Here is a 58,474-nt window from a genome sequence, read left to right on the forward strand (position 1 = left end):
ATACAGAGGCACAAACTCTGCAGTTGTTGAACTGATGTGTGGTGTTAAAGCGGAAATATGCAATAGCTACATCCATATTTAGACTTTTTACATTATTTATTTATAGCCATTGATTCTTGAAGAATATAACACATGCCTCATGAGCTTAGTTCAACTGTTGTACCACATCAGAACCCCAAATAATCTTTTTTTTACTCCAATGTTTAGAAATGTAAACCAACACTGTATAGCCTCAACATAGTTTAAACTATAATGTTGATATCATGGATGGTCAGTCCTTGCATCCATAGGTCTGTCTATGAATTTGAGAGTAGTTACATTTCTCCAACCCCATAATCATCTTATAACCAAAACAGTGGTGGAATGACAGCTTTGTTGTTGTATGAACGGCAGATTGGTTGATTGATGTGTGGCTATTTTATAGGGATAACCTAGGATTTAAATAGCAAAAAATTATCAGCCCTGAGGCTTGGTTTGGTAAACAGCTGAGGGATGGGGGAAGGAGGAGTGTAACCACTCTCAAATTCATAGAGAAAGCTATTGTAGCAACCGTAACCCAACACCTAGCGACCTCCTCAAGAAGTTCAGACATCTTGACATAACAGTTATAAGGTGTTGGCTTGACAGTTGCTGGACCCAGGTTTGAGTCTAGCTCAGGACAACCCCCTGAATTGACTACACTATAAATACAAGCACTGGCCATCCATAAGGTCAAAATTATCATTTTAAACAAGATTTCACAGCTATACAGTGCTTGTTTACAAACAGTGGCGTTATACAAGCTTATGTTTTGGTTTCTGGTGGGGTAATACAGTTTGAGGCATTTATAATTTATATTCTTCAAGAATCAATGGTTATATAGTAAATGGGTCTTTCTATAACTGCCAGTGAAGATTTCCTGTGGGGGTCAAATTGTTAACCAGGTAGGCTAGTTGAGAACAAGTTCTCATTTGCAACTGCAACTGCGACCTGGCCAAGATAAAGCGTAGCAATTCGACACATACAACAACACATGGAATAAACAAAACATACAGTCAATAATACAGTAGAACAAAAGAAAACAAAAGGTCTATATACAGTGAGTGGAAATGAGGTAAGTTAAGGCAATAAATAGACCATGGTGGTCAAATAATTACAATAAAGCAATTAAACACTGGAATGGTAGATGTGCAGAAGACGAATGTGCAAGTAGAGATACTGGGGTGCAAAGGAGCAAGATAAATAAATACAGTATGGGGATGAGGTAGGTAGATAGATGGGCTGTTTACAGATGGGCTATGTACAGGTGCAGTGATCTGTGAGCTGCTCTGACAGCTGGTGCTTAAAGCTAGTGAGGGAGATATGAGTCTCCAGCTTCAGAGATTTTTGCAGTTCGTTCCAGTCATTGGCAGCAGAGAACTGTAAGGAAAGACGACCAAAGGAGGTGTTGGCTTTGGGGGTGACCAGTGAGATATACCTGCTGGAGCGCATGCTACGAGTGGGTGGTGCTATGGTGACCAGTGAGTTGAGATAAGACGGGGCTTTACCTAGCAGAGACTTGTAGATAACCTGTAGCCAGTGGGTTTGGCGACGAGTATGAAACGAGGGCCAACCAACGAGAGCGTACAGGTCGCAATGGTGGGTGGTATATGGGACTTTGGTGACAAAACGGATGGCACTGTGATAGACTGCATCCAGTTTGTTGAGTAGAGATTTGGAGGCTATTTTATAGATGACATCACCGAAGTCGAGGATCGGTAGGATGGTCAGTTTTACGAGGGTATGAAGGATGCTTTGTTGAGATATAGGAAGCCGATTCTAGATTTAATTTTGGATTGAAGATGCTTAATGTGAGTCTGGAAGGAGAGTTTACAGTCTAACCAGACACCCAGGTATTTGTAGTTGTCCACGTATTCTAAGTCAGAGCCGTTCAAAGTAGTGATGCTGGACGGGCGAGCAGGTGCGGGCAGTGATCGATTGAATAGCATGCATTTAGTTTTACCTGCGTTTAAGAGCAGTTGGAGGCCACGGAAGGAGAGTTGTATGGCATTGAAGCTCGTTTGGAGGTTAGTTAACTTCTCTAGGGCCAGTGGGACGATTTCGTCCCACCTACGTAACAGCCAGTGGCGCGTTATTCAAATACCTTAGAAATGCTATTACTTCAATTTCTCAAACATATGACTATTTTACACCATTTTAAAGACAAGACTCTTGTTAATCTAACCACACTGTCCGATTTCAAAAAGGCTTTACAACGAAAGCAAAACATTAGATTATGTCAGCAGAGTACCCAGCCAGAAATAATCAGACACCCATTTTTCAAGCTAGCATATAATGTCACATAAACCCAAAAGACAGCTAAATGCAGCACTAACCTTTGATGATCTTCATCAGATGACAACCCTAGGACATTATGTTATACAATACATGCATGTTTTGTTCAATCAAGTTCATATTTATATCAAAAAACAGCTTTTTACATTAGCATGTGACGTGCAGAACTAGCATACCCCCCGCAAACTTCCGGTGAATTTACTAAAAATGTACTAAATTACTCACGATAAACGTTCACAAAAAGCATAACAATTATTTTAAGAATTATAGATACAGAACTCCTCTATGCACTCGATATGTCCGATTTTAAAATAGCTTTTCGGTGAAAGCACATTTTGCAATATTCTAAGTAGATAGCCCGGCATCACAGGGCTAGCTATTTAGACACCCAGCAAGTTTAGCACTCACCAAACTCAGATTTACTATAAGAAAAATGTTATTACCTTTGCTGTTCTTCGTCAGAATGCACTCCCAGGACTTCTACTTCAATAACAAATGTTGGTTTGGTCCCAAATAATCCATAGTTATATCCAAATAGCGGCGTTTTGTTCGTGCGTTCAAGACACTATCTGAAAGGGTAAATAAGGGTTACGCGCCCGACGCGTTTTGTGACAAAAAAATTCTAAATATTCCATTACCGTACTTCGAAGCATGTCAACCGCTGTTTAAAATCAATTTTTATGCAATTTTTCTCGTAAAAAAGCGATAATATTCCGACAGGGAAAGCGTGTTTACGTTCAAAGAGAGAGAAAGTAAAAGCATGGGATCCCCTCGTGCACGAGCCTCAGTCTGATGGCCCTCTGATCGACTTCCATCCAAACGCGCTAAAGTTTTTCAGCCAGCGGCTGGAATTACATCATTCAGCTTTTTCCCGGGTTCTGAGAGCCTATGGGAGCCGTAGGAAGTGTCACGTTACAGCAAATATCCTAAATTTTCTTTAAACAGAGCCAAGAAGCCCAAGGAATGGTCAGAGAGGGTACTTCCTGTTTGGAATCTTCTCAGGTTTTTGCCTGCCATATGAGTTCTGTTATACTCACAGACACCATTCAAACAGTTTTAGAAACTGTAGGGTGTTTTCTATCCAAAGCCAATAATTATATGCATATTCTAGTTTCTGGGCAGTAGTAATAACCAGATTAAATCGGGTACGTTTTTTATCCGGCCGTGTAAATACTGCCCCCTAGCCCTAACAGGTTAACACAGTGTCCAAAGAGGGGCCAGAAGTATACAGAATGGTGTCATCTGCGTAGAGGTGGATCAGAGACTCACCAGCAGCAAGAGCGACATCATTGATGTATACAGAGAAGAGAGTCGGCCTGAGAATTGAACCCTGTGGCACCCCCATAGACTGCCAGAGGCCCGGACAACAGGCCCTCCGATTTGACACACTGAACTCTATCAGAGAAGTAGTAGGTAAACCAGGCGAGGCAATCATTTGAGAAACCAAGGCTGTCGAGTTTGCCAATAAGAATGTGGTGATTGACAGAGTCGAAAGCCTTGGCCAGGTCGATGAATACGGCTGCACAGTAATGTCTCTTATCGATGGCGGTTATGATGTCGTTGATGTAGTTAGTATGCCAAAAGTTCCCGGATGTCGTACTAAATTCGCCAAAATATGACGTATACACGCAGTACTTTAGGGCCCATAATGCAATTCTTCAGGAAATGGACGTAGCTTCACATCATTTTCAGATTTGAAGAAAATGGCGGAAAATATGCAGCCGAAGTCCAACGAGAGCCGATACAAATTCATTGCTTTAACTAATTATGACAAATGTTAAGAACATGTTAAGCAATGTAATAAAGACATTTCTTTTCAAGTAAGTTACCTTACACGATATTTTGGCTGACAATTTGCTTGCATGTTATTACAGCAGTATGTACCGGCATGTTAAAACCTCTCTGGGGTAGGTGGGACGCTACCGTCACACCTCGCCAACAGCCATTGAAATAGCAGGGCGCCAAATTCAAAACAACAAAAATCTCATAATTCAAATTTCTCACACATACAAGTATTATACACCATTGTAAAGGTACACTTCTCATTAATCCAACCACAGTGTCCGATTTCAAAAACACTTTACGGCGAAAGATTATGTTAGGACACCACCTAGACAAGAAAAACCACACAGCCATTTTCCAAGCAAGGAGAGGCGTCACAAAAACCAGAAATATAGCTAAAATTAATCACTAACCTTTGATGATCTTCATCAGATGGCACTCATAGGACTTCATGTTACACAATATATGTATGTTTTGCTCGATAAAGTTCATATTTATATCCAAAAACCCCATTTTACATTGGTATGTAATGTTCAGAAATGTTTTGCCTCCAAAACCCCCGATGAATGAGCACATCAATTTACAGAAATACTCATCATAAACGTTGATAAAATATACAACTGTTATGCATAGAATTAAAGATATACTTCTCCTTAATGCAACCGCTGTGTCAGATTTCAAAAAAGCTTTACGGCGAAAGCACACTTTGCAATAATCTGAGTACAGCGCTCAGACACCAAAACAAGCCATACAGATACCCGCCATGTTGTGGAGTCAACAGAAGTCAGAAATACCATTATAAATATTCACTTACCTTTGATGATTTTCATCGGAATGCACTCCCAGGAATCCCAGTTCCACAATACATGTACGTTTTGTTCGATAAAGTTCATGTTTATGTCCAAATACCTCCATTTTGTTCGCGCGTTAGGTTCACTATTCCAAATGCAGAAGGCGCGCGCACTAAAGTCCAGACGAAAAGTCAAAAAAGTTATATTACAGTTTGTAGAAACACGTCAAACGATGTGTAGAATCAATCTTTAGGATGTTTTTATCATAAATCTTCAAAAATATTCCAACCGGATAATTCCTTTGTCTTCATAAAGGAAAGAGAACTGAGCTTGTGCTCATGGCTGCGTGCGTAACTAAAATAATGGCTGACGGCCAGACACCTGACTCAATCAGCTCTTATTCTCTCCCCATTCACAGTAGAAGCCTGAAACAACATTCTAAAGACTGTTGACATCTAGTGGAAGCCTTAGGAAGTGCAATATGACCCCATAGACACTGTATATTGGATGTATATTGTGTGTTAGATAGGCAATCACTTGAAAAACTACAAACCTCAGATTTCCACACTTCCTGGTTGGATTTTTCTAAGGTTTTGCCTGACATATGAGTTCTGTTATACTCACAGACATTATTCAAACCGTTTTAGACACTTCAGTGTTTTCTATCCAAATCTACTAATTATATGCATATTCTAGCTTTTGGGCCTGAGTAGCAGGCAGTTTACTCTGGGCATGCTTTTCATCCGGACATGAAAATACTGCCCCCTACCCCGATGAAGTTAAGCATTTCCAATCCAAAATGAAATCTAGAATCAGCTTCATATTTCGCAACAAAGCCTCCTTCACTCACGCTGCCAAACATACCCTCGTTAAACTGACTTTCTTGCCGATCCTTGACTTCGGCGATGTCATTTTCAAAATAGCCTCCAACACTCTACTCAGCAAACTGGATGCAGTCTATCACAGTGCCATCCGTTTTGTCACCAAATCCCCATATACCACCCACCACTGCGACCTGTATGCTCTCGTTGGCTGGCCTTCTCTACATATTCGTCGCCAAACCCACTGGCTCCAGGTCATCTATAGGTCTTTGCTAGGCCACCTTCACTCAGCTCACAGGTCACCATAGCAACACCCACCCATAGCACGCACTCAAAGAGGTATATCTCACTGGTCATCACCAAAGCCAACACCTACTTTGGACACATTTCTTTCCAGTTCTCTGCTGCCAATGACTTGAACGAATTGCAAAAATCGCTGAAGTTGGAGACATATATCTTCCTCACTAACTTTAAGCATCAGCTATCTGAGCAGCTTACCGATCGCTGCAGCTGTACACAGTCCATCTGTAAATAGTCCATCCAACTGCCTACCTCATCCCCATGTTTTTATTTACTTTTTTGCTCTTTTGCACACCAGTATTTCTACTTGCACATCATCATCTGCACATCTATCACTCCAGTGTTCATTTGTTAAATTGTAATTACTTCGCTACTATGGCCTATTTATTGCCTTACCTCCGTACTCCATTTGCACACACTGTATATAGATATTTGCACACACTGTATATAGATTTTTCTATTGTGTTATTGACTGTACGTTTGTTTATTCCATGTGTAACTCTGTATTGTTTGTGTCGCACTGCTTTGCTTTATCTTGGCCAGGTCGCAGTTGTAAATGAGAACTTGTTCTCAACTGGCCTACCTGCTTAAATAAAGGTGAAAAACAAAATGTAATTAAAAATACATTTAAAAAATCATAACTTTATTGACAACACCCAAATGGATACGGTCATTAACTCGGTTCTTAATACTGTAGCAAACATTATATTAAGCAGGACATTCAAGCGAGCTTTACAATTATAATCCAAAGTAGCGTGAAATGCACTCATAAGCAACCTGGAAATGGAAGTTACTTCCCTGAGTTTTTCCCCGTTCACATTCAGAATACATTGTGAAAAACGAAAATCTTTGCTCACCATTTTTGCTCCAGGCAGATATACTACATCCATAACTATCGGTTTCCTCATTAGCAGATATACTACATCCATAACTAGTGGTTTCCTCATTAGCAGATACACTACATCCATAACTATCGGTTTCCTCATTAGCAGGGAGGAGTTTCTACAACCAAATTGCATGTGCATCGCCCTCGTGCCGCAATTTTAGCAAACACAGAAAGGGGCCTATATTGGAGACCAAAAGTCGTCTGGCACACTGCTTAGAGTTTCAACAACATGAATAACTTATTTCTAGCCTACAATCTTAGATGTTACTACTAATGTGAAAACAAGACAAAATATGACTGTTCTTGCTCATTTTAAGACAATTGTTAAATCATTTTAACATTCATTACAGACGTCAATTGTTGTATAACATCATGGCTACGCTGTTGGCATCACCTTTTACAGTGGATTTCTGCTGTTGTGGGCCTTTAAATCATCTGTCTGACTTTGTTGTTCACACAGGAGAGATACTTCACTATCTTGGATCCTCTGGGGAGCCTCAACAACCTCGTGATGCTGACGAGGCAGAGAAGAGTCTCTCCAGATCAGAACACCTCAATAAACACCTGCAGACATCCACAGGGAAGAGAACTCACTGCTGCTCTGACTGTGGGAAGAGATTCACCTCATCAGGCATTAAAATTCATCAGAGAATCCACACAGGAGAGACATCTTATAGCTGTGGTCAATGTGGGAAGAGTTTTGTTCAATCTGGCCAGCTGACATTACACCAGAGAACACACACAGGAGAGAAATCTTATATCTGTGATCAATGTGGGAAGAGTTTTAGTAAGTCTGGCTCTCTGACTTTACACCAGAGAACACACACAGGAGAGAAACCATATAGCTGTGGTCAATGTGGGAAAAGTTTTGCTGCACCTAGCACTCTCACTCGACACCAGAGAACGCACACAGGAGAGAAACCTTATAGCTGTGATCAGTGTGGGAAGCGTTTTGGTCGATCTGGAGATCTGACAGTGCACCAGAGAACACACACAGGAGAGAAACCTTATAGCTGTGATCAATGTGGGAAGAGTTTTAGTAAGTCTGGCTCTCTGACTTTACACCAGAGAACCCACACAGGAGAGAAATCTTATAGCTGTGGTCAATGTGGGAAGAGGTTTACTCAGTCAACCAGCCTGATATCACACCAGAGAACACACACAGGAGAGAAACCTTATAGCTGTGATCAATGTGGGAAGGGTTTTAGTATGTCTGGCTCTCTGACTTTACACCAGAGAACACACACAGGAGAGAAACCTTATAGCTGTGGTCAATGTGGGAAGAGTTTTGCTGCATCTAGCACGCTGACTCTACACCAGAGAATACACACAGGAGAGAAACCTTATAGCTGTGATCAGTGTGGGAAGAGTTATGGTCGATCTGGAGAGCTGACAGTGCACCAGAGAATACACACAGGAGAGAAACCTTATAGCTGTGATCAATGTGGGAAGAGTTTTAGTAAGTCTGGCTCTCTGACTTTACACCAGAGAACACACACAGGAGAGAAATCTTTTAGCTGTGATCAGTGTGGGAAGAGTTATGGTCGATCTGGAGAGCTGACAGTGCACCAGAGAATACACACAGGAGAGAAACCTTATAGCTGTGATCAATGTGGGAAGAGTTTTAGTAAGTCTGGCTCTCTGACTTTACACCAGAGAACACACACAGGAGAGAAACCTTTTAGCTGTGATCAGTGTGGGAAGAGTTTTGGTCGATCTGGAGAGCTGACAGTGCACCAGAGAATACACACAGGAGAGAAACCTTATAGCTGTGATCAATGTGGGAAGAGTTTTGGTCGATCTGGAGAGCTGACAGTGCACCAGAGAATACACACAGGAGAGAAACCTTATAGCTGTGATCAATGTGGGAAGAGTTTTGGTCGATCTGGAGAGCTGACAGTGCACCAGAGAATACACACAGGAGAGAAACCTTATAGCTGTAATCATTGTGGGAAGAGTTTTGGTCGATCTGGAGAGCTGACAGTACACAAGAGAACACACACAGCCTTATAGCTGTGACCAGAGATAATCTGATAAAAGACCTCTGATCAAATATCAGAAAATACATGAAGGAGTTGTTAAATGATATCAATATATTTTAATGATGTCACAATGTAGAATGTTTTAACATTGTAGTAGGAGTATTTTAATGATGTCACAATGTAGAACCCTAAACGTTTGTCCCCTGTTCTATTGATTTCAGCATGATATGGATATTAGCCTCAGGGGGAAAATCCAGGCTCTGAAATGGAAGAGTTACTATTTATGTGATTTAACAAAAAGTGACTAACAAAAAAAGAGCTGTGTTACATTTACAGCATTGGTGACCCACTTGAATCAAAATGTAGCCAGCTGTTTTCTACCAGTTGTCCTCTAACCAGGGATGTACACATTATTCCCAGATTCCGTGTGGTTTTTGAGCTGTTAGTTTTAACAGGACGTGCAACCTCATCTCCCTCCTCTCGCACAATTGATTTCAACATGATATCGATGAGTGATGACAAATAAGTGTTATGTTCCTTTGTTTAGTGACCCCTACATTTAAATGCATCACTCCAAAATGTAGCTGACTGTCTTCTGCAGGTTGTCCTCTAACCAGTGAGGTAAAATATATCTCCATTTCCATGTGTTTTGTTGTGTTAGTTTCAGGAGCAGGTTCAACCTGATTTCCCCCCAAATGGATATAAGATTTGTGTTTTGTGTTTAGGCAGTGCGTTGCCATGGATCAGAATTTATTTTGACTGCACGTTTTTCCGTATTGGAGATGAGTTTTGTTTGGGCTCGTTCCAAGGGGACGAGAGTTCTAGAAGCTAGTGGGTTTTAGGAAGATGAGAGTTCTAGAATCTAGTGAGTTTTAGGAAGAGGAGAGTTCTAGAATCTAGTGAGTTTTAGGAAGATGAGTGTTCTAGAAGCTAGTGAGTTTTAGGAAGACGAGAGTTCTAGAAGCTAGTGGGATTTAGGAAGACGAGAGTTCTAGAAGCTAGTGAGTTGTAGGAAGACGAGAGTTCTAGAAGCTAGTGAGTTTTAGGAAGACGAGAGTTCTAGAAGCTAGTGAGTTGTAGGAAGACGAGAGTTCTAGAAGCTAGTGGGATTTAGGATTCTATAGAAAGAAAAAGGAGAAACAAATAATCCTATTGTATATTATTATTTAGAAATACGTGTTTTTTTCTTGTTTTTAATTGTTGACAGCCAGTAGACACCATGTTTATATTGGTGAAGGTGAAGCATTGTAGTTGATTATAATGTGGAGTGGAAGTTGTTTTCTGTTGGTGGTGAGCAAACTTGTCCAAAAGAAATATAGGATATATTTGTTGTCTTAAGGTGTTACAGGCTTTGGTTTTTACATTTATGTTTTGAGGTTGGACTTTAGCACGTCTAGCTCGTTAGCATGTCTAGCCCGTTAGCCCGTCTAGCTCGTTAGCACGTCTAGCACGTCTAGCCCGTCTAGCTCGTTAGCACGTCTAGCACGTCTAGCTCGTTAGCACGTAGGACGCACTGATTGGTGTCACCTCGTTAGTCAGTATGTGTTACACCTGTGCTGGCTTGTCCATCTCGTTAGTGGGAAGGTGTTTCACCTGAGCTGGTCCAGGTTCTATTTAAGAGTGTCTGGCCCAGTGCTCCAGTTGTCTTGATACATGTGGAGAGTCAACACCTTTAGTTGCTCCACCTTTTTGGTTTGCTTCCTGTTTTTAAGTTTGGTGTGGGTTTTTATTTTGTTTTACTCTTCTTGGGCAGATTTAGTGGGTCTCATGGTGGGTGTCTTTTAGGTCCCAGTTGTTGTTACTAGTCAACTTTCAGTGGACACTGAGAGAGCAAAACTGCAACATTGTTATAATACTTTTATTGCATCAAATGGTTGTTTTATGCAACAGAATAGAGGGTTCTTAGAACTATTGTGTCTGTGTGTTCTACTGAGGATGGGCCTCTGGGAGAAAACACTGACAGGAGATTTACAATGTCTTTTGGGTGATAAAACCTAAAGAGACTGCATTCCAGAACATGAGTTAATGTTTCTGTTCTATATGGTACCAGGGAGAGATGACCTCAGGCCCAGACCCTGGTCTCTACATAAAGAGTACTGTTTTTACAGCAGATACTGTCTGCTGAGAATTATAAGTATCTTTCATACAAATCTTAACCTTGTGACCCGTTCTATACATCTGTTGTTGGTCATGTAGGTTGAAAGGGGTGTATCTTGGCTGTAAAAGACCTTTGTACTTTTGTATCGTGGCTCTCAACGAATCATCTGGGGGTGATTCATCTCTCAACGAATCATCTGGGGGTGATTCATCTCTCAACGAATCATCTGGGGGTGATTTGTCGACCAGCCATCATTTTCGTAGAACACTCAATTGATTCACTTTATATGTGTGTTGTATTGACCTGCTCCCGTATTAATAAGTGAATAAAGATTTAGTTTTAGAATAACGCTGACTTGTGTGATAAGTTTGTTTCCTCAATTGATATTAAAGAAATTAACCTCCACATTTGGCGATGGGGATGTGAATCTTGACCTGACTCCTGACGACCTGGGTCAATGACCTGACTCCTGACGACCTGGGTAAATGACCTGGCTCCTGATGACCTGGGTAAATGACCTGATGACCTGGGTAAATGACCTGGCTCCTGATGACCTGGGTAAATGACCTGGCTCCTGATGACCTGGGTAAATGACCTGACTCCTGACGACCTGGGTAAATGACCTGACTCCTGACGACCTGGGTAAATGACCTGACTCCTGATGACCTGGGTAAATGACCTGACTCCTGATGACCTGGGTAAATGACCTGACTCCTGATGACCTGGGTAAATGACCTGACTCCTGACGACCTGGGTAAATGACCTGTCTCCTGATGACCTGGGTAAATGACCTGGCTCCTGATGACCTGGGTAAATGACCTGACTCCTGACGACCTGGGTAAATGACCTGACTCCTGATGACCTGGGTAAATGACCTGTCTCCTGACGACCTGGGTAAATGACCTGACTCCTGATGACCTGGGTAAATGACCTGACTCCTGATGACCTGGGTAAATGACCTGGCTCCTGACGACCTGGGTAAATGACCTGGCTCCTGACGACCTGGATAAATTACCTGACTCCTGACGACCTGGGTAAATGGTGCACGAGGGATCCCTCTAACTTGGGATCTCAGGGAGACTTCGGGAACGGAGCAGATGAACCCACCTTTGATCTGAGTGGATACCACAACTCAAACCTAATTTTTAAAAAAGAATGAGGTGAGCGAAACACGCAAAGTGGAGATTTTAGAAAATCCTCGTAGGCTCTGTGTGTATTCCTGTGTGGAGGTGTGAACTGGATGAAAACTAGAATCTGTGTTTACTAGTTAAGACCATTTATGATATAGTATAAGATAGTAAGGTGCACCTGTAATTGTTTTAAACCTGGACCCCATTTTAGAAGTATTGAGAGATGTAAATGTATGACTTACATTATCCTAGGAACTAACCATGAGATAGAAATGTGAAAATATTCCTGCAGGTTAAAATATTGTTGAAAAACAACTAATTGATTAGGTATGTTTGGGAATAGCATTGTGTGACTGTGATATGAGAGTTGTGTGACTGTGATAGAGTTGTGTGACTGGTATGAGAGTTGTGTGACTGTGATATGAGAGTTGTGACTGTGATATGAGAGTTGTGTGACTGTGATATGAGAGTTGTGTGACTGTGATATGAGAGTTGTGTGACTGTGATATGGGAGTTGTGTGACTGATATGAGAGTTGTGTGACTGTGATATGAGTCTTAATCTGACGTTTGGATAGTAACATAGAAATATGCTTAATCAGATGATTGAAATGTGGATAATAAGCGGGATGATATTTTAGAAAGCAGTGGAAGGTCTATAGTTCCTGGGAGGCTTGATTTTGCCGTGGTCTCTGGGAGGTTAGAGAACCGTTGAGGATCCCATGGTCATTGTTCGGGAAACAAAAGTTAATTTTTTGTTCTGCTGGGAGTATGTTTGGAGAGTCCTTGAAAAAGCAAATGGAATGGTTGTTGTGAGTACCTGAGAATTTCTTACGTTTTATATGGATTCTGTGAATATATGAAAATATGATGAATTGTATGCGTGTATAATGATTACTAGAGATTTGATGAAGTAATACTGGGAATATAATTAGATTCAATTTAAACAATCCATATGTAGACGAACGTAGGTTTTGAGTTGGTATCTTTAATGGATCATTTGATAAAGATGAGTTTTAAGCATTATTAAACTGTCTACAAAGTCTGGGCAGTTGTCTCAGAAACTGATGGGAGTGTGTCCACTTTAGGTTAAGTTACCCTAACGATGTAACTATAAAACGCTAATTGGATTTTCTCCATCCAGGTACTACATTTGAAATAAAACTGCCCTTAAGGCCTGTGGGGGGGGGGGGGGGGGGGGTTCTTCCCAGTATGAGAGGAGTTGCTAGATTTATTGAATAAACCTTTTTCCATAAAGTTAGAGTGAACCAAGGTGGCTGACTAGCTGTTGATGCTGAACAAGCGTCCTGTCCACTAGATTATACGTCACAGTGGCAGAATCACCTGAAAGACGCACATCGCCATCTGCTGACTGGAGTTGGTATCGCAGTTGAGAAAATACTTTCAGACAAAAAGCTCAAAAGCGACTGCCACTAAAAACCAACGACTCCCTTTGAAAACGGATGATGTGGCATCATAAACATTTATTATAGTGTAAAAATGTACTACAAGTGTAGACAAATAGAATAACTTTGGTCATACCTACTCAGCACGTGACGTCCAAGGATGTTGAATTATGGTCGATATCAGGTCTGTCTGTTGTGGCCGCTATTTCGCCCTAAAATAATCATCCCAATTTGGGCTGTGTATAACTATGTAAATGTCTCTCGGACAAGGTGACTTTTATCAATATACACTCTAAAAAGTAAAGGTTCCTGGAGTATCCTGTAGGGGTTCTTCAAATTGAAACTGTGGGGGAACCCCTAAAAGTTATTTGAAGAACCTTTTGTGGGAACCTCTAAGTTCTTTGAAGAACCCCTTATCATGGTTCCTCAAATAACCTTTTGGGGTTCATTTTTTAAACTCCCTGTCCACCCTCCCTCCATTATAAAAACATATTTTAATATTAATAATAGCAATATTGACAGTATTGATTTAAATAATTCATTGTTTATTTAGTGGCACCACAAATGTAAATTCATATTAACAAAACAATTTACCAAACAAAACACATTACAAAATTGCAACATTTCTGCAGGCATGTCAGACCATAATACATAATACATTTACTTTGTATAGTGCTTTTCATGACATTTTTTTTACATTTTACATTTTAGTTATTTAGCAGACGCTCTTATCCAGAGCGACTTACAGTAGTGAATGCATACATTTCATTTCATGCATTTTTGTTGTTGTTGTACTGGCCCCCCGTGGGAATCAAACCCACAACCCTGGCATTGCAAACACCATCCTCTACCAACTGAGCCACAGGGGAATACATGACATGACATTTAAAAAATACAACTAATGATGTACAATAAAAACAACATTAAAGATGAATCATAGGTAAACTAACAATATTGTAGACTTGATGCTAAATACAGATTTCTTCAGCTTTAGTGTGTATTGTCACGTCCTGACCAGTAAAAGGGGTTATTTGTTATTGTAGTTTGGTCAGGGCGTGGCAGGGGGTGTTTGTTTTGTGTGTTTTGGGGGATGTTCTATGTTATTCTATTTCTATGTTTAATCTAGGTTGTCTATGTTGGAATTATTTGGGGTTGGTCTCTAATTGGAGGCAGCTGAATCTTGTTGCCTCTGATTAGAGACCATATTTAAGTAGGGGGTTTTCTCATTGTGTTTTGTGGGTGATTATTTTCTGTTTAGTGTTTAGTGTACCTGACAGTACTGTTTGGCTGTCGTTTTTCTTGTTTTGTTTAAATGTTCGAATAAATATTTAAATATGAGCACTCAACCCGCTGCGCCTTGGTCTACTCCCTTCGACGGCCGTTACAGAACCACCCACCACAAGAAGACCAAGCAGCGTGGACTGGAGCACCGGGGAGAAGGATCGACATGGAAGGAGGAACGATGATTTTGGGAGGACAAATTAAGGGAGCTACAGGAGCCTGAGAGGCAGCCCCCCCCAAAAATGGGGGGGGGGGGGCACACAGGGAGTTGGGGTAAGTCAGGTTGGAGACCTGAGCCAACTCCTCGTGCTTATTATGGGGAGCGACGGATCAAGCAGGCACCCTGTTATGCTGAGTTACGCACTGTGTCGCCAGTGCGCAGCTATAGCCCGGTGCGGTCGATACGGGCTCCTCAGCATTGCCGTGCTAGAGTTGGCACTCAGCCAGGGAGAAGTGCGCCGGCACAGCACATCTGGCCACCAGTGCGTCTCCTAGGTCCAGCCTACCCTGCGCCTGCTCTACGCACGGCAGCCATCATTCCCCAGCACAGCCCAGTTCGCCCTGTGCCAGCGCTCTGCCCGTGCCGGGCTATAGTGACCATCCAGCCAGGACGGTGTGTGCCAGCCCTGAGCTCCAGATCTCCGGTACGCCTCCATAGCCCAGTACGTCCTGTTCCTGCTCCTCGCACTAGCCCTGAGGTGCGTGTCACTAGTCTGGCGCCTCCAATGCCAGTCCCACGCATCAGGCCTCCAGTGCGCCTGCTCAGTCCAGTACGTCCTGTTCCTGCTCCTCGCACTAGCCCTGTGGTGCGTGTTACTAGTCTGGCGCCTCCAAAGCCAGCCCCACGCATCAGGCCTCCAGTGCGCATTCCCCGTCCAGAGCTTCCGGCGACAGTTCCCCAGTCCGGAGCCTGCAGAGACGGCCTACAGTCCGGAGCCTGCAGAGACGGCCTACAGTCCAGAGCCTGCAGAGACGGCCTACAGTCCGGAGCCTGCAGAGACGGCCTACAGTCCGGAGCCGGCAGAGACGGCCTACAGTCCGGAGCCGGCAGAGATGCTCCCCAGCCTAGAGTCTACGGAACGGGAGCTACGCCCAGAGCCACCTCCGTGGGGGGAGGATTGGGATGGGGGGGTGTAGCACAGGAACCGTCCTTGACGGTGGCCACCCTCCCTTCCCTCCCTTTAAGTTTGGGGTTGTTTTTGTGGGTTTTTTTTGTTTGAGGTGCATTTCGGGGTCTGCACCTTTGGGGGGGGAGGGTGCTGTCACGTCCTGACCAGTAAAAGGGGTTATTTGTTATTGTGGCGTGGCAGGGAGTGTTTGTTTTGTGTGTTTTGGGTGATGTTCTATGTTTGTATTGACTGCTATGTAGGTTAAATGTACACTTTAAATGCAGCTGTCCTACAACATATCTGTACCTTCTTCTTGATCCCAATTGCATTGTGTCCATGTTCTGTCCTATAAGAATTTCAAAGGAAGAGAAAATGTGTCAAAGAATAGTCTTACAAGCATTAATATATATATAATAAATATTGAAAGATTATAGGCATCGACAAATAATATAATATAAAATAGAAGAACATATTGGAGAAAGCACTAGCCAATACAGTACTGCCATACAGTAACAGTACTGCCATACAGGCATAATATCACATTTCAAGATATCTTTGTACACAAATTGTTCAATATTTTATCAGGCTGACTTGAAAGATTATACGCAACATTTTGCTGCGTGGCAATACTGTGTTTGGATTCTGAAGGGCATTTATACAAAAGAGGTAGTCTAGACACTGTATTAATACCATTATGCATTTGAATCCCATCTACAGCTACCATCTAAGATATTAATTTCCCTCCACAGGGGTGCGGACATGTAATGTTTCCAAAATGGGATAGTATTGTACATGTAACGTTTCCAAAATGGGATAGTATTGGACATGTAACGTTTCCAAAATGGGATAGTATTGTCCATGTAATGTTTCCAAAATGGATAGTATTGTACATGTAATGTTTACAAAATGGGATAGTATTGTACATGTAATGTTTACAAAATGGGATAGTATTGTACATGTAATGTTTCCAAAATGGGATAGTATTGTCCATATAACGTTATGCCCCCTTGTGAGTTAATAGTATTGCATGCTGTAGCAGGTTATATAAAGAGGAAGACCTCCATTGACGATTCAGTTCGTTGTAACATCTCGTCTGGACAGGTCACCGTCCTTAGTTAGTTACTTAGTTAGTTAGTTAGTTAGTTAACGAAGCTAACGTTAGCTAGTTCATTATCACAAAAGTGAAAACTGCTCTAGATTGGAAACTTACGTTAATGAGTGTAAAGCCATATTGTCTTTATGGAAACGATATACAATATATGGGAAAGAATATAGTTGAGGAAATAATCCAAACCTAGTTGTGCCTAGTTAGGACATAACGTTAGCTAGCTAGCTAACGGTACTGTACTGTAGCTCATACAACGCCGACGGTCAAACCCGGCTTTCTAATATTTACGTTCATTAACTATAGTAACGTTATGGAAGATATTCACAGAAAACCATCATTGTCTTCGTTATTCATTATTAGTATGTTATATTATTATAATAAATGTTTTCGAGACATATTCAGAGCCAAACATCAACCCAACTTAACCTTTTTAACTGTTGTCGCATCCAAACTTGTCACCATCGTTTTCAGTTGTAATTGCGAAGTTCCCGGAAGAAGTCCAGCAACAACGGAGGTTCCTCGATGAACCCACCATCTAACAAGTTCTTTGAAGACACCTACCACACCCACCACCACCACAACTACAAAACCAACCATCACCAAACCTACCTACCACAACTACCACACCTACATACCACAACTACCACCCCTATCTACCACAACTACCACACCTACCTACCACAACTACCACACCGACCTACCACAACTACCATCAACACATCGACCAAACCTACCATCACCAAACCTACCATCACCAAACCTACAAACCACAACTACCACACCTACCATCACCATGTTCCTACTGTATATATCATTACCACACCTACCAAACTTACCTACCACAACTACCATCACACCTACCACATCTATCACACCTACAATCACCAAACCTACCATACCTACCTACCTTCACCACACCAACCATCACCACACCTATCACACCTACCCTCACCACACCTACCATCACCACACCCACCAAACCTACCTACCTACCAAAACTACCACACCTACCACAACTGTCACACCTAACATAACCACACCTACCATCTCACCTACCATCACCATACCTACCATCCACACACCTACCATCACCACACTTATCACACCTACAATCACCACACCTATCCTACCTACCATCACCACAAATACAATACCATAATTACTTCACCACATCTACCATCAGACCTACCATAACCACAACTACCGTGTTTTTCATGGTGATTAATTTTTACATATAGCCTGCAGTAACGTCAAGTAATGAAATGCGATTGTGTTATTTGAAATCATAAACAAAACCAAATGATTATTTTTGCGATAGCATATATGAAATGTTTTACACTGTTAGAATGTTGCAGTCAAAATGACTGCTCATCAGCTTGATGGGGGGGTCTTGAGGCCCAGCGGTTCCAGTGTTAACAGAGATCCTGAATCTGAATCAGGAAGCTTGACTCTGAATCATGTGCAGTGTGACCACTGAGACTGAAGCCAACTCAATATGACTCCTGAGATCGACAGTTAATCAATTATAGTGTCTGTGAAAACAAAATCAGTCAGTCAGGTGAGAGAGTGAGAGAGAGAGAGAGAGAGAGAGAGAAGAGAGAGAGAGAGAGAGAGAGAGAGAGAGAGAGAGAGAGAGAGACTCTTGGTTTGACCACAAGAGAAGAGAAAGAAAATATGATTTCCATTGTAGCCAATTCAGTTGCAGTAATTCTATTACAGATTTTTTGGTAATTCCGTTACCAATTTGGAATTACGAATTTGAACCACTTAACAAAGTTGATCTCAGAAAAATCACTATAAGTCATTTTTATCTCTACCATTTCTTTCATTATAATCCCTCCTCACTGAGGGAGAGAAATGTGAAAATACCTGAAAGTTATGTGGGTTTTTGGTAACGGAATTAAAAGGCACAAGGGAATTTTTCTGAAACTTAAAGAAGGTTAACTCTTTCTCTAAAACCAAATGTAAGTGTTGATATTAGTAGTCAGGGGTCTTTACGTCAACATGATTCTGTTTTTATGTAGTTTTGATATTGGACCTTTTAAGACTTTTTCTGGAAGATGTTTTCTAATATCCCTTTTCCCGTGTTTACCCAGAAATCAAAGCCTTCACTGGTTGAAAAATGAATCTAGAGTTACATTTACCAAAAATATAGACTTTTAGATTTCATTTGACACCAAATTACACATGCTCCTATGAACATCACGTTGGTGCTCCTGGGTCCTTTTACATGGAAATGCCCTACTGTAACTCTAGAGATACAATCTATCCCCAACTAGTAATAAAGTGGTCGGGCTGGTTTGCCACTGGCCTCTCCAGCTTCAGGCTGAATCACACCCATGATGAGAGGAGGTTTACTGGAGACACAGGGAGAAACTACAGTCTGAATCACACCCATGATGAGAGGAGGTTTTCTGGACACAGGGAGAAACTACAGTCTGAATCACACCCATGATGAGAGGAGGTTTACTGGACACAGGGAGAAACTACAGGCTGAATCACACCCATGATGAGAGGAGGTTTACTGGACACAGGGAGAAACTACAGTCTGAATCACACCCATGATGAGAGGAGGTTTACTGGAGACACAGGGAGAAACTACAGTCTGAATCACACCCATGATGAGAGGAGGTTTACTGGACACACAGGGAGAAACTACAGGCTGAATCACACCCATGATGAGAGGAGGTTTACTGGACACACAGGGAGAAACTACAGTCTGAATCACACCCATGATGAGACTACCTTTAAGGCTTAAAGGTTTGGTTAATGTTAGGGTTAAGGTTAAGGTTAGGGTCAGTTTTAGGTTTCAGGTTTTGGCCAGACGGGCTGTCAATGGGATGTTGGTCCGAAAAGTCCATTTAGTATCTCCCTTCTCAAACCTGTCCTCCCCCTAACCAGTTCATATCATGTATTCCACCACCAGCACACCTGATTCACTAATCAGAGGTTTGGATGATTAGTTGACCAGCGGTACAAAGTGGACTGGATCTAGGTGAACTATGTGGAGGGTCTTCCAGGGACAGTACAGTACAGACTGAGAAGATAACAACAGTGTAGTTTACTCAACTCATTCACACTATCATGATTATTGTTTAGAGACAAGATCAGCACAAGGGCATAAAGTGTAAGATATAGCAAGAGAGGACAATATGGTGCAAGGTAGCCAAAGTGGAATCAAAAGTCATAGGCCTAATCATCAATCAAATATGAAATATAAAACCAAAATATAATCTACATATAAAGACAACATGTCATCTACATGTGTTATAGAATAGCTCCCTGCTCACATCCCAGGTCATGTTTGGACTGGAACGTGACAACTCAACAGGCTATACGCATCTCCCCAATAGCCTACAGACAACTTTCCTGAGTGCAATGTGATTAATGTGACAGATATGTACAGTATAATAAGCATAGTGAAGAAGGTAAAGATCCCACCTCGGACGCACAGCAGAGACATCGCTGCTGAGATTTCCCCTGGAGCAAGAGTCCCTCAACAATTTAAAAACACTCATTGCGTTTCAATGAATGTACTCCCCAAACGCTTGTTGCATCGTAAACTATCCTCCCTCCCTTGGGACATTCAGCGGATGGATGATGCGCCGCTGCAATTTACTTGGATGAGAGGTTGGACGAACGCTCCTCCAGCTCACGATACGCAATGGTGGAGAACTACAGTGTGGTGATGTGTCGTTCACGAACGAACGGCTCTTTTTGAACGGATCGTTTTGTTGAACGTCGGGAACCGAAATGCATCGGTGAAAGATCCATTCATCTGGCTCTCTGATTTGCATACTGCTACTACTGCTTGTTGAGCTCAGATCAACGTTTTTCTGCAGATAAATTACAACATCATTGTCTAAAGGGGGTGAATCCTCACTGCAGAAACAATACATAGTGGGGAGAGCGGGTCAATCTGGTCCACGAGGATTTATTTCATGCTTAAAAACGAGTTCTTCAATTGTTGACGCGCATTTCAGAATCGGACTTCATGTTAGCCTACCTTTTGGCTTTTACATTGAATATTTGGTGCCCAAGAGTTGTGATTGTATGTTTGTTTGTACAGTTATGGCTGTCCTGTTATTATTTTGTGTACTCACTAAACACCCACATTTGTATTTGTGTGGGAAATGTTTGTAGGCTATGGTTGCTGTTTGTATTTCTTTGAACTTTAGGTCCATACAAAGAGAAATCACACAACATAGACTACCAAATAACCTTAGACAAAAATACACGAAATAAAAGTCAAGTGAAAATGGTTATAAATGTCTTTATCAATTATGAGTAGCTCAACAATATCGACTTTTGGACACTGATGCGCAGGAGAAGCTCTAGCTGTCAATCAAGCAGGCGCGGTGAACCGATTATGACGCGCAAGCGTTTCAAATGACGCAACAATACAGCTCCAGACCAGAGAAAGTTCATGCCAAAGATATTATTCGGTTCCACACTAAAACTGCGCTTTGACAAGTGTGATTTGAGGTGAGTCAAATATTTACACAAGTTTACAATACATGAACCAACCGCTAGCCTACTTAGCCTATAATTCTGTCATGGTAAGATAACACATGTGAAGGTGAACGTTAATGTATTTGAAATATTTTTTCTTTCTGACATTATAAAATACAATTATATCTTTGTTTTTTTCTGTTGCTATCAATCAGTCCATCTATATCTACTCTTCTGTCTATCTGTCTGTCTTGCTGACTTATCTGTCTGTCTGTCGGACTATCTGTCTGTCTGTGTACTGTCTAGCCAGCATATGCCAGAAAGGTTCTTTCACACAGGCTCATATTCACAAAGTCTCATAGAAGGAGTGCTGATCAATAATCAGTTTTGTCTTTTAAATCAAACTGAATACGTTTTGATGAACAGGGGGGGGGGATCTGATCCAAGATCAGCACTCCTACCCTGAAACACTTTGTGAACACAATCCAGGTGTACTGTGATTATGAAGTTGTGATGAGGTATTATTATATTACTTGTGCTGATGCATGATGGGTTGTAGGCTAGAGCTTGAGTACTGTAGTGTGTAGACTATTTCTGAATTAACTGACCTGGTGAGTAAATGTTGTGTACAATGGCCCCATCTAGTGACAGAAACATAGAAACACACATTGTTGCTGAACGAAGGCATCTCTTTATTTTCCAGAAATAAAACTTGTAGACCTTTACTACAGTCTCTGAGGAGATGGACACCTCTTCTTCTTCTGGACGATCTCCGTCTCCTACTGGGACTGTCTTCTTACCCCCTCCTATCATGTGGAACAGTCTGTAAGTCATTCATCACATAACCTAGCTCTGGTCCAGGGCATTATGTGCGGCTTGCTGAAGGAAGGCTCAGTGTCTGCAAGCTGTACGTAACGCCCTGGACCAGAGCTACACATTACCCACCTCTGGCCATCATGGACAGTCAACTCATTACATTCACGTACTGTAAGTCACAGTTGTGTGAGTTGTGTTATTAAAGACAGTTTAATTGAGCAGAGGTTTAATTATTATTTTAACGCTGTAATAAATTGTCTGAGTTCACTTCCTAAATAATGTGTTGACATTCATTTGCTCCCAGCTACAAGCAGGCAGAGATGGAGGTTCAGTTCCTGAGAGAAGAGAAGAAGACCTGTACAAAGAAGGAAGCCCACATGCTTGAGTTGAGAGGGAAGGATCGAACGATCCGAAATCAGAAGAAGGAGATGGACAGACTTCAAGTCTGCCTCTGGGAGGAGGAAAAGAAGAAGAGGAATGGTGGAATGGAGAAGGACAAGATCATTGAACATCTACAGTCTGAGACAGACCATCTCAGATCCCTTTTAAAAGAGGAAAGGAGGAGAAGAAGAGTAGAAAGGGATCTAATGAATGAGTGGAAGGTTGAAATCCTGAGACTGAGGGAGTCAGAGAGCCAGAGAGAGGCAGAGAGCCAGTGGGAGGCAGAGAGACAGAGGGAGTCAGAGAGCCAGAGAGAAGCAGAGAGACAGAGGGAGGCAGAGAGCCAGAGGGAGGCAGAGAGACAGAGGGAGGCAGAGAGCCAGAGGGAGGCAGAGAGCCAGAGAGAAGCAGAGAGACAGAGGGAGGCAGAGAGCCAGAGAGAAGCAGAGAGACAGAGAGAAGCAGAGAGACAGAGGGAGGCAGAGAGACAAAGAGAAGCAGAGAGACAGAGAGAGGCAGAGAGACAGAGAGAAGCAGAGAGACAGAGGGAGGCAGAGAGACAGAGAGAAGCAGAGAGACAGAGAGAAGCAGAGAGACAGAGAGAAGCAGAGAGACAGAGAGAAGCAGAGAGACAGAGGGAGGCAGAGAGACAAAGAGAAGCAGAGAGACAGAGAGAAGCAGAGAGACAGAGAGAAGCAGAGAGACAGAGGGAGGCAGAGAGACAAAGAGAAGCAGAGAGACAGAGAGAAGCAGAGAGACAGAGAGAAGCAGAGAGACAGAGAGAAGCAGAGAGACAGAGGGAGGCAGAGAGACAGAGGGAAGCAGAGAGACAGAGAGAAGCAGAGAGACAGAGAGAAGCAGAGAGACAGAGGGAGGCAGAGAGACAGAGAGAAGCAGAGAGACAGATGGAGGCAGAGAGACAGAGAGAAGCAGAGAGACAGAGAGAAGCAGAGAGACAGAGAGAAGCAGAGAGACAGAGGGAGGCAGAGAGACAGAGGGAAGCAGAGAGACAGAGAGAAGCAGAGAGACAGAGAGAAGCAGAGAGACAGAGGGAGGCAGAGAGACAGAGAGAAGCAGAGAGACAGATGGAGGCAGAGAGACAGAGAGAAGCAGAGAGACAGAGAGAAGCAGAGAGACAGATGGAGGCAGAGAGACAGAGAGAAGCAGAGAGACAGAGAGAAGCAGAGAGACAGAGGGAGGCAGAGAGACAGAGGGAAGCAGAGAGACAGAGAGAAGCAGAGAGACAGAGAGAAGCAGAGAGACAGAGGGAGGCAGAGAGACAGAGAGAAGCAGAGAGACAGAGAGAAGCAGAGAGACAGAGAGAAGCAGAGAGACAGAGAGAAGCAGAGAGACAGAGAGAGGCAGAGAGACAGAGAGAAGCAGAGAGACAGAGAGAAGCAGAGAGACAGAGAGAAGCAGAGAGACAGAGAGAAGCAGAGAGACAGAGGGAGGCAGAGAGACAAAGAGAAGCAGAGAGACAGAGAGAAGCAGAGAGACAGAGAGAAGCAGAGAGACAGAGGGAGGCAGAGAGACAAAGAGAAGCAGAGAGACAGAGAGAGGCAGAGAGACAGAGAGAAGCAGAGAGACAGAGGGAGGCAGAGAGACAGAGAGAAGCAGAGAGACAGAGAGAAGCAGAGAGACAGAGAGAAGCAGAGAGACAGAGAGAAGCAGAGAGACAGAGAGAAGCAGAGAGACAGAGAGAAGCAGAGAGACAGAGGGAGGCAGAGAGACAGAGGGAAGCAGAGAGACAGAGAGAAGCAGAGAGACAGAGAGAAGCAGAGAGACAGAGGGAGGCAGAGAGACAGAGAGAAGCAGAGAGACAGATGGAGGCAGAGAGACAGAGAGAAGCAGAGAGACAGAGAGAAGCAGAGAGACAGAGAGAAGCAGAGAAACAGAGGGAAGGAGGGAGACAGAGGGAAGCAGAGAGACAGAGAGAAGCAGAGAGACAGAGAGAAGCAGAGAGACAGAGGGAGGCAGAGAGACAGAGAGAAGCAGAGAGACAGATGGAGGCAGAGAGACAGAGAGAAGCAGAGAGACAGAGAGAAGCAGAGAGACAGATGGAGGCAGAGAGACAGAGAGAAGCAGAGAGACAGAGAGAAGCAGAGAGACAGAGGGAGGCAGAGAGACAGAGGGAAGCAGAGAGACAGAGAGAAGCAGAGAGACAGAGAGAAGCAGAGAGACAGAGGGAGGCAGAGAGACAGAGAGAAGCAGAGAGACAGAGAGAAGCAGAGAGACAGAGAGAAGCAGAGAGACAGAGAGAAGCAGAGAGACAGAGAGAAGCAGAGAGACAGGGGGAGGCAGAGAGACAGAGGGAAGCAGAGAGACAGAGAGAAGCAGAGAGACAGAGAGAAGCAGAGAGACAGAGAGAAGCAGAGAGACAGAGAGAAGCAGAGAGACAGAGAGAAGCAGAGAGACAGAGAGAAGCAGAGAGACAGGGGGAGGCAGAGAGACAGAGGGAAGCAGAGAGACAGAGAGAAGCAGAGAGACAGAGAGAAGCAGAGAGCCAGAGAGAAGCAGAGAGACAGAGGGAGGCAGAGAGACAGAGAGAAGCAGAGAGACAGAGAGAAGCAGAGAGACAGAGGGAGGCAGAGAGAGTCACAGAAGCGAAGGAGAACCAGAGAAAAATGCAGGAGATCAAGAGAGTCAAACATCTGCTGGAGCTACTGATGGTGGATCTACAACTGGCCCACGTAAGACATGTCATTGTTATTATTAAATGGCCGTGTATATTCACCCAGCTGAAATTGAATGATGGTGGACAGCGGTACACTAACCCAATGTTAACCTTTATGCCTTTCCTTAACGTTAACCCTTACCTTGACCTCACTGAAACTATACCTAACCTTTACCTTAACCCAACCCTAGGTCCTGAACCTAACCTTCATTTATCTCAACCCTTATGCCTTTCTTCTGCCGGTTGAATATCCACTTCCTTATTAACATCATTACTGTTGTTGTTGTTGATAACTGTATGTGTGCAGGTTGTAAATAATTGCATTAGTGAAACATCATTTGTAGGAGTAATTTCTACAAGCATAAACATCAGAGGCAACATTGTTATAACATCACACAAATTGCAACAGGAATTTCTCAAACCCCTAACTGAATGGGCAAGCTAGTTGTGTGTTTGTATTTGTCCATAAAATGTCTCAGAATTCTTTCAAACATGTCAATACATTAATTGACAATGAATTGTCCAGATGAATTGATCAAAATAACCCTGCTATTGATGTTGTCCAGTGTTTGATTCAATTACCTAGGTCTAGGTTGTATTTCTATGTATCATTCTCTGCAAATCCTTTGAAAGTATGTCTTGGTCATAGATTATCACTAATTTCACCTTTTAAAATGAAGCAAGAGATAGAGAGATTGAGGCTATGGCAGAAAGTCATGGAGGATCAGCGACCAAGACTGGCCTGGAACAACAAACCTATTGAGACAGAAAGAGAGAGGGAAAGAGAGAGGGAAAAGGAGAGAGAAATGGAGATGGAAAGGGAGAGAAAAGCAGAATTGGAAAGACAAGAAATGAAGAAGAAAGTGAAACAGGCAGAAGAAACGATAAAAGCGTTAGAACGAGAGATTGAGACATTGAAAGAGATGGAAAAGGAAATCATATTTGAAAGAGAAAGAGACATGTGTATTGCAGAGAATGAGAAAGTCAAACTGGTTAACGGAAAGGTAAAAGAGTTAGAGAGAGAGGTTGAGAGACTGAAAGAAGATATGACAACAAAAGAGATTCAATACAAAATCAAATTTGAAAGAGCGAAAGAAGCATATAGAAGACAGAAGAGTGAGAGAGTGAAACAGGTTAACCAAAATGTACTAGTGTTAGACAGAGAGGTTGTGAGAATGAAAGAAGAGATTAGATTGAAAGACGAGACTGAACCAGAGAGAACATTTGATAGAGACAGAGAGAGAGAAAATGATTGGAGACGAAGAGAAGAGGAGATGAAAAATAGAGTGGAGAGAGAGATGGAGATGGAGACAGCCCTCATCAATGACAAAAAGACGTCTGAATTGGAGGAAGTCTTCAAGAAAATCAAGGTACAGCTGATAGAATTAGAAAATATGGAAACAGACGAATATAAATGGAAACAGAACCAAATGGACATGGAGGAGAAGATGGAGGGTGAGAACAACAAACAGAAAGAGGTAGAACGAAAGAGAATGGAGAAAGTACCAAAACAGAGACAACAAGTAGATGAGAAGAAGGAGATGGAGAACGAAGGAGAAGAAGAAAGATGTAAACAGAAGCAAATAGAGATGGAAGAGGAAGAAAGAGAGAGGGAGAAAAAGAGACAGAGAGAGATCAAAAGAAAGAGAATGGAGAAGAGACAAAAAAATATGGAAAGAGAAGAAGAGAGACAGAGAGAGATTAAAAGAGAGAATGAAGAGGAACTATTTAAACAGAAGCAAATATAGATGGAAGAGGAAGAACGAGAAGAAGAGAGACAGAGAGAGATCAAAAGAAAGAGAATGGAGAAGAGACAAAAAAATATGGAAAGCAAACAAGAGAGACAGAGAGAGATTAAAAGAGAGAATGAAGAAGAAAGATGTAAACAGAAGCAAATAGAGATGGAAGAGGAAGAAAGAGAGAGGGAGAAAGAGAGATGGGAGAGAAAGAGAGACGACAACAACAAGAGGAGAGAAAGAGAAAGTTTGAGAGAGATCAAGAAGAAGAAGATATATGGAAACAGAAGCAAATTGACATGGAGAAGGAGGGAAGAGAGAGGAAGAAGATACAGAGAAAGATAGAAGAGATACACAGACGACAACAACAAGAGGAGAGACAGAAACAAATGGAGAAAGAGAAAGAAAGGGAGAAAGACAATGAGAATCAGGGAGAGATTGAATTAAAAGATCAGCAACAGAAAGAGATGGAGAAAGAAAATATGATTATGAGAGAGAGGGAGGAAGCAGGAAGAAGAAATGAGGGGCAGAATGAACTGGAGATAGAACAGGAGAGAGAGATGGAAGAAAAGCAGGAAGTGATTATTAAGAAAGCAGAGGAAGAGTACATGGAAAGAGAAGAGAGAGGAAAGGAAGTAAGCATGAAGAAAGATGTAGTAGTTCATGTTAAAGCTAAAGCACGGGAAGTCTTCAATAGACGTAAAGAGAGGAGGTTAGAAGTGTTGAAGGGGGAACGAGAACACATAGAAAGAGGACAACAAATCAGGAGGGACAAGGAGGAAAGACGGCTGGAGATGGAAAGAAAACAGGAGAGGGCAAGACAACAAGAGGAGCAGGATAAAAAACGAGAGATTGGAATTGCCAGACAGAAAGAAATGTTCAGACTAAGAGAGGAGGAGAGGCAGAGAGAGGAAAAGAGAGAGGAGGAGAGGCAGAGAGAGGAAAAGAGAGAGGAGGAGAGAAAGAGAGAGGAAAAGAGAGAGGAGGAGAGAAAGAGAGAGGAAAAGAGAGAGGAGGAGAGGCAGAGAGAGGAAAAGAGAGAGGAGGAGAGGCAGAGAGAGGAAAAGAGAGAGGAGGAGAGGCAGAGAGAGGAAAAGAGAGAGGAGGAGAGGCAGAGAGAGGAAAAGAGAGAGGAGGAGAGGCAGAGAGAGGAAAAGAGAGAGGAGGAGAGGCAGAGAGAGGAAAAGAGAGAGGAGGAGAGGCAGAGAGAGGAAAAGAGAGAGGAGGAGAGGCAGAGAGAGGAAAAGAGAGAGGAGGAGAGGCAGAGAGAGGAAAAGAGAGAGGAGGAGAGGCAGAGAGAGGAAAAGAGAGAGGAGGAGAGGCAGAGAGAGGAAAAGAGAGAGGAGGAGAGAAAGAGAGAGGAAAAGAGAGAGGAGGAGAGGCAGAGAGAGGAAAAGAGAGAGGAGGAGAGGCAGAGAGAGGAAAAGAGAGAGGAGGAGAGGCAGAGAGAGGAAAAGAGAGAGGAGGAGAGGCAGAGAGAGGAAAAGAGAGAGGAGGAGAGGCAGAGAGAGGAAAAGAGAGAGGAGGAGAGGCAGAGAGAGGAAAAGAGAGAGGAGGAGAGGCAGAGAGAGGAAAAGAGAGAGGAGGAGAGAAAGAGAGAGGAAAAGAGAGAGGAGGAGAGGCAGAGAGCCATTGAAGAGCCATTTAGCTTTAATCAGAGAGAGAGAGAACATCATAAAGGCAAACATAAGAGAGGAGATGTCAGAAGAGGAAAGAAGAGAGATCCCTGGGAATTACAAGATGGGTGAGATAGAGAACAGTGAAGAGGAGGAGGAGGAGGAAGATGACAAGGAGGACATTCTCCCACCTGATAAAAGTATCCGAAGGAGAGCTGTGGACTGGGTGAATAAGAAGTGGGAGAAGAGGAACCTCAAAAAGATGGAGAGAACGTATCAGAGAGAGGCTGAGGAGGGCTATAAGATCGTCCACATAGGTAAGACCTGTTTTACCTCTGCTTATGACATCATCCTCTTTAGTCTCCTCTACACACATAAGTTCCACACCAGTCATCATGTTGCATCATTGTTTCAATATAAAACTTCTGTCCAAAGAATATGTTAGCTGACATGGCTAATTGAGTGACTGACTGACATAACAAGAAAAATACTGCTGATGTAACAACCACGTTTTTAAATGATACCTTATGTCATCTACTAGTCTAACTCTCAAGACTAAGTAGAGACCCAGAAAGAGTTCCTAAAAAACACACACAAAAAAGGGTTTTGGGGGGGTCGGGGGTCCCCTAGTTGCCATGGAGCCCTAAGCTATCACATAGGCCCTGGCACTATACAAGGAATAGGTGCCATTTGGGGCTCATGTTCAACTTAGGGTCAGGTCAATTCGGGATGGGAATTATTGCACTTTATTGACAAATTCCATGCCTTGCTCAATTGAAAAGATTAAAGAATCATTGAGCTCCAACTGTGTTTTCTATTCTTAATTCCCTGTGTCCATTACATTTTAGTTGATACCAGATCCACTAAGTTGAATGTGAACTCTACTTCTTCTCCCCTCCCAGCCTTCCCTGGACACCCAAGGGTAATATCCACCATGACCCGGGCAGAGAGAGAGAGGGAGAAGAGGAAGGAGCTGCTGAAGGATGAGGAGAGAAGGAAGAAGTTGGAGGATTTCAATAAGCAGTGGAGAGAGCAGTCCCTGCTTAAAAAAAGGACTCATCAGAATCTGAAGGAGGAGAGGGAGAGGATGATGGAAAAAGTACCTGGAGCAGATGAATCTGGAGGCTGATGCTCAAATCAACACCCGGTGTCTAACCACCCAACACAGCCACGATTCCAACCACGGTCAGGCATTGCCGGGATGGGCCACAGGCCAACAAGTAAGCCAAGAGCCTGTTGGATCTGGAGATGGCCAGCAGGAGGGGCCAAGGAGGCAGCAGGCATGGGCAGAGAACCAGGAGGGGAGTTCGGAGAACCAGCAGGAGTGGCCAGAGAACCAACAGGGGGAGCCAGAGAGCCAGGAGGGGAGTTCAGAGAACCAGCAGGAGTGGCCAGAGAACCAACAGGGGGAGCCAGAGAACCAGGAGGGGAGTTCGGAGAACCAGCAGGAGTGGCCAGAGAACCAACAGGGGGAGCCAGAGAACCAGGAGGGGAGTTCAGAGAACCAGCAGGAGTGGCCAGAGAACCAACAGGGGGAGCCAGAGAACCAGGAGGGGAGTTCGGAGAACCAGCAGGAGTGGCCAGAGAACCAACAGGGGGAGCCAGAGAACCAGGAGGGGAGTTCAGAGAACCAGCAGGAGTGGCCAGAGAACCAACAGGGGGAGCCAGAGAGCCAGGAGGGGAGTTCAGAGAACCAGCAGGAGTGGCCAGAGAACCAACAGGGGGAGCCAGAGAACCAGGAGGGGAGTTCGGAGAACCAGCAGGAGTGGCCAGAGAACCAACAGGGGGAGCCAGAGAACCAGGAGGGGAGTTCGGAGAACCAGCAGGAGTGGCCAGAGAACCAACAGGGGGAGCCAGAGAGCCAGGAGGGGAGTTCAGAGAACCAGCAGGAGTGGCCAGAGAACCAACAGGGGGAGCCAGAGAACCAGGAGGGGAGTTCGGAGAACCAGCAGGAGTGGCCAGAGAACCAACAGGGGGAGCCAGAGAACCAGGAGGGGAGTTCAGAGAACCAGCAGGAGTGGCCAGAGAACCAACAGGGGGAGCCAGAGAGCCAGGAGGGGAGTTCAGAGAACCAGCAGGAGTGGCCAGAGAACCAACAGGGGGAGCCAGAGAGCCAGCAGGGGGAGCCAGAGAACCAACAGGGGGTGCCAGAGAACCAGCAGCTAGAAGCTCCAGAAGAGGCTGAAACATCAGAGCCATCCTCCAAGAACAAGAAAAGGCCAGGCATCTGGAAGAGAATTAAGATGAGGTAAATAATGTTTAAACATGTATTCATGTTACACTGTTTATATATATGTTGTCACTTTAAAAGTGACATTATCCAAATGTGAGGGTTTAGTGTACATGCAACACACATGTAAATATATAGATACTTACCTGTCTCTGTGATGTCTTACAGCATTCCTGACGTGCTGTCTGCCTAGAGCTGGAACTCGATGAAGCTACAGTTCCCCTGAGGTTACATTGGTAATTAAAAGTGTCGCCCAATAATTCCTCCTCCTATTTAAGTCATCAAGCCACATTTCCTCCACAAAACATGATATTCTCCTCAAGCCAGAAAGTATCCTCTTTATCAAGGCAACAAACCATCTAAGGTCAGTGACTCTCCTCCCCAGAGCAGAGTTTCTCATCTTTATCCAAGTTGAATTCATCTCTGCTCACCACCTCTACTGTCCTAGAAAATATCGCCAAATGGACATGATTTAAACAGAAGTCCTCCCCTTAGACCAGTGGCTCCACAGACCAGAGTTTCTCATCTTTATTCAAGTTGAATGCAACTCTGATCATTTCCACCACCTCACCTGTTAAGGGGAGGTGCTGAAAAGGAGGTCGGAGAGGAGGTCTGCAGGTAGCCTGGACCGGACCGGTTGCAGCTAAGTTGCTGGCTCCATCCCCGGGCAGAGCTGCTCAAGTCAGGCCAGTGATGTTTGTTGATGTCATTTTCGTTAGCAAAGTTGTACGCTTTAATAAAAGCAGTTATTAAAAAAGCAATATTGTTGTTACGGTGTGGATTGTTGTTATTTATTAGAATTGAAACATCCAGTAGTCATGGTAGATGTTAGACTTTCAATGAGACACCTAACATTCCATCAGTCTGACACAATGTGTGACATGTTATATTAGAGATGAGTCCTCTATACACATAAATTGCACTATAACGGTGACAAACGGTGCCCACAAATAGTTGGGACAGCTTTATGTAGAACCTATTTACTTTTTGGAGGTGAAATGTAGCTAAAAATGTGCTATCCTCTGCTCAGAGGGTTAAGGAACCGTCTTAAAACTGCAACGCAAACAATTGCCTGTAAATGAAAAATATCAATTCCTTCTCAACTACATGGCATAGAGATCTCAAATAAATTTGACACTGTAAAGAGACCTCTTCTCTCCAATACAATTAGTCACTTTTTTTTTTACTTCTATAAAATCTACAAAATGTAAAATAAATCACTTAAAATAAAAAATACTTTAAAAAAACATCAATATCTTCCACCCCATAAGACTTTCATGAATACAACCAACTGTTATTGGTTCAGGGACGTCATGCCTTCAATCAACTGCAATTATGTTTGGACTTTTGGACATAACAAATGAAGTCAAATTGAAAACAGTATTGGTATTGTTGAATTAGGTTTTTAGAATAGCAAGCTAGGACTGATGGTTTGGTTATCTAAACTAGCAAGTATGTTTGTTTGGTTACCAAGGCAACTATTGTAGCTATCTAGTAAACTTGCTAGCTACTTCAGTGGATGTTGAACTCATTTCTACCGGCAAATGAACACATTTCTACCAGCAAATGTGTTAAATTATAGCCATGGTATAAAAGGGATAATCAACTCAGGGCTTTATGGTTCTCTGGAAAATAATGCAAATCCATGGAAGGTCAGTTCCACAGTGTTCATTATTTACCATAGAACACATAGTCCCTCGTTGATTATCCCTGACATAACTTTATGAGCTGGATTTGCCTTTCTTTGCAACAGTGGAAGCTGCTGAGGAGACGACAGCTCATAATAATGGTTGGAATGGAGTCAATGGAGTGGTATCAACCCATCAAAGATGTGGTTTCCATGTGTTTGATACCACTCAATTGACTTCATTCCAGAAATTATTATGAGCTGTCCTCCCCTCAGAAGCCTCCACTGCTTTGCAATTAGTTTGTTCGTTTTCAGTTGTTAGCATTTAGCTAACAGCGTCTATGTGAATTTGCTAACAGTTTGTGCTAATTTGTTAGGATTCTGGAAATAGATGCCCATAGGCTTTTCTTGTGTTTTTAGCATCCCCTCATGTGCTATGCTGGTAGTACTTCAAATCCTGGTATGAGAGAAGGACGGTATGACAATATGAAAATCTGGATACAGCCCAAGCCTAATCACCACACCTACCACAACTACCACACCTATGTACCACAACTACCACCCCTATCTACCACAACTACCACACCTACATACCACAACTACCACCCCTATCTACCACAACTACCACACCTACCTATCACAACTACCACAACTACCACACCTACCTATCACAACTACTACACCAACCTACCTACCACAACTACCACATCTACCATCACCACACCTACCACACCGACCTACCACAACTACCACACCTACCATCACCACACCTACCACACCCACCACAACTACAAAACCAACCATCACCAAACCTACCTACCACAACTACCACACCTACATACCACAACTACCACCCCTATCTACCACAACTACCACACCTACCTACCACAACTACCACACCTACCACACCGACCTACCACAACTACCATCAACACATCGACCAAACCTACCATCACCAAACCTACCATCACCAAACCTACAAACCACAACTACCACACCTACCATCACCATGTTCCTACTGTATATTTCATTACCACACCTACCAAACTTACCTACCACAACTACCATCAACACATCGACCAAACCTACCATCATTAAGTCAAACAACATCTAAATTAGCAATTAGCTACTGTAGGTCTATACTGCTCCTACATGGTGTAACAATACATCATGTAGATGTATATAATGAACAGACTAGGTCTATACTGCTCCTACATGGACTAACAATACATCATGTAGATGTATATAATGAACAGACTAGGTCTATACTGCTCCTACATGGTGTAACAATACATCATGTAGATGTATATAATGAACAGACTAGGTCTATACTGCTCCTACATGGTGTAACAATACATCATGTAGATGTATATAATGAACAGACTAGGTCTATACTGCTCCTACGTGGTGTAACAATACATCATGTAGATGTATATAATGAACAGACTAGGTCTATACTGCTCCTACATGGTGTAACAATACATCATGTAGATGTATATAATGAACAGACTAGGTCTATACTGCTCCTACATGGTGTAACAATACATCATATAGATGTATATAATGAACAGACTAGGTCTATACTGCTCCTACATGGTGTAACAATACATCATGTAGATGTATATAATGAACAGACTAGGTCTATACTGCTCCTACATGGTGTAACAATACATCATGTAGATGTATATAATGAACAGACTAGGTCTATACTGCTCCTACATGGTGTAACAATACATCATATAGATGTATATAATGAACAGACTAGGTCTATACTGCTCCTACATGGTGTAACAATACATCATGTAGATGTATATAATGAACAGACTAGGTCTATACTGCTGCTACATGGTGTAACAATACATCATCATGTAGATGTATATAATGAACAGACTAGGTCTATACTGCTCCTACATGGTGTAACAATACATCATGTAGATGTATATAATGAACAGACTAGGTCTATACTGCTCCTACATGGTGTAACAATACATCATGTAGATGTATATAATGAACAGACTAGGTCTATACTGCTCCTACATGGTGTAACAATACATCATGTAGATGTATATAATGAACAGACTAGGTCTATACTGCTCCTACATGGTGTAACAATACATCATATAGATGTATATAATGAACAGACTAGGTCTATACTGCTCCTACATGGTGTAACAATACATCATGTAGATGTATATAATGAACAGACTAGGTCTATACTGCTGCTACATGGTGTAACAATACATCATCATGTAGATGTATATAATGAACAGACTAGGTCTATACTGCTCCTACATGGTGTAACAATACATCATGTAGATGTATATAATGAACAGACTAGGTCTATACTGCTCCTACATGGTGTAACAATACATCATGTAGATGTATATAATGAACAGACTAGGTCTATACTGCTCCTACATGGTGTAACAATACAGTGCATTCGGAAAGTATTCAGACCCCTTCACTTTTTCCACATTTTGTTACATTACAGCCTTATTCTAAAATGATTAACACTACCGTTCAAAAGGTTGGAGTCACTTAGAAATGTTCTTGTTTTTGAAAGAAAAACACTTTTTTTGTCCATTAAAATAACATCAAATTGATCTGAAATACAGTGTAGACATTGTTAATGTTGTAAATGACTATTGTAGCTGGAAACAGCTGATTGTTTATGGAATATCTACATAGGCGTACAGAGGCCCATTATCAGCAACCATCACTCCTGTGTTCCAATGCCACGTTGTGTTAGCTAATCCAAGTTTATCATTTTAAAAGGCTAATTGATCATTAGAAAACCCTTTTGGAATTATGTTAGCACAGCTGAAAACTGTTGTGCTGATTTAACAAAGCTTTTGTAAACAGTGTTGTTGCATAACAATCAGGCAGTAGAACAACAATAATCATCACCCTCTTGACCAATCTACCCTCCCCTTAACATTGGGTTGATTCAGACCCTGTCAGTGTACCAGGTGGACATTGGGTTGATTCAGACCCTGTCAGTGTACCAGGTGGACATTGGGTTGATTCAGACCCTGTCAGTGTACCAGGTGGACATTGGGTTGATTCAGACCCTGTCAGTGTACCAGGTGGACATTGGGTTGATTCAGACCCTGTCAGTGTACCAGGTGGACATTGGGTTGATTCAGACCCTGTCAGTGTACCAGGTGGACATTGGGTTGATTCAGACCCTGTCAGTGTACCAGGTGGACATTGGGTTTGATTCAGACCCTGCCAGTGTATCAGGTGGACATTGGGTTGATTCAGACCCTGCCAGTGTACCAGGTGGACATTGGGTTGATTCAGACCCTGTCAGTGTACCAGGTGGACATTGGGTTGATTCAGACCCTGTCAGTGTACCAGGTGGACATTGGGTTGATTCAGACCCTGCCAGTGTACCAGGTGGACATTGGGTTGATTCAGACCCTGTCAGTGTACCAGGTGGACATTGGGTTGATTCAGACCCTGTCAGTGTACCAGGTGGACATTGGGTTGATTCAGACCCTGTCAGTGTACCAGGTGGACATTGGGTTGATTCAGACCCTGTCAGCGTACCAGGTGGACATTGGGTTGATTCAGACCCTGTCAGTGTACCAGGTGGACATTGGGTTTGATTCAGACCCTGCCAGTGTACCAGGTGGACATTGGGTTGATTCAGACCCTGTCATTGTACCAGGTGGACATTGGGTTTGATTCAGACCATGCTAGTGTACCAGGTGGACATTGGGTTTGATTCAGACCCTGCCAGCATGGCCAGAAATGTATTCCAAGGTCAGTAACTTATAACCACAGAACCACCCCAGACCTTTCATGCCTGACTAAAAACACCTAAGTATTAGATTTACTGCCATGGTCTAGTATGTCATCGCCTCAGACACCATTCACAATACTGACTGAGGTACGAGTAAAACATGACATATTATTTCCTAACCATTCACAATACTGGCTGAGGTACTAGTAAAACATGACATATTATTTCCTAACCGTTCACAATGCTGGCTGAGGTACGAGTAAAACATGACATATTATTTCCTAACCATTCACAATGCTGGCTGAGGTACGAGTAAAACATGACATATTATTTCCTAACCATTCACAATGCTGGCTGAGGTACGAGTAAAACATGACATATTATTTCCTAACCATTCACAATGCTGGCTGAGGTACGAGTAAAACATGACATATTATTTCCTAACCATTCACAATGCTGGCTGAGGTACTAGTAAAACATGACATATTATTTCCTAACCATTCACAATGCTGGCTGAGGTACTAGTAAAACATAACATATTATTTCCTAATTGTAAAAAATTCCCCAATCTTTTAAAAAAGATCTGAAATGTCAAGGCTTTAGTTCAGTGGGCTTTTCCATTGTTGAGGAAAGCAGGGGAAGTGTTGTGAGTAACAGAACTGCCTACGGTGTGGGGGAAGGGACGCTGCTCACTGATTGGCTGTAGTGACAAGGGTCCTTCCAAAAATCTATCACTATTCCAACTCAAATTCTCCCCCAAATCTAACACTAATAGGCCAAGCCTCCACAGACCCTGTCTTGTATTGACAAACAGAACAAATCATTTGACATTCAAATATGTCATTTTAAATGGCTCAATTCAATCCAGCTGGGCCTTTTTAACACAGTCAGTTGTTCCTGCTGTAGATGTTATGCCTTTGTACAGATCTAGGATCAGTTCTCCTCCACAATGCATATTCAGTACCGGTCAATTGTTTGGACACACCTCCAAATGCAATGTTTTTTCTTTATTTTAACTATTGTCTACATTGTAGAATAATAGTGGAGACATCAAAACTATGAAACAACTCACATGGAATCATGTAGTAACCAAAAAAGTGTTAAACAAATCAAAATATATTCTATATTTTATATTCTCCAAGTTTATCATTTTAAAAGGCTAATTGATCATTAGAAAACGCTTTTGCAATTATGTTAGCACAGCTGAAAACTGTTGTTCTGATTAATGAAGCAATAAAACTGGCCTTCTTTAGACTAGTTGAGTATCTGGAGCATCAGCATTTGTGAGTTCGATTACAGGCTCAAAATGGCCAGAAACAAATAACTTTCTTTTGAAAAACGTTAGTCTATTATTTTTCTGAGAAATGAAGGCTATTCCATGCGAGAAATTGCAAAGAAACTGAAGATCTCGTACAAAGCTATGTACTACTCCCTTCACAGAACAGCGCAAACTGGCTCTAACCAGAATGGAAGGAGGCCCCAGTGCACAACTGAGCAAGAGGACAAGTACATTAGTGTCTAATTTGAGAAACAGACGCCTCACAAGTTTTCAACTGGAAGCTTTATCAAATTGTACCTGCAAAACACCAGTCTAAACGTCAACAGTGAAGAGGCGACTCCGGGATGTTGGCCTTCTAGGCAGAGTTGCAAAGAAAAGTCCATATCTCAGACCGTTTAAAAAAAGGAAAAGATTAAGATGGGCAAACTAACACAGACATTGGGCAGAGGAAGAAAGTGTTATATACAGACGAATCTAAGTTTGAGGTGTTCGGATCACAAACAAGAACATTCGTGAGTTCCAGAAAAAATGAAAAGATGCTGGAGGAGTGCTTGACGCCTTCTGTCAAGCATGGTGGAGGCAATGTGATGGTCTGGGGGTGCTTTGGTGGTGGTAAAGTGGGAGATTTATACAGGGTAAAAGGGATCTTGAAGAAGGAAGGCTATCACTCCATTTTGCAAAGCCATGCCATACCCTGTGGACGGCGCTTAATTGGAGCCAACTTCCTCCTACACCAGGACAATGACCCAAAGCACAGCTCCATTTAGGGAAGAAGCATTCAGCTGGTATTCTGTCTATAATGGAGTGGTCAGCACAGTCACTGGATCTCAACCCTATTGAGCTGTTGTGGGAGCAGCTTGACCGTATGATACGTAAGAAGTGCCCATCAAGCCAATCCAATTTGTGGGAGGTGCTTCAGGAAACATGGGGTGAAATCTCTTCAGATTACCTCAACAAATTGACAACTAGAATTCCAAAGATCTGCAAGGCTGTAATTGCTGCAAATGGAGGATTCAAAGTCTGAAGGCCACAATTATTATTCCAATTAAAAATCATTATTTAAAACCTTGTCAAAGTCTTGACTATATTTCCTATTCATTATGCAACTCATTTCATGAATGTTTTCATGGAAAACAAGGACATTTCTAATTGACTCCAAACTTTTGAACGGCAATGTAGGTTCAACAGGTTTGAGCACCGAATCGCATGCGCAGTGTGGCCTTTTTGTCATCTACTAAACCACTGGCCGTGTTCGAGAGCATCAAATCCATGCTGCATTGTGGGTAAATGGTGACTGGCTGACTGATTTATAAATAATAATGAGTAGTTATTTATGGTGTAAGGTAATGTGTAGATCAGTCAGTCGGCAGTCACCTGCAGTGTCGAACAAGCCCAATACCAAACCAATCAGGTGGTTGTTTGATGTAATGAAGCTTCAGACGTCATTGATGACGTGCTGCTGATAAAGTGATACAGGCATCGGTACACTGCTTTGAAGTTTACTGCTTAGCGATTTGGACCCAGCCCTCGTAGCTCCGGTATCAAACATAACATCCCTAATGAAAAGTTGTCAAAACAAAAAGTAGCAAGCAGGTTGATTTCCTCTGTCGTTTTGAGCCCACAGCAAGAAGGCACCAGAGCCTACCGTGCTAACGGGTTCCCTCTAGATAACCCAATCACACAGTTCATGAAAGGTATGAGGTGAAGCTTGAGCTAGATATCGACCTTCCTGTTCCCGTCCCTCAAGTCAGTGAGTCAACACAGGAAGGAGCAATGGATGGACAGTTCATTTATTTCCAAAGCTGCAATGATGGGACACACACAGTATGGATGAATGATCAGTAGTGACGGGATATAAATAGCACTCCCACAGCAATTCTCCATAAATCTGCCCTATAATATACTAACAAAAAACTATCAAGATGTCTGTCAAAGTTATTATGATCATATAGTGGATTTAACAGTTCCTAATAATTCCTAATTTACTATAATAAAATAAATACATAGTTTCCATGTGTAATCTCATATTCACAACAGAATAAACTGTCATCCATTTTAGTATAAAAATATATCAAATTAACCTGAAATATTACTCAATGTCCCCCTCTGGTGGTGAACAAGTATAATCCACCTAAACTAACAGAACCGGGGTGATAAACTGGCTGGTGTTCATGAGTTTATAAAACATATACTTTATACATGTCATAAATTACCTGCATTGATGAGACACACAGTGTGGATGAATGATCAGGATATAAATAGCACTCCTAAAGAAGATGCAGTGAGGATGAATGATCAGGATATAAATAGCACTCCTAAAGAAGATGCAGTGTGGATGAATGATCAGGATATAAATAGCACTCCTAAAGAAGATGCAGTGTGGATGAATGATCAGGATATAAATAGCACTCCTAAAGAAGATGCAGTGTGGATGAATGATCAGGATATAAATAGCACTCCTAAAGAAGATGCATTTTCCAGTTTGCTACCAACTTGATAGAGGGAACTTTAGCATAAAACCCACATGGAAAACTGAGATTCGGCAAATAACATATAAAGAGAGGCCAAACCAACAACAGAAGTTACTAAAACATAAATTGCTAATTTATGATGTAAAAGGTGGATTTTATGATGTAATGTCAACTTTATACATTTCTATCCCAGGACCACCCAATTTTCAAATTCTCCATAAATCTGCTGTGGGTTACCCAGAATCACATTGGGTTACCCAGAATCACATCCTTTATCACTGACTGTAATGTAAACACACAAACAGCGATTTAAGGTACTGCATCTCAGTGCTAGAGGTGTCACTACAGACCCTGGTTCAAAACTAGGCTGTATCATAACAGGCTGTGACAGGGAGTCCCATAGGGCAGCGCACAGTAGCCCAGCATCGTCTGGGTTAGGGTTTGGCAGGGGTAGGTCGGTCATTGTAAATAATAATTTGTTCTTAGCTGGCTTGCCTGGTTAAATAATGGTTAAATACATTTTTTAAATGTAACTTCATTACACCGTTACACTGGCATACAAACTCGGTAGCATAGAGTTGATAATACATATGACGTTGGGAAATAGTGCATTGTGGGGTTTGTAGAAGATTTCCCGAAATAAGTTAATACATTTGTAATAACGCAAAAACATAACTGTTTGTACTTATAGGGAACCATATCGTGACTACAACTAGCTTACTAAGTCTTTAACCACACTGTGTTGTTACGCTGGTGAGTAAAAACTCATGCTTCCTACACTTTAACTTTTTGTCTGAAAATAAAGTATACATTTTACTCTACTGCGTTACCCACTCCAGTCAGCAGATGGCGGTGTGGGAATTTAAGGTAATGCTGTTGGTGTGACGTATAATGTAGTGGACGGAACGCTTCTTTCAACAGCAGCAACAGTTATTCAGCCACCTCTGTAGCTTGTAGACAAAATAGCCGAACCAATAAAGCTCTTTAGGCGTTTTCGTGTATATTAGCCACAGTGTTTTAAACCCACTTCTGTCGTCTAGTTAGTTATCAGATTTAGTTTCATATTTACGGTGTTGTTATTATTATTCAGCTAGCGGGCTGGTTAAATTAGCATTAGCCTAGCTAGCTAACATCTCCGACCATGCGCTCACAAAGCTACTCTCCTCCTGTTAAAGAAGATGAGGCCTGCTGGACGGAGAAAGAAGCTCTCGTCAAAGAGGAGGAGGAAGAGGAGGCTGTTACAATACAAAAACAAGTAGAGGGTGAGGCTGTTACCGTGAAAGAAGAAGAGAAAGACACGTTCAGAGTGAAAGAGGAGGAGGATGTTACAGTAAAAGAAGAGGAAGACACGTTCAGAGTGAAGGAGGAGGAGGATGCAGTTTATGGAGTGAAAGAGGAGATGACTGTCACATCGAAGAAGGAAGAAGAGGAAGAAACTGTATATCTGGGCCCGGTTTCCCAAGGGCATCATATGGCATCCAATGGTTCTAACGATGAACGGGCCCTGATTAACACTCGTAAGTACTGTTTTAAAAACAGAGGCACAAACTCTACACTTGTTAAACTGAGGTGTTAAAGGGGAAATCTGTAATTGCTACATCCATTTTTTTTTCTTTAAAATTATTTAATTATAGCCATTGGTTCTTGAAGAATATAACACATGCCTCATGAGTTTAGTTCAACTGTTGTACCCCATCAGAACCCCAAATAAGCTTTTTTTACTCCAATGTTTAGAAACAATGTAAATCAACACTGTATAGCCTCAACATGGTTAAAACTATAATGTTGATATTATGGATGGTCAGTCCTTGCATCCATAGGTCTGTCTGTCTGTAGTTACATTTCTCCAACCCCATAATCATCTTATTACCAAAACAGTGGTGGAAGTACAGCTTTGTTATTGTTTGGACTGCAGATTGGTTGGTTGATTGTGTGGCTTTTTTAAAGGGGCAACCTAGTTTTAAAACAGAAACAAAATGGCTGCTCAGAGACTTGAGCTGTGTTCGAATACTCATACTAACCATACTATATATTATGCTTATTTGTCATAGTGTGGATATAGTTAGTATGCCAAAAGTTCCCGGATGTGGTACTACAGTCGCCAAAATACGAAGTATATATGCAGAGGACACTATTTCTGTGCTTTTAGGGCCCATAATGCAATTCTTCAGGAAATGGGCGGGGCTTGAACTATTTTCAGATTTGAAAAAAAAATTGGAAAATATGCAGCCGAAGTCCGACGAGAGAGTGGATACAAATGAACTGCTTTAACTAATTATGACAAATGTTAAGAGAATGTTGAGCAATGTAACGATATGTTGGCTACGTTATCCTTACAAACCGCATAGCATATCTTTACAGCAGTATGTACCAGTATGTTAGCTAGCTACGCTGTCCTTATGAACCACATAGCATATCTTTACAGCAGTATGTACCAGTATGTTAGCTAGCTACGCTGTCCTTATGAACCACATAGCATATCTTTACAGCAGTATGTACCAGTATGTCAGCTACAGTTGAAGTCAGAAGTTTACATACACTTAGGTTGGAGTCATCAAAACTTGTTTTTCAATCACTCCACAAATTGTTTGATAACAAACTATAGTTTTGACAAGTCGGTTAGGACATCTACTTTGTGCATGACACAAGTAGTTTTTCCAACAATTGTTTACAGATAATTTCACTTATAATTCACTGTATCACAATTCCAGTGGGTCAGAAGTTTACATACACTAAGTTGACTGTGCCTTTAATGTTGGGGATAGGGGACAGTATTGAGAATTTAGAAAAAAATATGTGCCCATTTTTAACTGCCTCCTACACCAACTCAGAAGCTAGGATATGCATATTATTGTTCAGGTTTGGATAGAAAACACTCAGAATTTTCTAAAACTGTTTGAATGGTGTCTGTAAGTATAACAGAACTCATATGGCAGTCAAAACCCTGAGACAAATTCTGACAGGAAGTGGATACCTGATGTGTTGAATTACTTTTAAGCCTATGCCATTGAAACACACAGGGGCTTATTAATCATTGAGCACTTCCTATGGCTTCCACTAGATGTCACCAGTCTTTACAAAGTGGTTTGAGTCTTCTACTATGAAAACTGACCGAACAAGAGACTTGGAACGTTGGTCATAAGCGGATGGCCGATACTACTCTGGCGCGCGAGTGCATGTTGGGTACCCTCGTTCCAATACGTTTTAAAAGAGAATGCAATCGTCCGCCTTGAATATTATTGAAGTTCTGATTGAAAAAGGCCCTAACGTTTTATGCTATACAACGTTTGACATGTTTGAACGAACGTACATAATTTTTTTTCCCTCTTTGGTGAAGACATGTCCGGCGGGCGACGTTCATGTTTTTGAGTAGCCTACAGGACGCGCTAACAACACGGAGCTTTTTGGACATAAATTATGAGCTTTTTAGAACAAAACTACATTTGTTATGGACCTGGGATTTCTGGAAGTGCCTTCTGATGAAGATAATCAAAGGTAAGGGAATATTTACATAGTATTTTTGATTTTAGATCTCTCCAACATGGCGCCTAGTCTGTATCGCCAAGCCTATTTTTCTGAGCGCAGTACTCAGATTATTGCAAAGTGTGATTTCCCAGTAAGGTTATTTTTAAATCTGGCAATGCCGTGGCGTTCACGAGATGTTAATCTATAATTCTTTGAATGAAAATATAATATTTTACCAATGGTTTCGAATAGTAATTATTTAATTTGTTGTGCTGATTGACTGGCGGTATTGGAGGGAAAATATTTTCTCAACATCAACGCCATTGTAAAATGCTGTTTTTGGATATAAATATGAACTTGATAGAACAAAAAATGCATGTATTGTCTAACATAATGTTCTAGGAGTGTCATCTGATGAAGATTGTCAAAGGTTAGTGCATAATTTTAGCTGGTTTTCTGCTTTTGGTGACGCCTGTCTTTGCATTGAAAATAGCTGTATGTAATGTTTTGTCAATGTACTGTCCTAACATAATCTAACTTTATGCTTTCGCCGTAAAGCCTTTTTGAAATCGGACAACGTGGTTAGATTAAGGAGATGTTTATCTTTCAAAGGGTGTAAGATAGTTGTATGTTTGAGAAATTTGAATTATGACATTTAATTGTTTTCAAATTTGGCGCCCTTGATATTTCACCTGCTGTTGATAGGGTGTACCAGGGGTGGGACGCTTGCTAGTAAAACTAAATGTATGCTCTTCAACTGATCGCTGCCCGCACCCGCCCGTCCAGCATCACTACTCTGGACGGTTCTGACTTAGAATATGTGGACAACTATAAATACCTAGGTATCTGGTTAGACTGTAAACTCTCCTTCCAGACTAACATTAAGCATTTCCAATCCAAAATTAAATCTAGCATCGGCTTCCTATTTCGCAACAAAGCCTCCTTCACTCACGCTGCCAAACATACCCTCGTAAAACTGGCTATCCTACCGATCCTTGACTTCGGCGATGTCATTTTCAAAATAGCCTCCAACACTCTACTCATCAAACTGGATGCAGTCTATCACAGTGCCATCCGTTTTGTCACCAAAGTCCCATATACCACCCACCACTGCACCCTGTATGCTCTCGTCGGCTGGCCCTCGCTACATATTCGTCGCCAAACCCATTGGCTCCAGGTCATCTACAAGTCTTTGCTAGGCCGCCTTAACTCAGCTCACTGGTCACCATAGCAACACCCACCCATAGCACGCGCTCCAGGAGGTATATCTCACTGGTCATCCCCAAAGCCAACACCTACTTTGGCCGCATTTCCTTCCAGTTCTCTGCTGCCAATGACTGGAACAAATTGCAAAAATCGCTGGAGTTGGAGACTTATATCTCCCTCACTAACTTTAAGCATCAGCTATCTGAGCAGTTTACCGATCGCTGCAGCTGTACACAGCCCATCTGTAAATAGTCCATCCAACTGCCTACCTCATCCCCATGTTTTTATTGACTTTTTTTGCTCTTTTGCACACCAGTATTTCTACTTGAACATCTATCACTCCAGTGCTAAATTGTAATTACTTCACTACTATGGTCTATTTATTGCCTTGCCTCCGTACTCCATTTGCACACACTGTATATAGATTTTTCTATTGTGTTATTGACTGTTCGTTTGTTTATCCCACGTGTAACTCTGTTGTTTTTGTCGCACTGCTTTGCTTTACCTTGGCCAGGTCACAGTTGTAAATGAGAACTTGTTCTCAACTGGCCTTCCTGGTTAAACAAAGGTGAAATCTTAACTTTATTGACAACACCCAAATGGATACTGTCATTAACGCGGTTCTTCAATAATTACACATAACTTATAATACTGTAGCAAATAATATATTAAACATTACATTCAAACGAGCCTTACAATTATAATCTAAAGTAGTGTGAAATGAACTCATAAGCAACCTGGTAATGGAGGTTACTTCCCTCAGTTACCCCCATTCACTTTCAGAATACATTGTGAAAAACTAAAATCTTTGCTCACCATTTTTGCTCCAGGCAGATATAGTACATCCATAACTATCGGTTTCCTCATTAGCAGGGAGGAGTTTCTGCAATCAAATTGCCCTCGTGCCGCAATTTTAGCAAACACAGAAAGGGGCCTATATTGGAGACCAAAAGTCGTCTGGCACACTGCTTAGAGGTTCAACAACATGAATATCTTATTTCTAGCCTACAATCATCAATGTTACTACTAATGTGAAAACAAGACAAAATATGACTCTTCTTGCTCATTATAACCTCTATGGGCTAGGCGGGACGAATTCGTCCCACCTACGTAACAGCCACTTGAAGCCTGTGGCGCGATTTTCAAAACCTTAAAAATCCTATTACTTCAATTTCTCAAACATATTACTATTTTACAGCTATTTAAAGACAAGACTCTCGTTAATCTAACCACACTGTCCGATTTCAAAAAGGCTTTACAACGAAAGCAAAACATTAGATTATGTCAGCAGAGTACCAAGCCAGAAATAATCAGACACCCATTTTTCAAGCTAGCATATAATGTCACAAAAACCCAGAAGACAGCTAAATGCAGCACTAACCTTTGATGATCTTCATCAGATGACAACCCTAGGACATTATGTTATACAATACATGCATGTTTTGTTCAATCAAGTTCATATTTATATCCAAAAACAGCTTTTTACATTAGCATGTGATGTTCAGAACTAGCATACCCCCCCCCCCCCCCCGCAAACTTCCGGGGAATTCGCTAACATTTTACTAAATTACTCACGATAAACGTTCACAAAAAGCATAACAATTATTTTAAGAATTATAGATACAGACCTCCTCTATGCACTCGATATGTCCGATTTTAAAATAGCTTGTCGGTGAAAGCACATTTTGCAATATTCTAAGTACATAGCCCAGGCATCACGGGCTAGCTATTTAGACACCCGGCAGGTTTAGCGCTCACCAATATCAGCTTTACTATTATAAAAGTTTGATTACCTTTTGTTGTCTTCGTCAGAATGCACTCCCAGGACTGCTACTTCAATAACAAATGTTGGTTTGGTCCAAAATAATCCATCGTTATATCCGAATAGCGGCGTTTTGTTCGTGCGTCCCAGACACTATCTGAAAGGGTAAATAAGGGTCGCACGCATGGCGCAATTCGTGACAAAAAAAATCTAAATATTCCATTACCGTACTTCGAAGCATGTCAACCGCTGTTTAAAATCCATTTTTATGCCATTTTTCTCGTAGAAAAGCGATAATATTCCGACCGGGAATGTCCATTTAGCTAAACTGAGGAAAGTAAACAAAGCTTTCGGTCGACGCGGGCACGAGCCTGAGTCTCACAGTACTGTAACCAGCCACTACCCAAACGCGCTACTTTGTTTCAGCCAGAGCCTGCAAAGCCACGATTCAGCTTTTTACCGCCTTCTGCGACCCTATGGCAGCCGTAGGAAGTGTCACGGGACAGCTAAGATCCTCACTCTTCAATAAACAGAGACAAGAAGAACGACACCTTGTCAGACAGGCCACTTCCTGCATGAAACCTTCTCAGTTTTTTGCCTGCCAAATGAGTTCTGTTATACTCACAGACACCATTCAAACAGTTTTAGAAAATTTAGGGTGTTTTCTATCCATATGTAATAAGTATATGCATATTCTAGTTACTGGGTAGGAGTGGTAACCAGATTAAATCGGGTACGTTTTTTATCCAGCCGTGAAAATACTGCCCCCTAGCCATAACAGGTTAAGACAATTGTCAAATAATTTTAACATTCATTACAGATGTCAATTGTTGTATAACATCATGGCTCCGCTGTTGGCATCACCTTTTACAGTGGATTTCTGCTGTTGTGGGCCTTTTAATCATCTGTCTGACTTTGTCGTTCACACAGGAGAGAGACGGGACTATCGTGGATCCTCTGGGGAGCCTCAACAACCTCATGATGCTAACGAGGCAGAGAAGAGTCTCTGCAGATCAGAACACCTCAATAAACACCTGCAGAGATGCACAGGGAAGAGAACTCACTGCTGCTCTGACTGTGGGAAGAGATTTACTTCCTCATCAGGCATTAAAATTCATCAGAGAACACACACAGGAGAGAAACCTTATAGCTGTGGTCAATGTGGGAAGAGTTTTGGTCGATTTTGCAGTCTGACTCAACACCAGAGAATACACACAGGAGAGAAACCTTATAGCTGTGTTCAATGTGGGAAGAGTTTTGGTCAATCTGGCCATCTGACTCTACACCAGAGAACACACACAGGAGAGAAACCTTATAGTTGTACTCAATGTAGAAAGAGTTTTGTAAAATCTACAGATCTGACAGTGCACCAGAGAATACACACAGGAGAGAAATCTTATAGCTGTGACTAGAGATAATCTGATAGAAGTACATACATGAAGGAGTTGTTTCATGATATCAATGAATTAATGTCACAATGTAGAATGTTTTAACCTCTACGGGCTAGGTGGGACGCAAGCGTCCCACCCGTGGTGCACTCCATCAACAGCAGGTACATTTCAAGAGCGGCAAATTTGAATCCAAATAAATGTCAAAATTCAAATTTTTCAAACATACAACTATTTTACACCCTTTGAAAGATAAACATCTCCTTAATCTAACCACGTTTTACGATTTCAAAAAGGTTTTACGGTGAAAGCATAAATTTAGAGTATGTTAGGACAGTACATTTACAAGAGTTGTGTGTAATGTTTTGTCAAGTCAAAGACAGGGTCACCAAAACCATAAAACCAGCTAAAATGATGCACTAACCTTTTACAATCTCCATCAGATGACACTCCTAGGACATTATGTTAGACAATGCATGCATTTTTAGTTCTATCAAGTTCATATTTATATCCAAAAACAGCGTTTTACTATGGCATTGATGTTGAGGAAATCGTTTCCCTCCAATAACCGGCAGTCAAGTCAGCATCACAAATTAAATAATTAAAATTAGAAAACATTGGTAAAATATTATATTGTCATTTAAAGAATTATAGATTTACATCTCTTGAACGCAATCAACTTGCCAGATTTAAAAATAACCTTACTGGGAAATCACACTTTGCAATAATCTGAGCACTGCGCCCAGAAAAATACACGTTGCGATACAGACTAGACGTCATGTTGGGGAGATCTAAAATCGAAAATACTATGTAAATAATCCATTACCTTTGATTCTCTTCATCAGATGTCACTTCCAGGTATCACAGGTCCATAACGAATGTAGTTTTCTTCAAAAAAGCTCATCATTTATGTCCAAAAATCTCCGTCTTGTTAGCACATGATCTAAGCCCGCCGGACTTCACTTCATGAACGAGGGGAAAAAATATATTTACGTTCGTTCAAACATGTCAAACGTAAAGCATGTAGAACACAACTTTCACAGCAGGTGGCTGCCGTCTTTGACTCCCCCCAGGAGGGAGTGGGTCCTGTGAACAGACCTAAGGTGTCATCCTTTTCTCAATGTGGCCGTGAACCAGACCAGGCACCATCTATATCTGAGGGTGAGACATTAGAGAAGGTTTTGACTTTGTTAGAGAAGGCTCTGGTCAGCAATACTCAGTCTGTGAACAGAGGGCCCCGTAAACAGTTCCACAAACGTCAGCGTGAGTTCGCCGTCTGTGGAAGCACTAATCACTGGACCAAAGCTCACTGTCAGATGCACCAGCTGTGCTTCAAGTGCTTCTCTCCGGGCCACATGAGCTTTGACTGTAGTGAGGCTGGGCAGCGACAGAGCCCTGGATGTGGACAGACTGGCAGGTCTCAGGAAAACTAGAATGCCTCCATTCTGAGGAGGGCAATGTGGGGCAGTCTTGTTTTTCCTCCACTGATGATGATATCCAATCTGTTTATTCTTACTTTTGTGAGTCAGTACCCAAGAACAACACAGTCATTTTTCAGAACACAATGAGAATTACTCAGAATGACAGTTTGTTTTACACCTCTGTGCCAGTACAGGATAAAGTTGAGCTGAAGGGGATGTTAGATAGTGGGTCCATGGCTACTACTCTGAGCGCAGATATTGTACCTCGGTTGAGGGAGGCAGGAGTGGTAGAGGGGAACTTTCTAGCTCCTTCAGATATCATCCTGGTGGGTTGTGGTGGGAAGCAAACTAGCCCAGTGGGCATGTGTGATTTAAAAATGCAGCTTTATGGTTTCAGCTATGTAGTCCCAGTGCTTATTGTAGATGGGCAGGTTGATGAACTCATTGTGGGCACTAATGTGTTGAAGTCTTTGATTAGACAGTTCAAATCAAATGACAGCTACTGGCGGGTGGTGGGTACACCAGGTTCCTCTAGCCAGTGCGATGACAGCCACTTCCTGCGTCTCCTGTCAAATCTGGAGAGATGGAGAGGAGACTCTATCCCAGATAAAGTAGGCACCATTAAGTTGAAGAGAGCAGTAACGCTCCAACCCATGAGTGAGCATCTGGTGTGGGGCCGCCTACCCCCAAAGACAAAACTCTCTGTGGGCAGTACTGTTGTCATCTCGTTGTGTGAATCGACACATACTAGTGGGGAGAGTAGTTACGCCTCTGTGGGGGGATGGATGGCTACCTGTGAAGATAGTGAATCCAACAACATCACCAGTTACCCTGAGACGAAATGCTAAAGTGGAGGATGTGTATCCTTGCATTGCATTAGAGGATTTTGATGATGTCAAGCAGCAAGCAGCTTACCAGAACGTGGCAAAAGTTCAATGTGACAGCTCACACGGCAGTCTGACAGCTAAGAGTTCAGTTAGTGGCAGTGTAGTTCATGGCAACAGTACACTGAGCAATCTTGGACTTCAAGGCCTGTCTGTTGAGGAGTGTCCAGTTTCACAGTTCTGGAAGGATAAACTTGTCAATTTAATTGGGAAGTATGACAGTGTTCTCTAGACATAGCCTAGATTGTGGTGAGGCAAAGGGGTTCTGCCATCGCATACGGCTGACTGATGACCGCCCATTTCGATTACCTTATCGTAGGCTTTCTCCAGCTCATTACCAAAAACTCAGGGAAACACTGGATGATATGGAGGAAAAGGAAATCGTCAGAAAATCCAGCAGTGAGTATGCCTCACCATTGGTGCTGGTATGGAAAAAGAATGGGGACTTGCGCCTATGTACTGACTTTAGGTGGTTAAATGCACGCACTGTAAAGGACGCTCATCCCCTGCCTCATCAGGCTGATGTACTGGCCGCGCTGGGAGGTAATGCCTTCTTCAGCACAATGGACTTGACGTCAGGGTATTATAACGTGCCACTGCATGAAGAGGATAAGAAATACACTGCCTTTCCTCTCCTTTAGGCCTGCATGAGTACAATCGGTTGCCTCAGGGCCTCTGCAACAGCCCGGCTACGTTCATGAGAATGATGCTGACCATCTTTGGTGACCAAAACTTTCTAAGTCTCCTTTGTTATTTGGATGATCTGATGGTTTTTGCTAAGACTGAGGAAGAGAGTCTGCAGAGATTTGAGATGGTTTTTCAGCGGTTGCAGGAGCACAATCTTAAACTGTCTCCGTCTAAGTGCAAGTTTTTGAGGAGGTCTGTTAAGTTTTTGGGTCACATCATTTCTCAGGAGGGTGTAGCCACTGACCCTGCTAAAGTTCAAACTATTTTGAACGTGACTGAGAGCGAGATGATGGAAGCTGATGGTGTCACTCTATCAACACTACATTGAGAATTGTTACATGGTTGCTAGGCCATTGTTTCAGCTAACTACAGGTTAGCTGAAACAGGAGGAGGAGGCCTGGAGGAGGAGGAGGCCTGGTCCCTCTCGCAGGCTCACTGCTGCAGACTGGACTGCCGAATGTCAACTCGCTTTTGAAGCTTTGAAATCAGCACTAGTTGACCAGGCACTGCTGGCTCATCCAGATTTTTCTCAGCCATTTTTACTTTCTGTGGATGCATCTACTAGTGGTTTGGGAGCTGTACTATCCCAAGTGCAAGATGGGACGGCAATAGCCAGGCCAATAGCTTTTGCTAGTAAATCTCTTAATCATGCACAATCCAAGTATCCTGCTCACCGGCTGGAATTTCTAGCCATGAAATGGGCCATTCATGATAAATTCAGCCATTGCCTGCGAGGGCATAAGTTTACTGTGTGGACCGACAACAATCCACTCAAATATATTCTTACAAAGCCGAGACTTGATGCATGTGACCAGAGATGGGTCGCAAAGCTGGCACCCTTTGACTTTGATATCCAGTACATACCGGGTCCCAAGAATGTCGTTGCTGATGCTTTGAGCAGAGAGCCATTTGTCCGCTCCACAGTTCTGCACCGACTGACAAGAATTCCATATGATGTCCTGCTGGAGGAAGCCAGAGGTCTTCGAGTGGATGATGTTCAAGACATGTTCCGCCTCTCCTGTGAACAGCCCGAGGCTGGCTGTGGAACGTCTATGGCTCCTGGGAGTGAGTTAAGTAGAGCTGGAGACGATGTCAGTGGGTTGGTTTCCTGTGAAGAGGTGTCTGCTGTCCTCCATGCTCACCGCCGATGGGATGATGGTGCCACGGTGAGGGCCATTTCACACGCGCAGCACCTTGAGAAGTTGATGTCCATGGGTCAGAGCCCTTTACCTGTCTTTACACACAAGGAGCTGTATGATAACCAGTCACTGGATCCTGTCATCAGCAGAGTCATGTTCTTTGTAGATAGAGGCCGGCGCCCATCTAGGAGAGAGCGAGTCCTTGAAGCTAATGAAACAGTTTATACTCTAAGACAGTGGGGAAAACTCACCACGCGGTTAGGGATTCTGTATCGTGTCTCAAAACACCCAGTGAGTAAGAAGAAAATATTCCAGTATGTTGTACCTGTGTCTTTGAGAGGCCTTGTGTTGAAGGGAGTTCATGATGACGCTGGTCATCAGGGTCAGCAGCGCACATTGTGGCTTACGAGACAGCGGTTTTACTGGGACTCTATGGAAAAGGATGTCAAGGAATACGTGGCCCACTGTAAGAGATGCGTGTTGAGTAAAGCACCTGAGCCTGAAGCAAGAGCTCCACTTGTCTCCATTGTGACAACGGCACCTTTGGAACTTGTGTGTATTGATTTCTGGACTGCAGAAGATTCAAACAACAAGTCTATTGATGTGTTAGTAGTGACTGATCACTTTACTAAGCTGGCATGTGTGTATCCGTGTCCAAACCAGTCTGCTAAGACTGTGGCTCGTGTTCTCTGGAATAATTTCTTCTGCGTTTATGGGTTCGCTGATTGTATCCATTCTGACAGGGGTGCTAACTTTGAAAGTTCACTTATTGCAGAATTACTTCAGTTCTCTGGTGTTGGAAAGTCCCACACCACACCTTATCATCCCATGGGGAACGGTCAAGCAGAACGTCTAAATCGCACGCTGGGTGGGATGATTAGAGCTCTGCCAGCTAGGTCCAAGGCTAAATGGCCTCAGATGTTGAACACATTGACATTCTCCAATAACAGCACTGTTCACGAGACTACTGGGTTTCCGCCCTTCTTCTTTTATGTTTGGACGCACCCCTAGGTTGCCAGTAGATGTTATGTTTGAAAGTGTGCTGTTGGATGGGGACACGGTCGATGTGGATAAGTATGTCCAGTCTTTGGGTGAGGATCTGAGAGAAGCCATGACATTGGCTCAGCAGCATGCTAGTAAGCAACAAAAGAGACAAGCTGAGGCCTACAACAGACGGCCGAAGGGTCATTCGGTAGAGAAGGGAGACAGAGTTCTACTTGCTAACAAGGGAGAGAGGTGCAAGAAGAAACTGGCTGATCGCTGGGACAGTGCGGTGTACATAGTTGTTGCGAAGAACAGCTCACTGAACACATATCGTATACAGCACCCTACCACTGGACGCATCAAGACGGTGCATAGGAACCTGATTATGCCAGTCAACTTTCTGCCTTTGCCTTCTTGGGAGGAACCTGAGAGTCACGGATATCTATCGGGTGGTGACGTGTTCTCTGGGATGTCTGCAACGTCCAGCAAAATGGATGGGAGTGACGCAAGGACTGTTCACTGGGTAGCAAGCCTTCCTGAGTCTTCTGGGAGGATATTCCAAGAGGATGGTGAAGTCCCAGTTGATGGAAGTGAAGTGGAAAGGCCATATGACGTCCCCTTCAGTGAGGTGTGCTCAGTAGAAGTGGACCAGAGAGAGATTCCCAAAGCCTACAAGAGTTCTGATGGCGAAACTCCATTCAGTGGGGATGGTGCTGTGACAGATGTTGTTAACTTAGTTGAAGATGCCTTGTCAGTGTGGTCTGTGGCAATCTACCAGGATTCTGATCAGTCGTCTGACACTACTAGTGTTGAGTCTGTAACTGAAAGTGTGCTAGCTCCGGATAGGCCGAGTTGTAGTATTCCCCAACCTGAGGTTAGACCTCTGAGCACGGTTAGTGCTGTCCGTGACATTCCTGCTAGCTTTTTGGGTGAGGGTGTTCGGACTAGACTAGGTAGATTTATTAAGCCAGTGAATAGGTTAATCCAAACTATGTCTACACAGGAAATGAAACCGTTCTTGGTTTCTCAGTGACGGTAGGATATTGCCTACCTTTTCATTTTTTGGGGTGTATATGGTAATCTAACTGGGTCTTAGAGTGATTTGTGGGTTGGTCTAAAAATTTTGACAATTCATGTAACTTTGTGTGTAGTTCATCAGCATAAAATGTATTTGGCATTTTTTGTATACGGTTGAATAAGGGATTAGCTACCTCTTATTTTTCCTAATCCTTCGCGGGATAGCTTTCCAGCTGATCGACCATTTGTGGGTCTAGATGTAAGGGACTACACTGGGTTACTCCGTCGCTCTGTGGGTGTGAATTTTTTTTTCTTTCTTTGCTTTGTTACCTTCGAGGTAATGTGTTTTGTTTTGTGCCTATAATCTAGTGTAAAACAGTGGGGGTGAATGTAGTAGAGTGATGTTGTTCCCCTAGATTATGCACCAAGTTGCACGCAAGGACAGTTCAAGTAGGCCAGGTCAAGAGGGGATGTTAATAAGTTAATAACAATAATAATAATTCAATGTGTTTTCTTTATTTAATTACAGCAGCATAGTTAATGTTATTTTTCGGTGTACAAACATTTTTTGATATCTATATTGTAAATACACCTAATTGTAAAAGTTTGTATATTTTGGTTTGGTCCATCGCGGGTTATCCGTACTTACTTTTATCGTTCTCTTTTGCCGGACCTTCAGCTAGCAAGGTGCCCGAGAGCTGTGACTGCACCGAGGGCTAACATATTGTGTGTTGTCTCTTCGTGTGCAGGACCAATAAACATGATTCAACCATCATAATTCCAGTTGTGGCAGTGTCCTGATTAAAAGTACACAACGCAGAACGAACCACGCTACAAACCGGTTTGTAGCGTGGTTCGTTCTGCGTTGTGTACTTTTATGATGGTTGAATCATGTTTATTGACTAACGAGGTGACACCAATCAGTGCGTCCTACGTGCTAACGAGCTACACGTGCTAACGAGGTGACACCAATCAGTGCACCCAAGACACATTTCAGTTGTACAATCAATAAATCAAATGTATTTATAAAGCCCTTCTTACATCAGCTGATGTCACAAAGTGCTGTACAGAAACCCAGCCTAAAACCCCAAATAGCAAGCAATGCAGGTGTTGAAGCATGTCAGTTGGCTTTTCATTCAGAGTATCACTACAACTTCCATTTCACATAATCATCTACAATGCTTCACCTTCTACAATATAAACATGGTGTCTACTGGCTGTCAACAATTAAAAACAAGAAAAAACACGTATTTCTAAATAATAATTTACAATAGTATTATTTTTTCTCCTTTTTCTTTCCATAGAATCCTAAATCTCACTAGCTTCTAGACCTCTCGTCTTCCTAAAACTCACTAGCTTCTAGAACTCTCGTCTTCCTAAAACTCACTAGCTTCTAGAACTCTTGTCCTCCTAAACCTCACTAGCTTCTAGAACTCTTGTCTTCCTAAAACTCACTAGCTTCTAGAACTCTCGTCTTCCTAAAACTCACTAGCTTCTAGAACTCTCGTCTTCCTAAACCTCACTAGCTTCTAGAACGAGCCCAAACAAAACTCAAATCAAATTGTAATAGTCACATGCGCCGGATACAACACTGGAAAGCTTACTTACGAGCCCCTAACCAACAGCGCACTTTCAATACGGAAAAGAATAAGAGATAAAACTCATCTCCAACACAGAAAAACGTGTCAAAATAAATTGTGATCCATGGCAACTCACTGGTTAAATGGCTAAACGCAAAACACATCTTTTTGACTGCCAACCCTTGAGATAATCAGCAACCAAGTTGTCCTTACCACCGACATGTCTGATTTCAAGAGGAAACTCCTGCAATATCCGTAGTAACTTTCCACCTCACTGCAGAGCTTCTCTCTCTTTTCAGGGTTCACTAGATAGGCATGTTGTTGGATCGGGGTCCAGTCCCCAATGTCATGCTCTAGTACATTTGGTTTGGCACATCTGAGAATGAACCCTGATATTCTAAAAGCAGGGCAACAATTCCAATATAATTGTACCAAAAATTGTCAGTTGGTTGCATGAATAACTATGATTACTAAATGTTACATAATTGTAAATATGAAATATCAAAACCAAATATACACCCCTTTGTTAATATGTATTGGCAATAATTAACTTAATGGTGAGACATGGAATGATAAAAAATGTATATTTTGTCAGGCTGGATGTTTGAAATATGAGGTGATTTGAGTCCTGCTTCTTCAGTAGTGGAATAAAGACAATTAGCACTTGAATGTTGTAAATAAATACTGGAGTGATGTAAGATTGTTAATAAAATTGATTATAGGTGTATAGGCTGCAAGTATGTTGAAATTAAGTTGTTTTCAAGTCATTGAAAAAAACGACATCTTTTCAACTACAACCGAACATATATTGGACTTTTAGTCTTATTTTCAACGTCTTTTCAATTACATTTTGCTAAATGAGAATAGTGCAATGTCAAAACACAGTTGCAACGTGTCCAAATCAATAACCAATATGCAGAAGAAGTTTGGGATATATTGAAAACCTAAACATTTTGAAGTGTTTCATTTTGATTCCAGTGGGTAACCAACATGGTAAGTGTAACACAACCCTTTTTGTGTTAATCACTTTTTGTTAAATCTCATAAATAGTACTCTTCCATTTCAGAGCCTGGATTTTCCCCCTGAGGCTAATATCCATATCATGTTGAAATCAATAGAACAGGGGACAAACGTTTAGTGTTCTACATTGACATCATTAAAATACTCCTACTACAATGTTAAAACATTCTATATTGTGACATTAATTCATTGATATCATGAAACAAATCCTTCATGTATGTATTTTCTGATGTTTGATCAGAGATATTTTACGACAGTATCTCTTCCCACATTGATCACAGCTATAGGGTTTCTCTCCTGTGTGTCTTCTCTGGTGCACTGTCAGATTGCTAGATTGACCAAAACTCTTCCCACATTGACCACAGCTATAAGGTTTCTCTCCTGTGTGTATTCTCTGGTGTAGAGTCAGTTGGCTAGACTGACCAAAACTCTTCCCACATTGGCCACAGCTATAAGGTTTCTCTCCTGTGTGTGTTCTCTGGTGTAATGTCAGCTGGCTAGACTGACCAAAACTCTTCCCACATTGACCACAGCTATAAGGTTTCTCTCCTGTGTGTATTCTCTGGTGTACAGTCAGAAATCTAGATGTAGTAAAACTCTTCCCACATTGATCACAGCTATAAGGTTTCTCTCCTGTGTGTATTCTCTGGTGTAGAGTCAGAGAGCCAGATGTAGTAAAACTCTTCCCACATTGATCACAGCTACAGGGTTTCTCTCCTGTGTGTATTCTCTGGTGTACTGTCAGATTGCTCGAGTGACCAAAACTCTTCCCACATTGATCACAGCTATAAGGTTTCTCTCCTGTGTGTATTCTCTGGTGTAAAGTCAGCTGGCTTGATGTAGTACAACTCTTCCCACATTTATCACAGCTATAAGATTTCTCTCCTTTGTGTGTTCTCTGGTGTATTTTAAGTTTTACTGAAGAGTTGAATCTTTTCCCACAGTCAGAGGAGCAGTGAGATTTCTTCCCTGTGGGTCTCTGCTGGTGTTTCTTGAGGAGTTCTGATCTGGAGAGACTCTTCTCTGCCTCGTCAGCATCATGAGGTTGTTGAGGCTCCCCAGAGGATCCACGATAGTCACTTCTCTCTCCTGTGTGAATGACAACGTCAGATGGTTAAATGCCCACAACAAAAATCCACTGTTTATTTGAGGTAAAGGGTGATGCCCAGAGCGTACCCATGAAGTTGTACAACAATTGACGTCTGTTAAATTTGAAAATAAACACAGTCAAGATAGCAACAATAGTCATATTTTGTCTTGTTTTCACATTAGTAGTAACATCGATGATTGTAGGCTATAAATAAGTTATTCATGTTGTTGAAACTCTAAGCAGTGTGCCAGACGACTTTTGGTCTCCAATTTGGGTCCCTTTCTGTGTTTGCGACAATTGCGGCACGAGGGCAAAGCACACACAATTTGGTTGCAGAAACTCCTCCCTGCTAATGAGGAAACCGATAGTTATGGATGTAGTATATCTGGTAATGAGGAAATGTAATGGACTGCTCGCTCCACTCCGGAGCGAGCAGTCGCACTTCGCTTCGCTCCACAGGTAATACTACACTTCTTTACATTACAACGGTTTGGTTCGTTTGATCTGAGCAATTTTTCTTAGCTATCAAAGATAATTGTGTAGTTTAGAGTAATTATCGAGGTTAGCTAGCCAGCCGCGACGCGACGCCTTGTCCTGACTCCAGACTTAGTCAACACACCTAGTCATCAAACCCACTGCTAGCTAGTGGGTTTGCTAGCTAAACAACCGTTACCGATTAGCAGCGCTGTAGATACTAATACATTACAACGGAACGGTTTGACTAGTGCAGTGTTAGCTAGCTAGCTACATAGTTGTCTTTGTCATAGCTTGATAATTGTGTAGTTTAGTAATTATC

At 42.3% G+C, this 58,474-nt stretch overlaps 4 protein-coding genes across 4 annotated transcripts; 3 read left to right on the forward strand and 1 right to left on the reverse strand.

Moving 5' to 3' along the window:
* The first annotated feature begins 3,928 nt into the window (after nt 1-3,928).
* Nucleotides 3,929-9,754, forward strand: LOC145875655 (uncharacterized). Its single transcript, XM_082971493.1, has 2 exons — nt 3,929-3,944; nt 7,354-9,754. The coding sequence occupies exons 1-2, from the start codon at nt 3,929-3,931 to the stop codon at nt 8,904-8,906; spliced, it is 1,569 nt and encodes a 522-aa protein (XP_082827619.1). The 3' UTR covers nt 8,907-9,754.
* An 11,654-nt stretch (nt 9,755-21,408) lies between these two features.
* Nucleotides 21,409-25,406, forward strand: LOC145875656 (uncharacterized). Its single transcript, XM_082971494.1, has 4 exons — nt 21,409-21,490; nt 22,161-22,282; nt 22,578-23,086; nt 25,393-25,406. Exons 2-4 carry the CDS (start codon nt 22,200-22,202, stop codon nt 25,404-25,406), a joined length of 606 nt encoding a protein of 201 aa, XP_082827620.1. The 5' UTR covers nt 21,409-21,490; nt 22,161-22,199.
* Nucleotides 25,407-28,580: 3,174 nt separating this feature from the next.
* On the forward strand, nt 28,581-30,020 carry LOC145875679 (uncharacterized). The gene is made up of 2 exons (XM_082971518.1): nt 28,581-28,997; nt 29,583-30,020. The coding sequence occupies exons 1-2, from the start codon at nt 28,763-28,765 to the stop codon at nt 29,807-29,809; spliced, it is 462 nt and encodes a 153-aa protein (XP_082827644.1). The 5' UTR covers nt 28,581-28,762; the 3' UTR covers nt 29,810-30,020.
* A 24,462-nt stretch (nt 30,021-54,482) lies between these two features.
* On the reverse strand, nt 54,483-57,699 carry LOC145875657 (uncharacterized; the record flags this gene model as incomplete). Its single annotated transcript, XM_082971495.1, has 1 exon — nt 54,483-57,699. A coding segment is annotated over one exon (900 nt), but the record flags the coding sequence as incomplete, so codon positions are not given.
* Between the last annotated feature and the right edge of the window lie 775 nt (nt 57,700-58,474).

The sequence above is a fragment of the Salmo salar genome, unplaced genomic scaffold, assembly GCF_965601325.2.
Source record: "Salmo salar unplaced genomic scaffold, fSalSal1 ptg000306l, whole genome shotgun sequence".
In the NCBI taxonomy this organism is placed as follows: domain Eukaryota; kingdom Metazoa; phylum Chordata; class Actinopteri; order Salmoniformes; family Salmonidae; genus Salmo; species Salmo salar.

Excerpts from the sequence above, each read along its gene's own strand:
- LOC145875656 (XM_082971494.1), top strand. The coding sequence starts at position 22,200 with ATGGACACCTCTTCTTCTTCTGGACGATCTCCGTCTCCTACTGGGACT. Across the intron at positions 22,283-22,577 it reads CCTATCATGTGGAACAGTCT|CTACAAGCAGGCAGAGATGG; the intron begins GTAAGTCATTCA and ends ATTTGCTCCCAG.
- LOC145875679 (XM_082971518.1), top strand. The coding sequence starts at position 28,763 with ATGTCAGAAGAGGAAAGAAGAGAGATCCCTGGGAATTACAAGATGGGT. Across the intron at positions 28,998-29,582 it reads CTATAAGATCGTCCACATAG|CCTTCCCTGGACACCCAAGG; the intron begins GTAAGACCTGTT and ends CTCCCCTCCCAG.